The sequence below is a fragment of the Typopeltis vanoorti genome, chromosome 18 (assembly GCF_054136105.1).
Source record: "Typopeltis vanoorti isolate ZY-2024b chromosome 18, IOZ_Tvanoo_1.0, whole genome shotgun sequence".
Taxonomy (NCBI): Eukaryota; Metazoa; Arthropoda; class Arachnida; order Uropygi; family Thelyphonidae; genus Typopeltis; species Typopeltis vanoorti.
The window spans coordinates 28,661,498-28,733,586 of NC_143566.1; the positions used below are offsets into that span (position 1 = coordinate 28,661,498).

Sequence of the window (72,089 nt, forward strand, 5' to 3'; positions counted from 1 at the left end):
ATGAAACGAGCGACTTAAAAAATCGCTCATTTCAGTTAACCCTAATTCAGTTAAAGTAAACTGCTATGTATGTCGTCCGGTAAACAAATTGTTAACACTTATTTTATCTACTTAATCACTTCAAATTTTTTCTTCAGTTCTCATCCAAGAACATTTCGTATCGCCCGTCTCGTATTCCTCTGCTCTCCGTTGGAGTTCTCTTCGCTACGAAGAAAAGGATGTGATTGTCATGGCGAACGAACATCAACTGTCTCTTTTCTTCTGCAACGATCTCGAGCTAACAGAAGTAGCAACGGTGAAGACAAACGACGTTTACGACATAAAAGTAAGTGTTCTTTAAACTGTGCGTTAAGTAAACCAAAAATAGTCTTGAAATTTAAGTTTCATGCGAATAAATTTAACTCGCTCGCTTTGGGCACAACCTACATCTTAAGACGGTAGTCGAATGAAATTTGTTTGGCTATTGAACCAAGTTTAAACAGTTCACCCACATGGTGTAACTTTGATATTCAATACAATTTTTTATTTGAATCGCTTATTTTTCACAAGGTATTTTGTAACGTTTAGCACAACAGCATCTGAACTATACCTTTTTTATAGTGCTATTGTGAATGCGGAAAACTTAATGAATTCACGATTTTGTTTCCTTATTTCAGTGCAACAATATCCTCTTTCACCATTTCGCCAATCCTTCTTTTCCACTTAAAATTTTAGGATTAAGTCTTTATGGAGAAAAGTAACTTCCTTTTAGATATGGAAGCGTGAGATCTGACTTTGCTGTGCACAAAGTTCGATTCGAATGCCAATCCACAAGTGAAATATTCCTTCTCAGACTACTAAACTTACACAGTAACAATATGCACAGCACTTGCCTCGTGGCATTTCTTTAATGTCCAATTAAACTGAACTTAGAAATTTTTTACAAAGATACAATATTCTACCAGATGATAAAATCTGATTAAATTCAAAGGAGTAAAAAATATCTTGCTATAACTGTTTATTTAAGCATAAGCGCAGTCTGCATATAAACGCCTTCACCAGTCTACTAGTATGGAGGCTGATTTCTTGCCAATTTCTCCTACCAATAATGAAAAAATATGAAGGGTGACTACCCAGACCATTTGAGATCCGCATAATCAACGTGGCAAGATTAAGGTTATTTCAATACAGAACGTTCTCTGGTCTGTATCCCGTCTTTGGATACAGACCAAAATGACACCGCTCTTGGTGTCCCTTCCCATATTTTTATCATTATGGTGCGATAAGCCTCTACAAAAATAACGCGTGGAGAAACTTCGTATGTAAATTTAGCTTAAGCAGGAATAAGTTAAGTCAAACTTCGGGCAGCAATCAATTTTTAATATTAAAAGCAAGGTTGCTATTGATAACCTTTAATGAAAATAGTTCCTATACTAGAACCTATTTTTGTATTTATAAAATACTACGAGCTCCTATCTGTTAGGGCATATCATCCAGCATTCCTTCTGAAGTGTTTGAATTTCATTATTGAAATTCAAATAAAGAAACGTCAGCTTGACATGATTATTTATCCATATAATCTCAACTTAACCTTTACACATGCATTGAATTATAAGATGACAAATTTGCACATAATTTGATACATGCAGCGATACTTCACGTAAAATGTATGAAGTAATCTACTTCGTCTAATACTAATTAAACTGGATGCTGCTGAAATCCCTTGAATGACATCTAGACTTCAGTTGGCGCTATGCAGCTAAACTTAAAGAAAGTAATTAGTTTACGTAATGTATCTACCATAATCTGAGGTGTTCGCATCTGAATTCAGTGGCGGCTTGTACGTAGAGTCTGCAGCATCCCGAGGAGAAAACGAAAAAATTAAATGATGTTCATAAATAACAATGCTTACAACATGTTACAGCTTATGTTTCGACATTGATTTGAATAGTAAATAATTGGATTTGTTCGATTAACGCTTCAGATTTCGAAACAAATGCGCTGCGATCTAACGCAGTGTCAGAATTATCACGTTCGGTCAGTTGCGACTAAACTCGCCGATATTCGTTTGCTCTTGTCAGTGCGCATAACAAGTGAATCCGACACTGCTCAACGAACAGTCACTACAGATGAATTGCATGGTTGTGCGCAAAAATCTTAATATTGTCAAAAATTAATGAAGTGAACTTAATATGTAAATTTATTTGTTATTGATTATTTCTTAGTTTGTATATGCAGCACCCCTAATTTTCACCAGCCGCCAATGCATCTGATCTACTTCCAAGTTTCAATAACTAACATCATCGTAGTTAGGAACTACTTATCATCGTAGGCTGAAATTCGGTATTAGAACATACTAGATAGACTATCATGTTTGTTTTAGGCACTAAAGTTAAGGCATCCCTGAAAACTCCATGTCTAAGAACGCATACGTCTGGCCCCTAAATCCACCACACCAGTTTTCTTATTACATCTGCACTCGACTAACTTGCTCGTTTTATTTCTACTTTCAGGCATTCGTTGACCGCAGTAACTTGTGGGTATTGGCAGCACATGAAGCCGGCGACCATGACTACTTGCAACTTTACTTGGCCTCTAATTATTCCTTGCTGAAACAGCAAAAGGTTTTGCTAAATGGCAGAGCAGTTCTAGCTACTTGCAATAGCAAAAATCATGTATATCTAGCTGTCGCTACTCTGCCACGGACCACCAGTGATGTCTCCTATAAAACGACCTTGATGTAAGTATATAACGCTTTCTGACCTCAATGTTTTTAAGCTGTCTTTCATACATGCTAAAGACGACTTAAAAGGGAAAAAAACGAAACCTAACACTGTATTTGTTTCCACTCGGCTAATTGCTAGGTACATAAGACAGCACTGATTTAATCTATGCAACCAAAAACTTCTAAATGACGCGACAGTCGAGTAAAATTAATTTACATCAAATATGTCTCAAGACTACAATTACAAAAATGTAAGCACAACCTCATGCTTTCTGGGAATTTTTTACTTTGGCCTTGAACTAGTTGGCAGGTTAGTCGGTCATTTTTTTTTAGAATGTAGCTTCGTTTCCCCGTGTAAATCGTAATACCTCAAACGGTACATATCAAACTGAATTCGTTGGAAATCATTCCATGAACGCTACCTCACCTAATTATCTATTAAACTTTTCTCCAAGACTCATGAGAAATTTTCATGACAGAAAATAAGTGATCATCCTACACGGATAATCTCGGTGAACTGCAGAGGTCGAGTTAGTTCAGTGAGACCAAAAATACGTACTTAAAGCCGAATACTAAAAATTGCAGCTCTAAATTAAAGGAGTGATAGTGGATGTGGAATTCAGATTCATATAAGTTACACCAAGATATGACCATATCTTGAATTTACTCGCCTCGTCTTTGAAATTTTGTAGAAAAACAAGTTTCTAAAAGAGAACTTAAAATAGAAAAAAATCCTCAATAGGAAAAACCAACTTTAGAAAGTACTTAATTCTTGCATGTTTGCTTCCGCTATGGGAGCGCTGGAGAAGACAGGTTGCGAAGGGTATCTCAGTAAGGATCCAATTTCATGTTGGCCTACCATTCGTCTCCATCTCTTCCCTAATAAACCAGAAAACACCTGTTCTCTAACATCTTAATCAAACAACTCTGATGCCAATCAGAATAATTAACTAACACAATAGTTCCCTCCTGAAGGGAACTATTGTATTAGCGCTTGATTTATGCTTGGATGGAGTAGCGTGGTTAATTAGCACGATACCAATGGAAAAACTACCTGAATTAAAATACAGCATCAGTTGTCAATATATAAGCAGCAAAATGAAATTCAAAATTGAAAAACTTCATACGTCCATAGTTCAGGACCATAAGAAACTGCTATAAGATCTCTAGGTATAGTTAAAACGCTAATAACCATAAGTGCCTCTATTTTTGCATATATGGTCTAGTTCTGTGGGTGTATTCGGGCTTCTATATTCCACTTAAATTTTAGACTGTTTGCTCGACATAGTTTTTAAAGCTTGCCTTTTCTGTATGCACGAATTTTCTTAAAGATTACTTCATTAATCCTATTAGATTGTCTGAACTCGTCTTTAACTATTTCAAAATTTAGTCTCTACAGGTGGGAATCTAGCCAATTTGATGTCGTAGCATCAGCCGAAACAAGCGATTCGGTTGCCATTACCATGTGGGATATGCTAGGTACTCTATACATCTCTGTAGCAGAAAATAGAAAGGAATCAGACGTCGGATCACCTGTATTCGTCTACGATGCTCGTAAGTATCCGTCGGTTGAAATAACCGTAGATAAGTTATCTAGACAAAGTTAAAAAAAAAAAATAAAAAAACTTAATTTCCAACTTTTATTCTAATCTTTCAATGCATTCTTCAGATGAGTTTCTTAATTGTTCTCATTTCTCCTTTGCCAACAGAGGAAGAGGCTTTGAAATTAATCCAACGTCTTCGCGTGCAGCCAACAAACGTAGTCGGTTTCTCAAGAGGCAACAGTCGTTACATAATTTTCTCTGGAAAATACGGTCTGCAGATCTACTGGTGGATAGGTAAGAATTTTTGGTTTTGAAAGGCACTTCAATCATTCTCATGCTGCATTTGACAACTGTCCACTTTCTTGCAGGTGACCAATTCGTAAGACGGCAAAGCCTTGATTGGAGCGTACTTTCCGATGCCCCTGTAGCTGTCAGTAGCATCACTTTAAGAGACAAAGAAATAGCAATAATAGTTGCTTTTCCGGTATGTATTAAATGCATCCCAGTAATACACTTAATATGTGGGAGTGTGTGTGTGTATATATATATACACCAGTAAATTTATTTAATGAATGCAATTCTATCAACTCGCACCCTTAAACTACTCCTTTCCCTCAATGGCTTAATTCTTTATTTCAAATAAAACACTTGAAACCAAACTCGACTTGCGGACATACCATTCCGCATTACATGTAAACCTGCCTATTTAGCATGAATCTTCATATCTTACAAATCTAATTTACAAAGACGGTTATGTACAAAAGCTCTTCTATGCAAGGATGTAATACATGCTTAAAACACTAAATAATTTTAGTTGTCTTCAATTACGCAAGTAAATTTCATCCTATATGGACCAAACTTCTGGAATTTCTTATTACTGAAGTCTTCATACAGAAAGTTTAAAACTGTTTGCTGTATAATAGCAACACAAACAAGTCGGTCCAATTCTTCTATTCCAAATAATTTGGCTCGATTTTTATTTCCTTCTTCTTAATGGGAGCAGGAAAGCCGTTTATCTTTAACTTTTGAAGACTGAATGCGAATACGGAATACTCCGAATTTTTATTTTGAAAGAAATTTAATTTTCATATAGAAAGTCAAATTTAGCTCCAGTGAATGTCTTTCACACATTCACGAACTTGACTGGGTTCATATCTGTATTTTGGATATTAATGTTGGATTTTTCAAAAGGCATTTGATAGGATACCACTTGAATGGCTGTTGCATAAACTGGTAAATACAGGATTGGAATATAAATCTCCACTTAAATTGGATGGTTAACAGACATATCAAAGTAGTATACAGTGGGCGTGAATCTGCCAGATTTAAAGTAACGAGTGGTGCACTTTGAACAATGGCCCAAGGACTGAATTATCTATACATTAATGATACTAGGAAGGGGACTAACAGATGGGCAATCAAAGATGCTACTAATATATCCAGCACATTTAATGGAAGATATGACAGCTAGTTTGAGAGACCTATAGCCTCATTCGATGAGTCGGACTATTGAAGTGAAAGTTTTTACACTGCACATGCTCGGTAAAGTAGCTTCCACTCAGTTCACCATTATACCTCTCGGCACTTAGTTATTTTCATAGTGTAGGCCTTCGAAATAAAAGTAGCGGGAAATTTAACTATCTCAATCTTCAGTTCATTACAAAAATTTCAACAGTGACTTTTGCTTCCACTGTAAGTGGCGATATATCAAACCTAAAGTTTAATTTGTGCAAGATCGGTATTTTAAAACAACGTTAGCAGTTTTAATAGCTAGATCGATTATTTCAGATCATCGCTGCTGTTACTTGTAACAGTCGCTAAATAAGTCTTCCTAGTTTGAATTACTACATGCGTCAATGCACTCTGAATTTTATATAGCTTCATTTATCTCAAAGATAACTGATCATTCAAAAATCTTGTGCCAGACAATTCCATATTCAGGCGGTTTACATCTGACCAAATATACGAGCGAAATATAAAGCTGCAAATAAGAATTAACTCGAATATTCGATGAAACCACAAGCTAGACTAGTTTTCATCTGAAACCAACCTAACATCCATTTGAAGAATAATGGATCTGCTTGGACAAATTCAAAAATCATTATACAAGATCATATTACAGAAGTTTAACTAAAAAAAAATTAGCTAACGCCTTTTTATTCCCGTAGGCGAGGCCATTTAGCCCTATCTAACTTTTGGAGACTGAGTGGGCAGTTCAAACTCCACTGGTACCCAATCAGAGACAGATGGCCCAATGCTATCACTAATTAAGCGGTACGCAGTGAAGAAAGACGGCTCAGATGTGCCGTCATCTCGTGGTCCCTAACACAATATATTTAATGTCTGAAATAATGTGGGTTCTATGTAGATTTTCTTGAATTTACAGGACGAAAAACCAGAGTTTCCGGGAGGAAAAACCTGCTTGCCCATGCCAGAGATCGACTAACTCGGGAACCGGTCGAAAAAAGCTTAGAAAAATTTCCTCTAGTCGCCGACTAGACTCGAAACCAAGTCTTCCTTCGTGCGGCCAAGCGCGGTGGTGTGCAAACGCCACATCCACTGAGCTACACAGGCTCACTACAATTGATACAAAGGAAATAGCTAATTGCTTTACTCAAATTTATTTTCGCTAGAAAATCAGTATTTTAAACTCGGCTAACCTTGCACAACTCGCAAAGGTAGCCTCAGTAAAACGTTTCCTATATAGGAACTATTGTGAAATAACTTCTAGCGTCGCTTTCATTTAATTTTATGAAAAGACTAAATTAAAGCTATTTTAGTTAAGCTAAAAATGAATAGTTAAACTTCCTAATTTTACAGAAGGTATAAAATGTGTGTTAATCACTTTTAAGCCGTAGATACTCGTACACGTAATCTTGCATTCTTTAATAGTACCTAAATATTAGATTCTGCATCAGCTGTTACTTTACAATGAACGAGTAATTAAACCCTTTTCACTACCGTTTAAACTAACTTCTACTCAAAACAGAAAACATCTGCGACGTAAAAAAAGAAACTTGATTCTTTTTTATTCTCTAGAATAAAATCGTTTTCTTCACTGAAGATAATGCTACCTACTACATTGAAACATCTAGCGTTGAATTCAAAGATTCATCTCTGAAGGCAGTTCATACTATGATCATGAATAACGACCATTATTTGCTACTAGCTTTTGAAACTCCTTCACCAGAATATTCTTCAGTCTGGAAAATAAATGCGTCTTCAATACAACAAAAATGTAAGTGCCTCGCTTGAGTATTTTCTTTTATATGCTTCCCCCCACAAAAAGAAACAAAATCTAATCGATCTCTTATCTTTCCCTAGTTGGTGGTGCCATTGTTGATCCATTACATGAGTGCTTGAAGGAACTAAATGATTCGCTCGACCATCTAGTAGAAGAAACTGCTTCTTTGGGTCCAGTTGAGAATATGTGGCTTACGAACAGAAAACAAGAAATAATTACTTCAGTAATTGTCAATGGTAAGTTTTCGTCAAATGTGAACTTTCTGTAGGTATAATGCTTAAGTATCGTTCATGCTTTTAAACATTATTAGTTTAATTTAACTAAAAATCTAGCAGTATCATTAAATCGTGGCGTGGTCAACATAGGAGTATCCCACTTAACTGACTTGCTTCCACCTCTTCAGGAGAGCCCGTTTCGAAGTTGGCGTGTAGTAAAAATTTTCTGATCCAACTATTAGATTTTGATTTCACAAGTTAACTTCACAAACCTAGTTTTTGAATTTTGTGTTCCATCTACGTGCTGCTTGCCGTCGTGGCAAAGTAAATCCCTTGGTACTATAGCTGAATCGCTTTCTTACCGTGTCGGTAATTTTTAGCTCGCTCATAAACTTAACTGCTATTGCGACTGAAGGAACTGAAACAGAACTATTAATTTTAAGCTCCAATTACTTAATTGGAAGTATTACTTGACGTGCGTTTTCGAATCTGAAATTCGAAAATGCTTTAGTGTCATAAGTTCCATTTTAGTGTTGCACTTCATAGGATGACCCGAGTTATTGGTAACTACGTGTGGGGAAAAAAAACACTTAAGCAATTGTCTTAAACCAGGCAAGGGCCCGACCATAATCGTATCTTTCGTGAAATTGTAAATGAATTTTTTCTCACTTAACCTAAAATCTCTAGTATTCCTCTAAGTATCAAATGACTTAACACACAAGACAGCCAAGGGGAAACTACTTTCCATCTAGAATACCAGTTTTCATTACAACCACTATTCTCTTCAATAAATTTAAATATGCAGTTTCTGTTTGACTTAGGTACTCTTACTGTTACGGATGATGCCACCATTGGTAACTTATATTTAACGGAAAATGAGCCGGATGTCTACAGCTCTCTCCAAACTGCTCTTACAGAACAGACTGCCTCTTATCTCAGTATAACGGAGGAACTGGAAGACGCAGTGTGGAAATCTTTCCCACAAACAATATATGGTAAGAATACTACACAAATAGCCTAGTATTTCGTAAAATAGTAGCAAAATTCAAGCAACTTGTCAAGTAATGTTCCCACTATTTATCGACATACGCTCATCCACTTTATTTCCAATTTTCTCAATTGATTGCAAATAAACTCGCTATAGTATAGCAGTTGAAAAATTTCTTTAAAATAAAGATTTCTTTCAAAGAACAAGTAGCATGTACTGTCAATTTTGAATACGGCGTAGGCTTGGAAGAAATTCCAGTCAGTATAACAATGCCTAAATGAATATACCCGTATAACTAAAATGCAACCAAAGCAATTTGTATCTGACTTAAATTGCTATTTCATTTGTAAATAGCGAGGACTTTGACAAATAGTTGCCTATTTACAAGTAAGCAAATGCATTACTCTGCTTTTATGACAACTTCGAACTGTAGCTACGCGTAGGAGGAACTCTGGAAAGAATTCTGATAGACTCCTAGAACAAAAATATTAAAGCATCTGATAGCCACAAAGAATATGCCAGTGTAGGTCAGGAAGGCAACTTGTTCTTGTGGTTATCAGCTGCTCTAATATTTCTGTTCTAGGCGTTTATCACAATTTTCCAGACTCATTCCCTTGTATGAGGCCAGATGATTTTAAATACATCACGAAGGTTCTTTTACGCTTCAGATTAGATTAAAAATCTTTGCAATCCAATATCATTGCACTGTGGAATCATAGTATTTAACTAAATGCTTACCGCTTCAGTTAAAACGTGGTTATGTTCATCTTTTCGTATTATAGAAAAACAATTTCAATCTATTTATTGAATATAACGAAACCTGTGGTGAATTCATCACCAAAAGACACGCGTACTAACCACAGCAATAGCTATTTAATTCGTAAATATTTCATCCCAAGTATCTTGTGACATCAGTACAGTAGTTCAAATAATACTAGGAATAATATAACACGCATATGGATTCCATTGTGATCATGCGCCCTAACTATGTTATTCCTAGTATAGTTTGAACTACTGTACTGATGTCCCAAGATACTTAGATGAGATTTACGAATTAAAGTAATTGCTGTGGTTAGTACGTGTTCTTTTAGTGATGAATTTCAATCTAGTGATATCAATCGTTACTAACATGACATGGATTCAATTTTTATACCCAAATTGCCCACTATCGCAAATTTTCAAATATAAACGAATGTAGATTGTTTCACAGGCAACCATTCAACTAGTGCCAAACACATTCAATTTATCCGCCGTTTTAATAAACCAAAATTGCTTCAACTGAAGCATGACAACTGTTGTGAAATTTGAAGTAAGATATAAAAGCCAATGTCCTTTTTTTTTTAGCGCAACTTGAAAAAGTAGCTTATACTTGCTTACCTCGAACGAAGAACCCGGTGTCTCGAAGCAAATTTGCCGGTGAATTTTTGGAGGCAACATTGCATCTATAAGTGTTATCACTACCAGACTTCAAAGGAAGAAAGTCTTCACTGATCTATTATATTCAGTGAATAATGACATTAGTTGCTGTTATAACTCACTAAGCAATTCTCTCAGCGTCTAGAGAAGTTGGTAGGGAGACAAAAGCCGGAAAAATCTTAACCATGGAAACTCAATTTATTTTCAATTCTTGAATTGAAGAGCGACAAAAGTACTTCCTAGAGGCCGCATATATCCTAGTCTTAACTACTAATCAGTGAAATTGCCCGAAACGATAACCAGTAATAAATGAACTGGTTGTGTAAAATTTCCATACCTCCCCAGCTTGCTAGAGCTTCAAAATTTCGAGATTTTGTCTTCCCCTTACTTGCTAGGTTCAATGAGTTATCGATAAAGAAACTTGCCTATTAAACTCGCTGACATCCAAAAAATGTCATTTTGCACATTCTTAGCCGATTTGTCTCAATGCGAAATTTGCAAGCGTACTGAACTTTAACTTGCATACGATTAGGTTTCAAGAAGAGCAGATAATACACCTGATGTATTCTGCTCGAAGCATCAACGAGTTTGGGAAACTACTCTTCTGCACAGCCTCTATCTTCTTACTCCATTTAATATTGTGAAGTTTAACTTTACATGAGTCGATCTTTTTTAAAGCTCTTACTCGCAATTAGAATCTAACTAGTGTCCCTTCCGTGACATCTTGAAATTTAAGAGATTACTGAATTAAAGTATTCAGGTCATATTCCAAATACTTGACACTGATAACTTAACACTGCTTTCAGAAGTCGGGTTTGTTACTAACGCAGTTTTTTCCCCTTAGGTCCACTTCACTTAACTGAAGTAAGCGGCAAAAACGTAATAGTCGGGATTGCTACCGCCAACTACCTGAACAACATGACCGTCGATAAACTCGAAGCAACACTAAAGATCACAGGAAACCAAATTATTACAGGCAACATAGTGTTAGATGGACTTTCAACTGACAAGCTGAAAGTTGATGGAAGAATAAATGATGTCGAATTAACCAGTAAGTCTTCGAACTGCATTGCATTCGTAGTTTTAAAAAAAATCATGCTTTATTGCAGATGCTAATATGCTGTTTGTTTTTGTTTTTCTTAGATGTTCTGAGGACATCAGGTATGCAGCAAATTTCTGGCCATCTTCTAATGGCAGATGTTTCCGTGCTATCTAATATCGTAGTAGACTCGGGGTCAACTGTAAATGAAGAACTGCTTGATAATGTTGTAACGTCTGACGGTGTTCAATGGATTAATGGCAATAAATATTTTTCGGACTATGAAACTGTTGCCGTTCAAGTTGAGAAGACGGTAAACGAAGTAAGTTTAACTGACAAATTATATACATAAAACTTATCCCATCTATGATTAATCAACTGTTTAAGAACTGCATCCTTAAACACAAAGAAGCCACTGAAATTTCTTACCCATGTAATCATAGGTCCAATAACGTGGTAATAAATAGAAGAATAACAAATAAATGCAATTAATGCTAAACCCACAATGACGAACAGGACAATTTTTGGTTCTTTTCCAGGGGATCGACTTAAGCTTGAACACTTCCCATCCCAAGTTCGCGTGTTTAGACATAGTGTACCATACTTCAGGGGAATCGTGCTCGGCATCACTTCCTAACTAGTTATACTTGAGATTCGCTTCCTAATTAAAGTATAATTAGCATTCATTAAATGCTAACTACCACTAATCCATGTAGGCCACATCGATAGTAACGTGTTATGCAGCATGTTCTAGCATCCCTTAACACCAGAACCTTTCGGATAACCCTGTGTTTAGTGAAAATTGGTCATCCAGTTTCTTCCCCTCCTGTTCATAGCAGCTAATGCAGTCTAATTTGTTTAGCTCTAACCCACTAACAGTCAATTCTCCACACTTTTCAGCATTACTGAAAGTAAACAAATATTACTTTTGTCATGCAGAGACCTTTCGCAGACGTAGCACGGAAGATTGTCTTGATTCATTATGAGAATGTATTATCTACTGACTTAGAATTCCAGTTTCCTCTTCGCATCAAAGATGTTCAGATAAGCGGCCTAGTGAATGGAATTGTCAACATCATGCACATGGCCAACGAAAGCATCACCAAAAGTTCTTTTCAAGAAATACCAGGTAAGATAAATTATGGCTTTAACAATTTTTGGCAAACTCAGTTTTCATTTCACTAAATGAACTGCATACTTAGTTATAGCTCTGAAAAAAATTACTGGGAACATCGCCATAATGCCTTGCTGACCACAGTACATCATAAAACGGTCCTTCCTATGAACACGAAAGGAATGATTTGGTCAAATTGTGGACTGCATCTCAAATGCTAAACATGAAGTTGTTGGAGAGCAATCTTGGAAGGTAAATTTTTGCTACTTGTAAAAGATGTAGCTGGAACTCGCATCGTAATCGAATGTGGACCATCTTTGGAGGTTATCACTTAGTGAATATATTAAAGTGAATTATCTTGTTCTAATATTCAGTCTATCTTCAATCGAACTTAATTTAAAACTTCCTAAGCCTTATATAGCATTCTTTTATGGCACAAGACTCATCTTTAAGGTCGTAACAATTAATTTCACCTGTTTTGAATGCCTCTAAAGCCTACTCAAAATTCACCATTCCGTTTTTGATGCATACAATACCAGCCCATCAAATTTTTCCAACAACGATTCACATATAAAGCATGTAACAATGACCAACGTAGTTAAGTTTATCTTCCTTAATTTCCATTCATTCAACACTGTTAGTTTCTTGCTACAAAAACTGACATTTTTAGCAACTTCAATGTTACAAGAACTCTCAACAATTAACTAATTGCACGAAACATTGTCCAGTTGGACAATACTGGGTGCTTTTAAAGGATACTTTTATCCCTGCCAAGTTAGCATCAGCAACCACTTTAAGGCCATTCTTAAAGTTCTAGATGCCATATGATTACTGATGAACAAACTTGCATGGTACTACCACTTATCTGGTTCATCAGAATTGACATTCCCCATCGAAATTTAACTTGTATATCAATGAAACGTTTGTTTCATCCAAATAAACTTGATCACGTCAACTCCTGAGTTCATAAAATTCTCATTCTAAGGACGAACCTAATTTCTCGTCTTGCATTTTCGAAATGCTAAAACAGAAGTTAATTTTTTCTTTTTTTTTTACAGGTGAAAAGGTGTTTAGTCAGATGACGTCCACTACAATAACGGTAAATGGATTAATCAACGGCATCTCTATCGATAGTATCTTTACCTGCAACACTGATCAAGTGATAAATGGCACGACTTTCAATGAGGTCTCGTTTCTGAACTTTGATCCTATGTTAATCAATGGAATTAATCTCAAGGAAGAAGCTGTCCAAAAATATGATAAACACGATATTACCGGAAAGAAGCATTTCCAACATGACATTATAGTGGAAAAATCTGTTGTCATGGATGAACATGCTACTATCAACAACATTGACCTGTCAGAACTGATCCTGCAGGCAGTTACTAAAGATGACATTAGCCTAACTGGTCCTCTCTTTGTCGCAAACGTAATTGTTAATAACATGACGGTCGCAGAATTGAATGGAATGAAATTTGAAGAAATGAAAGACTATATATGGATGAAATCCGCTGCACAGGTAATTGGTTTTCCATTTTCTTGGTATCTGTTAACTAATTTTGCCCATCTGAGGCTTAAGTGCTTTAAACAACTTATGTTTGGAGGTTTAATGGAATATTATCAGAACTCAGGATTAAAATTAATTTTAATGCTTTCAATATTTTGTCTGTCACAGACGTCTTCAGGGATTACAAATACAATAAGTAAATCATTGAGTGAAACTAAAGTCCCATCTAAGTGGTGTGACCTCTATAGGTGTTTGTAGGTGGCCTAGGATATAAAGAGATCCGATAATGTTTTCCAAATTTTTGCAAGTTTTATGCAACGATATTTGTTAAGGTTGATTCCTGAGTGCAGATTAGTCTCTTTTTTGAATTTACTATGGCGAATTTTCCAGATCCTTTGGGTTGTATCCAAAACATGGTCTGCAGGGCCAGATTGACCATAATCGTGATTACAGATGTATGACGCCATCTAACCAGATGGCTGTTGATCTGCCTATTTGTTCAAAGTAAGCCAGCTTACAGGAACAAGATCCTCCAGGCACAGAGGAGGGAGCTGATCTTTGAAACAGAAGGGTAGCCAGTTGATGGTGGGGCTTAAACACTGTGGAGATAATACTTTAAGACCTGGCTATTTTTCTAATGTGCCACAGATGTGAGGTATGTTGATGGCATTTCTGAAGAGATGTTGGGGAAACAGAATTTATTAATGATCTGTAATCATTAGCCATTGGAAAGGATGGTGTTGTGTAGGTGTTTGGTTGAAAGGGAAAATTTGCTGAACAAAGATTGTGAAACTGAAAACTAACCACTAGAGCCAACAATCTTTGTTCGGTGTATCTGCTCTTTCAACTAAACACCTACACACATCCTTTCCAATGGCTAATGATTTCAGAATTAATAAATTCCATTTCCCCAACATCTCTTCAGAAATTCCATCAACATACCTCACATCCGTGGCACATTAGAAAAATAGCCAGGTCTTAAAGTACAACCTCCAGTGTTTAAGCCCACCATAAACTTGCTACCTTTTTTTTTACCCGTTCCACCAAAGATCAGCTCGCTCCTCTGTGCCTGGAGAATAGAGTACTTGGTTCCTGTAAACTGGCTTACTTCGGACAGACAGGCAAATCAACAACCAACATTTGCAATCACGATTATGGTCAATCTGGCCCTGCAGACCATGTTTTGGATACAACCACAGTAGTATCCGTTACATGAAACTTCCCAAAATTTGGGAAACATTAATGAGATCCCTCTTTACATCGTCGGGCACACCATCTAGATAGGACTAGAGTTTTTACCCACGTGTTTTACTTATTGTATTTGTGTTACAAAGTTATTTGTAATCCTGAAGATGAGACTGGACTAAATTTTAGCATTAAAATTTAGTTTTAATCCTTCCTCAATGCTGATAATGTTGCATTAAATCTCCAACACGAACTAATCTCGATTAACAAATTTGTATTTGTTCTAGTCTTTAGTATTTTTTTTAATGTTTTGACTAGCACTTAAAACTGAATTTATAACAATTCTTCTTCACGGACGAAGAACACTTGCAGAACTAGTGTACATGAGCTGAGTTTTCCGTAACTTGAGGTTGTATAATTAGTCCTCCTTTTAAAGAAACGAGTACTAACATTCTTGTGCTTATGTACACACATCTAGCGAACGCTCTATTTAACTTCATCCTTTAATCTCGCAAATTTTCTTAATCAAAATTCTATCTTAAATTAAGGTTTCTCATATCACTTAGTTTTTCATAACGATTTCATAAAATTTACTTTATAGAAAAATTTACTTTTTAGATCTGCAAAATGAGCAACAGGTATACTTCGTCGATTGACGAACAGGCAGAAATGCAGAACTTATTACGCAGTTGTAATTTTTTTCTTCCAGGATACTAACATCCTCTTTAGTGAAAAATCTTAAAGAAGACTCGGTTACTTAATAGGCTTATTGCTCATGCGGCTATACGGACACTTCTGTAACATGTAGCTCTATTACCTACACATTGCGGATTAAACCCGTAGAGCCACCGGTGATAAAAAAAAATTCACTCCTCCCCAAAAAAGTGCATTTGTATATGCTACAAAGCAACTGGGTCTTCACTATGACAAATTAACATGAGATTTTAAGATTTTATCTCAAAACACTACAATAAGCATTTTAACAGAAGCTTCTGGCAGCCAGCAAGTCTGATACAGATCTGCCTCAGGTAGCTACAAAAATCCACAAAGCAGCATTGTACGAAATGCATTAATGGCTAAGACTATATTGCATGAAAGACTTTAACTGCACGACCACTGAATTCCGATTTACATTTTGCATACCACTAAAGTAATAAAGTGAAAAGATCTGATTAGCTATTCAATGACTAACTAATCACTAAGTTGCATCACACAATATTGCAAATCTTTTAGTAAAAATATTTTAAATCATGAACTGAAAACTCATTTTAGTAGTTTTCAACTATGGCATCACTTCAAACTAAGTATAGACTTAAACATGATAACAACTTCTCAGTAAAATTTGGTGTTTCCTATCTCAATCTGACTTTCTTTTACAGAACATCCCTGTTAATGTAGCTTTCCAGAAAGTGACTGTGGATCAGTTGGTCATTGACCGCACTGTGAATAACATTGATCTAGTAGAAGACCTCATCCATGTCAAAGGCAATGAAGTGATAGTAGGTTCAATAGAATTTAACGAAGATGTATTGATGGAGCATCTCGGTTTTGAAGATTTGATAAGAATTAATGGGATAGACATTGCTCATAACAACAAATACGTAAGTAGATTGATAAATCTTAAATTTTTCATAAATCTTTAGCATCCTTCAGAGCAGTGATAGCTATGATTTTTGGCAACAAATTGAAGTGTTCTTATGCCATGAACCTCTCCAAATAGTTCAACTGAACAGTTTCCCATTTTACTTAGCTAAAAAGACTAGCTTTTAGCTGAGCTTAAATTCAACTAAAACAGTAAAACAACTCCTGATGATAAATTATATAGTTTTTATTCATCTGAGTCTTTACCTACAAGCCTATTTCCACTTGAATAATAAATTTAGTTTAATCCTTTATCCAAGTGTAAGCAAACTTTGTTTGCACCTGAAGTATCTTCAGGACTAAGGCAACTCATGATAATTGACTTCTCCATTACTTTCATCTTAATATTTCCACCACTGGGCCTTTTTCCCACTTAGACCTCAAAGGTCAAAACTGGTCTGGGTAGTGGCCCTTCCCTTAATGCATAGCATCATTCATCTCTGCAAGGAGATATGCTTCACATTATAGAAAATACTAAGACATTATAAAAGGTGGCCCAAGCTCTCATCACTAAGAGTTGCCTCAGTCCTGAAGATACTTCAGGAGCAAACTTGGTTTGCTTATACTTGGATAAAGGATTAAACTAAATATATTACAGTCTAAGTGGAAAAAACTTCCAACATGACTAGACAGAACCAAGTGGAAATAGAACAAATTTTCTGTTCACCTTTAGTTTTTCACCTAAAATGCATCTACTCAACCCTAGAGTTGAAACAGTAGGAACATCTAATCACACCAGTGATAATTTGGAAGCATGAGACAATCTGGAACAAATATTTACAATACTTGAGCTCAAATTCATGTTCCAATTAATTTCAGATATCTGCTCAAATTGTGAAACAACAATTAAAACTGAAGGGCCATGTATAAACCTAGTATCTTTATACTTCATGCATCAGTGCAAACAAATAGTTGATACTGAAATCATTTAGATAGCATTTCATGATGCCTTGAAAGAAAACTCAATTTTGAGTAGAAATTGACATTTAGATGTTGCTACTATGTTTTCCCCACTATTGTTTCAGGTAATAAATCCTGAAGTATCTGGACAGATGGTAATGGAAGCACAACACTATAATAAAAGCCTAGAGCTGTTGATGTGGCTACCTTTCCCTTCTGTAAGACCAATAGATTATTTGATAAGCCATTATCAATTGGGAATTTCTCAGAAATGAATTGTATTATATAATTCTGTCCTTCATAAGAAGAGAACAGTGAAATTGTTTTTGCTTAGCTATACTAAAAATTATTAATTTAATCATTCATCCAAAAATATAATCAATTCTAAAGCTGTGCAGGTTTAAACATCTCTTGCCAAAGAGCATGCTTCATTCCTCATCATGAATGTATGTAGCAAGAAAGATGAAAGTGATCTTTTAACTTTCTCACTTTATTAAATTCAATTTCTTACTTTAATGATAAATTAATGAGAAATATCCTAAGGCAGAAACAATTTATGCAAATAAATCCCTTTCCTAACTGCTACATAATGTTTAAGACAAGTTTTTTGTTTAGAGGAGTATTACTAAAAAAAATAAGCATCTGAGAACAAAAATTTGATAAACACTAACTTCTATAGAAATATAGAAATGCTCTATACATGGACCTCACCTGGTCATGGGATGGTTAGCTGATACCCTCATTACTATGCTAGTTAAATTCGACTTCTATTCTAAGGTGCCAACAGAGTAGAAATATTGCATTAAAGGAGACTCAAAGACAATTTGCAAATTTATTCCATCGGATATTAAAATTAAAACATGGTTTTGAGAAGATGGTCATTGCCTTTTTTTAAAACTTAACTGAGTTGGATAAATGGCTACTTGATATACTTACGTGGAATCTGGGCTTTTGCTTTTGAGTCCACACCTGCAAACTTCAAAATGTGGATGGATATAAATCTGGTAATTTGGCTCACAAACCAGTATATGGAGTGGGATTAGAGTCCAGGAGAACATGGAGAACTATTCTGCAGGACTTGGTCCTTGGCTGTTTATTTCCCCATAAATAACTAAAAATTATTAGTTGGCTATGCTGATACAAAGCTAGGAGTTGATCAATAGAGGTAAAAATCATACAGGATGATTTAGACTAGCAGTATGGGTAAACTGATTCAAATGTCACTCCATGTGATGGAGCAAGTCTTGCACTTAAAGATAAGTATGCAAGCTATAAAACAACTTCATGGAGCTGATGTTTCTATAAACTGAAACAGCACACTAAATTATTGGCTAAGCATACAGTGAACTTTTTAGACAAGGCCACATTCACAGTATATAGAGAACACTAGTCAGACATATTGTATCAGAACATGACTACATACACAGCTGCTATCATGGATGTAGTGAAGATAATCCAGAAGAAACTGTATTCTGTTGTCAACAGATTGAAGGGCTGGGCTCCAAAAAAAACATGTATTCTCATTTGTTATGTTCAACTGTTTTATAGGATCTGATACAGTACACTTTTCATTGGCATGCAATTTAATAGAGAATGGATTTTCCTGCTAGAACATTCCATTAAATGGATAGCAATGAATTCTCTGAAGACTAAATTGTTCATGTGAATAGACTGTTTATTGCATTTGGCAACAATCTAGAGAAATTGTGTAAACAACTTCTCATACCAACAGCTCAAAGATGTATATATAAAACCCTAGAATATAATAGAAACTAAATTCTCACTTAGACAAATGAATGATATTTGCCATGTTCTGTTTTTATATATAGAAATGATGTCAACTGGCTCTAAGTCAAGGATATCAGACAGAATTTCAAGGGATAAACTTTGAAAGTTACTAATCTTTAAATTTCAAAACATTAAAATAAATCAGTTTCTCTATAAATCACTAGGTAACATGAGATTTTTATGCACTTTAGATGCCTAATATTGACTCCAAATAACTTGTTACAAGGAAAGTGAATGAGCAGAATGCAGTGGCCATACTCAGTAGCAGTGTTTTGATATCCTACAGCTAACTCTTAGGGTTTTTATTAGCATTTCAAGTCTTAATGCTAAATCTTGGTACTGCACTGAATCAAGCCTTATTCTTAGTTTACTTGCTTAACATCTGACCTTCATGAAGTCACTCATGAGAGGTACACACTATTGCACATATCTAACCATGCTTTAAAGTTTAAACAGATTGAATGTGTCTGCATTCACAACACTCTGGTAATGCATTCCACTCTCCATGCAAAGACCCTACTGTTCACTCTCCTTATAGTTTCAGTGATGGTCTCTTGTTCTACTTCTCTCTCATTTTATGAAATTTCTTCCATGTCAACCTGATAACAACCCCTGACTAGTCTTGTCTCAATCATACCCTGCCTTTCCTCCCATTCATGAGTCTTTGCAACTTAAATTTTCTCAATCTGTCCTTGTACTCCACATTCCAAAGACCACTGACTACCATTTTTTAAAATCTAATGGACCCTTTCCAACATTGTCACTATGCAAAACCTGTGCACAATAATTCAATTCAGGCCTGATCAAGACCATATATTATGGCATAACCTCTATTTCTGCATATCAAGGTCCTCTGCACCATTGCCATTATCTGATGTCTTCACAACTTGTGCAATGTGGCCCCTGAATTTTCCTTGTCCATTATCATTCCTAGATCCCTCATCTCCTCTACTTATTGGGGAAACTAAGTGCATCCCATTGTTGCTTACCAAATCTCAAACTTTGCAACATGGAACTGATAGTTCCACTTACCTGCCACACAATCTATTAGTCCTCTTGTAAGGCCATAACATCAGCTTGACTCCACATTGCTCTCCCAAGTTTTGCATCAGCTATATATTGCTAGTTAAACCCACTTCCATTTCATTAACATGAAACAAAGAACAATGGACCCAAAACTGATCCTTGTAGCACACCATTAATCTTTCTCTTTTGGGATACTGCACCTCATATCCAACAAAGTCGCTGATCCAACTCAAGTCTGTTTTCTGGTCCCATCCTTGCAATTTAAAATTTGCATACACAACTATATGCATCTACCCTGCCTAAGGTATGTCACCTTGCTATAATACAAAAGTTAGTGAAACATGATCTACCCTTAACAAACCCATGCTGATAGTAACAGAATTCTGTTATCAACCCACTTCTATATCCTACCTCTCTCCAGATATACAAACTGAGCTATAATTTGAAGCTACAGCCTTATTACCACCTTTTTTATACAATGGAAAAATTTTGGCCTTCTTCCACATTCTCTTAGAAACTATGCTTTTGCAAGACTTGGCAGTAGCATTCACATGCCTGTTTACTTCCTCAAATATTTCCCTGCTCACTCACAATTAAGCTATCCTCACTTAAATTCTCCTGATTAGGATGAAACATCCTTAAATTAATCATTGAATATCTCCTGTAACAGTTACCATTCTACTACTTTCATCAATTAACTTGATCTTACCATGATCATTCTTCCTTCTGCTTGCTACTTTTAAAAGTTTTTCTTGGCCTGATTTTCCAATTTCTGCTCACTCTACTTTTGCTTCCCTTACTGAATCATATCTATAGATTTTATAAATTCACTCTATAAAAAAAATTTGCAACTTTTCATCTTTAACTCCTATAATTAAAGGAATGATCATGCAAGATGCAACAGCTTTAATTTTTTTTCCAGGCTGTTCCAAACAGTGGATTTTCCTTCATTGATGGCAAGAAACATATCAATCATCTTATTATAAGAGGTGATCTTCTCATAGAAGAAAAAATAAATGATATTGATATATCAACAGAGATCATGCTAGTAAATGAAGAACAACAGCTTTCAGGTAGTCTAACCTAACAAACTTAGATTTTATAAAATCATTAGAATTCTCAACACATACAATAAAGTGCCATAAACATTTACCAAATCTCTTATTTAGTTCTAATTCTCCTTTCATATTTCAGGTTACATAACTTTCACAGACTTTGTGAGGGTGGAAGGAGACATCCATATAAGTACAACAAATGGAACTGTGAATGAAATAAACTTCCACAAGTTACTAATAGATTCAATTCTTATAAATAAGATTCCCCATCATCCTCAGCCCATCTGGAACAAAAAATTTGGCATTATAACAGGTTAGTAACTAACATCTCAAATTTCTTGAGACTAATGTATGGCTAGTCTCTCAACTTGAACCTATTAGATTCCTCTCATTCTGTTCAAGCTTTCTGTCATTACTTATAAACTTTCAAGCATAGTCATTTCTATTTTAGGTTGCTCAGTAAATCCTTGACAATTTTTCAGGATCACTCTTAAGATTTAAGCCCAAGTAAATCTTGGTTCTTATTTAAATACTTAATATTATTGTGCAACACCTCTCAGGGAGTCCAAAGACTCATTGAGGAAGTGTGCCAACAGCATCCACTGATTGTTCCCCTTCTGACTACTAACCATGCTTAAACTTAAATTTTTGCAAGCCATTAGTAGCAGAGGCTCTACCAATCAACCAACATGTTACTAATGTCTCTTTTAAAGAAAAAAAGAATTGGCAAAGATATCTTGTAGCTGAAATGCTTATGTCAACCAAACCTCATTGTTCTGCCATCAGAGCATGTACAGTTGTTTTGTACAACCCAAAATTCTACTTGGCCTTATTCACATTAAACATTCCAATTGCTTACCTTTCCAGCAATTTGAATGTATCCACCTTCATCTAAGGGCTGCATTAACAGTATCAAATACTTAAGTATTTAATACTGTTAACGGTATTAGAAAGCTGTCTGAAAAATCTTCTCAGAAGAAACTTGCTAATGATGCTCCTTGAAGGTCATTTTTGGGTTAATGATATTGGGAAGGTCTTGAATCCAATATGTGAATGTTAAGAGTTCAACTATGAGCAATGGATGTCTTCTATCCAAGAGAACAAGTAGACAAGACCAATGAGTTTGCCAGTACATAGCAAACTGAGCTACTCATTAGGATGCAGAATTAAACTTTCAGATATCTTGGATTAGACAGGAATTTGGATAAAAATGAATTTGAGATGCAACTTATTATCTTAAGAGCAGTAATTTTAGCAATATGGAAGATTTTAATGGCAAACATTAGAAATGAGATTTAGATCAAAATCTCTAATCAGGCTCCATTGCATGTAGATTGCTATACAAATGTCATGCAGTTTTGAAAATGTCTTCAGTGATGCAAAAGTGAATTAAGCACTTTCTAGTCTATGTTAAATATCAAAGAACAGCAATTTACAGAATCTAGTAACATAAAGGATATGCTGAAGACAGTTATCTAGAACTCAGGAAATGAGTTCTAGATAACTTGTTCTACTTATCTAGAATTTACTTGTCAGTAAAGGGTTTCTACCATCCTTAAATTTGTAGATAATGGAATAAACTTGGCTTCCATTAAGTCAACCCATAGAGAGCAGATAACCAAGGACTATTGCTAATAGTTCCTTTCTTTAACTTAAACAACTGTCAGCAGTAGCTTTTCAAACTACAAAATATTGTAATAGTATACAGATTAACCTTAACAGCTTAGACTATTCAATTTAACAGGCCACAGCACCATAACATCTAGATACTAACCTAAATATTCATTGGAAACTTCACTTAATTGGCATTTATTACAATGACTTTTTCCTTTCCAGCTGCAAATGTTATTGCCATTGGAAAAATAGATGGAGTAGACATAGAACACCTGCAGAGATATGTAGTCAGAGTTGATACACTACAGAACATTACTGGTGATAAAGACTTCAAGGACAGTGTTCAATTGAGTGAAGTGTTTGCTTCCCAGCTTGGTGGTATGGACTGCAATGAAACATTAAATGATATTGTGTTAGATTCCTTGGAACCAATTGGAGGAGTTAAAGCAATCAAAGGGTAAATATAAACTTTCATAGTCCCATATACTAATTGTCCTTTACTGAATGTTCAGTATGCCAATCTTTAAATAGCTACTATCAAATTTCAATTTAGCTTTAAAGGTGTCTTTATGCTAATTACATATTCAGTTTCTGAAAGTGCATAAACCAACCCACAAATGATCCTAAATTATATAACTGTTCATTGTAAGTAATGAATTCTAATAACTGCAAGTTTCCCTAGCAGTATAAAAAACACTGCTAATTCTGAGGTTGGCCTATATGCTTCTAAAACTAAACTGTTACATTAGATCAGTGGGATGCACTGACCTATAACTTAGATTTTTAACTTAATCTAATTCCATTGTAGGTAACTTGATCAAATATCAGCAACAAACTTTATTAAAAGTATTGCTAGTCTAAGATACCAAGCTATTCAAAGCATGGATCTGATCTCCCAAGCTTAATGGGATACTCAGCATTAATGAACTGGAACTTTTTTCACTAAAGTTCCATCAAACTATACAAAACTTGGCTAGATGAACCAAAAGCTGATACATGACATACTAGTCACACCACCCCTTTAATATTGTATCTTGTCACTAGAACGCAAAGTTCAATTAAGTTCTAGCTGAGTATTGCTAATGTTGCATAACTGCAATACTCAGCTAGAACTTAATTGAACCTGCAGTCTGAAATTTGTCTGAAAGCAAATTTAGTATCTCAGGTTCATTCCTGCTATTAAGTTATCCTTTATTTCCCAAGGATTAACTGTAATGAAGGATAACTTAATAGCAAGAATGAACTTGAGATACCAAATTTGCTTTCAGACAAATGTAATAAGCTTTCTTCTGCATAGGAGCTACCTATCAAAGCTAATCTCTCAAAAGAGTTAAATTTTCATCTACCCTCAAATTGTTAATTTTTTTTGAACAAATTTTATAGATGAAATTAAGTGAGAAACTTTTAAATTAGTTAAAAGAATTGGTCTACACCAGCCTTTTTCTATCTATGATGGAAACTTTGAAATTGTTTTTCAGGTCTCAAACCCCTGCATAAAGAGACCTGTATATAAATGTCTTCCATGCAATCTTATGGAAACCCTAGTTTAGAGAATTCTAATGTTGCTTTTGTACTGAATCAAATTTACAGGATAACTTAAGTATAACAATCTTGCTTAATATTGACCTATAATTTACCAGACATTAGTAACTCCTTATAGTTTCTATTAAATTATTCAAGGTTCTAAGTAATAAACTTATCTTCCAGCAACTGCTACATTAAGAACTTCACAGCTCTGGGCTTGCTGAATGGAATCAATATTTCAGACATGGTAACATTTTCCATATGGAAAACAGGAAATGAACATATTGTCAAAACTAAAATGCTCTTCAGCAAATTCCTTTCAACTGGTGAGTTATTGAATTTAAACTTCACAAAAGAACTTAATCTTAATTATTCTTGTAATTAAATTTTTCCAATCTTAGAACTACTACCAAAGAGCTATCTGCATAAACTACATATGCCTAAAATTATAACTAATTTGACCTTGAATAACTTCATTTTTCCTAAGTCCATCTTTGCAGTAAGTTGCTTTTTCACTTGTAATCTCAAACATTACAGCAAAATGATAAACTTGAGTCAAACCTTACTTGGCAACTCAAGTGTTCATGGACTGCTTAAACTAAATAAGATGTAAAAAGTCGACCTGTATTGGATAGGATAGTGATCATGTCAAAATGCTTCGCATTTGACTTCCATGGAGTCTGACCCATTATGGGAGGTACATATATATTGCAAACTATGTTCAAAGATGTATAACTGTGCCTTTTTTAAAGAAAGCATCTACATTAACACACTCAAGCAATGTATTCCACTCTCCATGCAAAGAACCTGATCCTTGTAAAATTTCCAGCAATTGGCCTCTTGTTCTAACCCCTCTGATTCTATGAAGAATCTCTTCCATGTCAACCTGATAACACCTTATGTCTCAATTATATCCTCCTATTCACAATGCTTTGCAACTGACTCTTGATCTGTCCTTTTGTACTCCACATCTCAAAGACCACATACTACCTCTTTTGGAATCCCCTCTGGACCATTTCATCATCACCATGAAAATCTGTACAATCTGAATGAGGCCTTATACAATGGCATAACCTTTACTTCTGCTTATGAGGGTCCTCTGCACCATTCACATTATCCAATGTGATGTCTTCACAATGTGGCCCCTGAATTTCAGATCTTTGTCCACCACTCCCAGATCTCTCATATCCTCTACCTCTAAAGTTTACCCACCAAATGTATAATTTACATCCCATTATTGCTGGACAAATTTCCAAACTAAATTTGTCAATGTTAACCACCTTGTCAGCCATTATGGATCAAATACACATCCTTAAGCTTTGTCCATATTTCAATGTAATATCAATGGTATTACAATCTTTATATGCACTTTGCATCCATGGTAAGTAGGATGTATATATACATGCTAGACAGTGCCATTTGTAGATGATGCAGTTGGTGGATGAGGTTAAGTTGTGGCAATGAAGACTTGTAGAGTAAGTGCCCTCCCTGGAGGTTTCAAATGTGTAAATGACAATTCCATTTACATGCCTATTCTTGCAAACTTAGAGAACTAAGGCCATAATATCTGCTTGACTTGGCATTGCTCTCCCCAATTTGATCTGCAAACAGCTACACATCATAGCTTGGCCCATCCCAATATTATAAGATACTCTCATTAAAGTGATCCTCCTCATAAGTATAATTGAAGGTTTAGTTGCTTCTTGGAATAGGTAAAGAATTAACTTTTATAATAAGCCTTTATTTTAAAAATGTTATATGCTTCAGAATAATACATTGACTAACATGCTCATGGCTTCACACTAAATAACATTATCAACCTTATTTAACATGCTGATCATTAAATGAACTAATTCTAGATTTCTTTATCTAGACATACTAGAAATATCCAACCATGGAACCATAGATGGAGTAAGCCTAAAGAACTTAATTTGGCTAGATGAAGATCAGTACTTTGATACTTTAAGCATGGACAACATAGTTGTCAACAATGCAAGTTTCTTGGGTGCTGTGAATGGCTGTAATTTAACAGAAGTAAGATTCAATTTGTTGGATGCTTGCCAATTTAGATATGCAATGTTATAAACTTCTTAAATTGTCTAAAGTTAGTCCAGATTTCTAAATCAATTGTAACAGAAGTTTCTTTACAGGTTTTAACAACGGCAGTATATCTGAATGGTGGCAAAACATTTGTTAAAAATATTGGTAACCTTAATGTTGGAAACATTACTGTGGAAGGTTTACTTAATGGCCATAATCTTACATGCTGGAAAAACTCAAACTGCCAGGAACATGCATCTGAATTCAATAACTTAGTAGGAAGAAATCTCAACTTGAAAGGAGACATTAATAATGTTGACTTAGAATACCTGTTCATGCATGCAGTTAGGAAGTCTTTTCCTCAGGTAAGATTTAAATTTAGATGACTGAACTAAGTTACTTTCTATGAAATCTAAATTTCTTGACAACTTCATATTTTAACCACTATACTATTCTGGACATGTATGCATCCATAATTACATGGATGCAATGTGTCCATAGAACCATTCATTTTATAGTAAAATATGGATACAAAGCATAACCATTCATCTATCTAACCTTGAGCATCTTAGATCCAACATTTTAGAAATGAACCATAAAACATAATAGCAACAATTAAAGTTTTTTGTTAAATCTCTGACTTAAGTATAACAAGCCCTGAAGTTGACAAGACAATTAACTACCAGTCCTCTTTATTTCGCTTTTAAGGGAAGTGCTATATAATACAATTATAGCCTGTCAGTGACTTTCTTGGCCTTTCTTCAGGTAGTTTTTCGAATTAGTCTTTGGAATGGTTAAACAGGTTTTCTCCTCTCCATCAACCATGGAATTCACACTATGAATAGTCTTGTTAGAACACAAGATGACAATGTTTGTTGGTCCTCTTCATTGAATGCTGCTTAAATCAGTGAGGGTCTTGGGCCAGTTATCTTGGGCTACTGAAGATTGAACCACTTCCTCCACCTCAGTCTAAACTTGTATGGCTTAAGTAGCCATACTTGCAAGGGAATTAAAAGGTATTAGCAGATGTTATTGGTGTTTTTATAGGTACTTCATGAAAACTTTCACTTGCCCCTCAATTATGAATTAACTATTCATAAAGTTCTAAAGATACCTAACTTTCCAATCCTAACATAAGCATACGGTATATATGCAAGTGTTCCGTTCTAAAACACTCTTCCCATGATATTATGAATCCTGATTACCAATATCAGTATAGCCAAGATAACTAATCCTTACTCATCTCAGTTAAATCCTGAAACATTAATCTGTAATTAAATCTGCCAGATGGCAATTTCAAATAAAAGGGAAAGAATGTGCCCTATGTTCTGTTCTGTTAGCCCTATTGTTAGTTGAGCAGTAGCTCATCTTTGATATTGTGATTTAAACATCACTTCCAGATAACTCAACTTTGTTTCCTCAGCAGGATAATAGAACTTAAAACACTTATGATGAAAGTTGAATGACTTAATTTTAAGATTTATCTTTAGAATCATTGTGTTGGTTTCAATCTTCCTGTTATGTGATATGCAAATAGGTAAAAAGCCTTGTTTTTGAAAGTGCTATTTTTTACATTTTGTATAAAATGCATCCTGATGCCTAGCTAAAAGATGTATTATTTAAATTCCTACTTAAATTTACATTGCAATAACAGAACTTGGAATATTGGTATTTGATATGGTTGAAATGAATTTAAGTTGACTATTTCAACCTTATTGAACATTGTATTTTATTCAGAAATCCAGTTTTTGGCTAATGAGTTTGGCATAATTCACAAGCTTCCTTTGCTTGATGTCTAAGCTATTATATCAAACCTACAAAACAATTTTACCTGTTCCAGGGCAAATCTTAAATTATACCATCTTAAGATCCTACAAAATACCCCTTTTTGGATCTCTGAATTAATTTTCCAACAAAATCTAGACTTCATAGATAAGCAAAGTTGACTTCACATCATGCTCTCCTGTTTCTCTTGCCTTTTGCTATTAATGCATAATGCTGGAACTGTACTACTTGATAAACTATATAATCAAGTTAAAGATTCTTCCTTGACAATTGGCTTCTTTCCTCCTCTAATACCAAATAGGCAATCTTGTAAGTGAATGCCAATTGTTTAGTTAACAGAATAACTTCATTTTAATGTGAAGATGCAAAATTTTCTTTAACATTAGTGACATATGCACTAAAGCTTTATAGTAAAGCTCCAAATTATCTTTCAATTTGGATCCTTTTGAAAAGCCAAACTATTCTGGCATGTGTTACTCGACAACTATTAACCTTCTACCAGCATTATTTCAAATACTAATACAAAGTTACTTCCTAATGAAGCTTAGTCTCTAGTCAGAATGTAACATTCAAATGCCATGCATAATTCTACAGGTGGCTATAATTAAATTGAATTCTTAATACTTGCACTTGAGATCTAACTCAAATTTATTTTTTATAGACTATTACTGGTTACAAGAGCTTTAATCAAAGTGGTCTTCAATTTGGAAATCTCATGATCAGTGGAAATGCATTGATAGAAGAACTTAATGGCATTAACTTAAAATCAAGTAAATCAACAGTTTACAAATATCAAACTCAAGAAATCAAAGGAATAAAAACATTCAAGATTATGAATGTCAAACACTTGAAGATCAAAGGTATTCTGTTTATACTAAACATTTTCTAAAACTAGAAATGTTAGACATCAGTAGTCATATTTTAAACAACTAACTTCTTAGGCTAAATCTCAGAATTAAGTGTTTTTTGTTTATGAACCAGAACTTCCAACATTTTGATGTATTGGCAACTAAACTAGATGTCATTTAACATACCAGAACTCTTCCTGTCCTTAAACTTCTAGAAACTAGACTAACTTACTGAAATGACTTATCAACTTATATAGTTGAATGTTTAGGCAGAAATAAATCTTAAGGTTTGGAAAAGACAAAGTAATCATGTAGAACTAAGATTGAAGAATATGAACATAAATTCTGAAGAATGTTGCCAATAGACTAACAAAAAGTAAACAGCAATTCTCCAGAACACTGCACAGCTTATGTAATAAGCAAGAGTATATTGCCACTTGGTTTAATCACTTTGGAAAGTCTTAACCATTGAAAATGGTTGATTTCTAAAACTTAACCTTGATATAAATGAGCTTAATGCCATCAAGAACTGACATGCACTCAGACATAAATGAATTATGTTCTAGATAGAGTACCAAAGAAATTTTTACTTTAGTATATAACTAAAGCAAAAAGGTGACAGAAAATGTCTACCACATGAACTTGCTGCCACAAATCAAATATTTAAACAGAATAATCTTCTGGAATTATTTGACCCTGTGCTCGCTCCATGCCTACTATAATTACTCATAGTAACCAGGTGCTAGCTACCATGTTCAATTCCAACAGAACTGAGTTGTTCCTGACCTACAGGCTTCATTAGTAGTCTTCATCTTACTTTCCTTTTCTATAGTGCAGATCCTGTATTGTTATTGCCAATCTTGAACATCTGTTCACAGGCTTATTATAACCTGCCTTTTACCACACCAAACATAATACCAAAACTTGTATTAACATTCCACATGTCCCTTAAGCCTAGACTCAAGTCTTGAACTTCAGTTCCTTTTTTTTGAACAATTAAGTTTAATGTCCTTCAACCTGCATAACCAAACTGAAAAATGCTCCATATGTTAGCCAGGTAGACTGTAGTCTTCATATCTAGTGGCCTTTCTAGAAATTTCACCTTGCATATGCTTTGCCTTCATAGCCTCTTCATAGCACCTTCAACAGGGTTTAGCAAAGAGGAAGCCTGCCTCTCAGCACAGCTTAAGGGTGCTCATTCAGCCATATTGTGATAGGCACCATCACTAACAAGAATTATTAGCTTAGCAAGTGCAGAAAAGTTCTTGCAAGCTTAAACTGATGCAAAATTAATGCAAACAGCAATGACCTAAGAAAGATATTGGTCTAGCAACTCTATCAATAGAAGCAGATATAGCTTTCAATTTAAATTGAGATTAATAACACTTCCTTTGTGAGATTTTCCCATAGAAAAAACATTTAATTTTATGTAATCATTTTGCATTAATGTTTGTCTTATAATAAAGACAAAATAGCAATTAGATTTTCTTATTTGTCTTATAATCCATAAGGGGTGATATTTATTTGTTTGCCTCAGGGCACAATCCAATCTGGCAATGGCCTTGCTTGTTCACCTCTACTACAATGAGGTACAGATAACCCACAAATGGTGCCAAGTGCATGCAATAATGCAGCAGAAAAATAAGAACTAAGTTGCCAAAGAACTGAAGATGTAAGTTAATATTTAATAGAAATAAAACTTGTGGCATCAGGCAAATTAAATACAATAGTAAACAAGATGTCCCAACAGCATTTGGAAAAACTAGAACATAAGCAGACAATCTCTGAAGGCCTAAAACAGAGTGCTGACATGCAGAAACTACAAATTAGCCAAATGAAACTGAACATAATAAAACTATTAAAATTCAGCCAATATATCATTATGCCATTCTTTGTGTTGGGATCCAATCAGAAGAATGTAGGATAATAGTCAAGAAAATAAAATTAGACTAAAACAAAAGAATAGACTATCTTCTGAAAAGCACAAGCATTTGTGCTTAGAATAAACTTAGAATAAAAGGTCTCAAAGCAGTATGTAAACACTACAATAAAAATAATGCAATAGAAAGTAGCAGATTCTTCCTATATAAGCATTAAATGAAACTAAATGCAAAGTTCTCCCAAGGGTATACTTGTCTCTGGCCAAAGCTATTGTTTTGTATTCAATCCTGTTTACCTCCCTAGTGATATCAAGGCCCCATTCCAGAAAATATTGTGCTACAGTAATTGCACATTTCAAATTACTTGTTCACTTGTATTAGGTCTGTGCTGCTTTGTTTTTTAGCCCATTCCATTCAAAAATATTTTTGATCAAAATATAATAGACTTGCTCATTAACATAAACTTACCATTTGAAAAAAAAGCTGCATATGATCAGATCCCTTTCCTGAAAAACTTTAAATGCTGTTAAGAACAATCAAAGCAGATGCTGCTTCAAATTACATCACTTGTGGCTAGATGAATCTTTTTTACCCCTTCCACCAAAAATACAATATTTGCCTTATGTATTTAATCTTCTGACAGATTTTAATTCTCTCCTATCATGCATGCTGAATTTTTGATAACTTCTATATTTAACTGTGCATTTTATAAACATTCTTTTGGTTTTAGTTTTACAACTAAACTTAATAATATAAATAGTTCAAGTATTTTGGTAGTCTGACTGTTAATAGTTTTCAGCTCCCTCTGTTTTTGTCAAACTACTAACATCCTACAGATAAGCTTAAAGAAAACAATTTATTGTAGGAGGTTAATTCAACTGACACATGCTACATCTTAATCTCTAATGCTACTTGCATTAACAGCATTCTGGTGATTTCCATTACTGACAATTCTCCACATAAAAAAAATTTATACCCCTCTTCACCACACTTACAACTTCTAGGGATGGCCTCTGGTTCTTTCTTTCTACTTATAATTTCGCCTGGATTAATTTTATAAAATCCTTTAACTTCATCAAATTCCTGCCATGTACCCTCAAGGGATGTATAGGATATGATAGTACTACACAAAAAAAAAAATAGATCATTACTAACTTCCTATCTACAGTTTTCCTCCAGATCAGTCTGTTACTTATCGCGACTCCAACATTATCAGATCTTATATTTCTATTTTCTAAGGCACTTCATACTGTATTAACTATATCTTGGTCTTCCTCTGGGTTGTTTTCCTGGCAGAGAGCACTTGTTTTGCTAATCTTTCCTTGCCCATTCTGTTCAAGTGACTACCACCTGAGAGTAGCTCTGCTAATGCATTCTTGGATGCTTACAATTTAAAGTTCTTTCCTAATCTAGTTTTTCATGATATTGCCATTGATGCCATCTGTTCATGTTCTCATCTTAGAATTCTCATTTCTAAAGTCTAGTCAAGTGTTTCACTTCTGACCCAGCTCTCAGATTCAAAAGTTAAAACTGGTTTAAACACTGTCTTGTATACAGCTAATTTAGTATTCCAAATTTCTCGTATTCCATATGAATTTATTCATTTGACTTCATACCATACCAGCTTTGATTCTGTCTATTTCCATATTTAATTGTTCATTTTCACTAAAAATGAACTTAGATATCTATATTGCCTCTTATTTGCCAAAATCTGCAGTCCTTATTTCAACATCTCCATAGCCACCATTCCAGTCTCCCAATATTGTCTTAATCACTAGTGTCTAGACCCTCTGCAATGTTTCACATCACAGTGAAAACCAGGTGACAAAAGTTATTGCATAATAGTCCTTCCTTATCCATACATGTTGCTACTTGTTATAGCAGCACAACAATGTGCAGTGTTTGTACACTAGCAAAATGCCTTCTGAACTTGAGTCTGTCAACCATCATTCCTAATCTCATCCACTTCTTGCAGTAAAACACTAGATATAGTACACAACATTAAATTTCTTCCTGAAAGGAATTAATATTAGCAGTGCTACATATAATTCTCCCTAATTTTGCATCAAACAATGGAAGATCCCCACTCAGTCCACATGAAATATCATTTACAAGTTGAATAGCAGGGCTCATGAACAGATTGCTTGTCTTTTGTATCTCCCATAATGCAAAGCACATATCCTTGAAGAGATCATTAATGGAAAGGCCTTTAATCAGACTAGTTTTGATCTTTGAGGTCTCATCAATGGGAGCCTGACCCAGAGGTGATACTAAGGTGGAAATAATGCAGAAGTCACTTGGATAAAGGATTAAACCAAACGTATAATTGGTAACATTTAGCCAAGTGAAAACTTCTATCAACTATCTATAATCCAGAGAACTGGTATATGGTGATATACCAGTTCTGCATTACTTTTCTCCTTATCTCTTTGGAGATGATGCTCCATCACACAACCTGAATAATGTTCAGAGCCAATCTATCTAACCAATATACTATATTTCCATCTTATATAATTTCTATACAAAATTATAGAAACCTAATTATATTTGGTTTAATCCTTTATCCAAGTGACTTTGGCAATACTTCTGCCATAGTATTACCACCTCTAATGACACTATGCTCCCAGATCCACTGCAGTAGTGGGTCTGGCTCCCACTGAGACCTCAAAGGTCAAAACTGGTCTGAATAGTGACCTTACCTTGGCACATTTCTGCAAGGAGATGTGCTTTGCATTATGGGAGATACTAAGGCAAGTGATCAGAACTTACTCCACACCTTTAAGACTACTAAAAATACTTCAGGCAGAGACAAGCAAATTATTGTTCCTCTGTATCAAGCCTTGATAAGACCCCATCTTGACTACTGTGCCCAGATCTGGGCACTAGGGTTTCTTGATAAGGTGGAGAGGATCCAGAGTAAAGTGACCAAGATGACAGCAGGTCTATGGAATCAACCTTATGAGAACAGGTTGAAGATTTGTGGGTTGCAGAAACAGCTAAGTTTTTTACTTAGCTTATTACACTGTCTGTTGTGGGTGCTTTAACTGAATGAGTTAAAGGCAAAGTATGATAGATACTGTGGATATTGAATAGTTGTTGACTTGATGTTTAGGACCTCCCCTGATGAGGGAGGCCCTAATTTTATTACAGGCAACTCCAAGGAGTCCTTAGATTTGCCTAAAATAAAAAGGAAAACTTGGTTTGCTTACACTTGGAAAAAGGATTAAACCAAATATATAATTAATAACATAGCCAAGTGAGAACTTCCATCAACTATATAATAATCTGTCAAATGCACTTGCAAAGTCCAAGAATATCTATGATTAATAAAACTGATTCTCCTCTCCCTCCATCTAACTTGTAATCTTAAGTAATTTCTGCCATAATATAAAACAGCATCTTAGGATTTCAATACTTTATTTTGTAGTTAGGCCAACTTAGTGTAATAATTTTTTTCTTTCCAGGGTATTTCAATGAAGCACTACTGGAATTGATCACTTCTGCAGTCCCAGAAACTATAGAATCAGAGACCATTATTGTAGCTCCAATAGCAGCAAAAGATGTGATGATAAAAGGAATAATAGATGGCATTGACCTCTCTAACTTAATTAGAGAAAGAATCCCTCTCACTTCAGATGAAGTAATATCTGCTAGCTTAACATTCAAAGAGATCAATATAAAAGGTAACTTTTTCAAGTGATCTTGTCAAACACTAAACTTGTTTCTAAGTAATTTAGGCAGTTGCAGTTTTCTTTATAGTTTTCTTTATACAGACTCTCCACAGAGTCAACTTGAATTATTCATGCCATTTCCTTAAACCTGCTCACTATTGAATTCTGTTGCTTAAGACTGTCTCCTTGTTTCTTTCCTGTTCTATATGAACTTGCTATATCCTACAAATTCATTAAAATTTGTTTTGCATCTTTCCATTACTTGGCATGCCTGCAGTCTCTCCTCATAACCAATGTTATACAACCCTGATATTTTTTATCTATATACCTTTTTTTCCAAGGTTATTTTATCCTTTTCAACTTCTTGACTGTATTTCTGAAACAGTAATGCAGATATGGTTTAATCAGATTTATACAAATTGTAAGCTATATCTCTGTTGGTCATACTTAACACTAACTCATCTTCACATTTGTCCCTTTTTATGAGCTTTGAATTTTTTAACCCAAGAGGTCACCTGCCTCTTCAATTAAAATGTATAATTGTCTAGACATCTTAGCAATTCATACCTGATTAGGGTTCAACTTCTGGTATGTCTGCTTTTTTTGGCTATCATCTCCCATATCCTTTGAAGGATGACTTGCAACAGACATCAGATGGAATTTGTCTCCATTCCTCTATCAAAGCAGCACTGACTTCAGTGAGAGATTGAGGGACATACTGCTCCAATTTGTCCCACAGGTGTTCAATGGGGTTGAAGTCAGGATTGTGTGCAGGCCAAAGCAGTCATTTAACACAATCTTTATACCATTCCATAACAGCTGCAGCTTTGTGGCATGGGACATAGTTATCTTGATAATAAAATGGGTCCATTCCATAAACTCCATCGAGATATTAAGATTAAGCTATCTTCATGGAACCCACAGATGACCAGTAGTCCCACACTTACTTCTGCTGGTTGTACCTACAAAGTTGGTAAGTGTTCACTAGGATGCCATCAGCTGGGAAACAGGTAAACCTTGATTCATTGCTTCTGAGTACTAGTTTTCACTAATCAATTATCAAGTTTGCATGTTCTCTGCTCTTCTGTGAAAACTTAATAAATAGTTGTACAGTATTAATGCTCAGCATAGAATTACTAGAATTCAACAGATGGTCTGTGCTGATTGTAGCTGGTTTTTATGTGCCACCCCAGATGTTTTTCTGCACTAATGTCAATGTTTCCATTTGACTTTGCCATCTGATTTTGGATGATCCAGTTGAATAGCAATGGCACTTAATAGACAATTGCAAATGTGACACTCCTTCACTGAGCTCATGTCTTGCCATGCTACCTCCCATTCAACTGCCACGAGAAAATGCTGCTGCTTATCTGTACACCAGTTTTTGTTAACAAACCTGGAATGTTCCATAACTTCTAATAATAGGATGTCCAGATAACTATTGGTAGATATGAGAGTAGTCTGAAAAGTTCTTAGCCTAACAATAAAAACAAATTGAATTTCAATTTTTCAACATGATCTCCCTTAAGACTAATACATTAATTCCAGCATTGCTGGAATTAATGTATATGCCATTATCTCATCCCTATAGTAGTTCTCAGTAAGATCTGCAAAATACCCCTCTACAGCTGCAATCACCTTGATTCAAAGAAAATTGCTGACCAGAGATGAAGAGTTTGTTTTGGGAAGAGAAGTCAGAGGGAGCCAAATCTTGGGAATAGGGTAGATGTTTCAACAACTCATAGTGCAGATCCTTTATCACACCACCTTTGTGGACAGGTGCATTGTCCTGATGAAAGATGACTTTCTCCTGCAAACTAGGTCTTTTCTCAGCAATTTTTTCATCTAGTCTGGTTAAAAGATAAGAATATTCCTCAGTTATTGTTACCCTTTTCAAGATAATTAATAAACAATGCTTTTTTAGCATCAGAAAACAGATGCCATGACCTTTCTTGCTGATGGAACAGACTGTCTTTGGCACTAAACAACCAGCTTCAGTCCACTGTTTGATTCACCTATTACACTAGAATCCAAAGTCTCATCCATAGTAATAGACACAGCATTTTAACAATAAAAACTTAAGTACTGTTCAGAGATTTTCATGAGGTTTTTTGATCTGTTGTAAGCGCAGCACCCATCTTGTACAAAGTTTAATTTGCAATTCTTCATGCAAAATATATCCTACTCATTTTGAAATGCCTATAGTCTCAGCAATTTCGCACATCTTGACTGGCCAGGTGAGTGAAATTTGGTATTGGATGTGTCTACATCCAATACCATATCGTGCACTTGATCAATGATTTCTGATGTTATGCTTCTCGGACATCCTTCACGTGGATCAAGGCTGGTGGTACGGCCAAGTTTTAAACTCGGCAGCCCATTTTCTTAATTGTCAAAAATGAAGAGTGCACATATTATGAATTTGGAATCAAATTTCTTTTGGCATCATACCTTTATCAAAGAATTTTATCAATTTCAAGGGATGCAGGCAACACTTTTGCTTCAAACAGTTGTCTATAACAAACTTCTTGATAGAATGACTTGCAATGTCACATGGATGCTTATGACAGATCTACTGACTTAGAGAAAAAAAATCTTGCTGATAGCCTTGTCCTCAATGGTCAAGGCAGAACTTGTCAGACCACCCTTCTAGTGTATGAACTAGATTATTCCATGATCTAGCAGATCACATCCAGAATGACATCAAATTTTGGTTATTAGCAAATCAGTTAAGCATAAAAATAGTTATGCTAGCATTAAATTTTTTATAAAACTGGAACTGAAAAATATTGAGCAGGTAATGCCAAGTTCATGAAATATACTAAAATTTTCTCTATATAAATCTAGCCCATTCTTTTAACATTAGTTAATTTAATATTAAATTAACTTTCAGTTAACAGGCTAATCTTAATCCACTATCCTGGCTTAAATGATTGGCAACATTTGGTCATCCTATATCAGTTATCTTTAAACAATGGCTAATAGTTTAAAGATTGAACAGTCTTTATTTATCAGCCATGAGATCAAACAAGTCTAGTTATATATTACAGCACAGTGGAACACTTTAATAAATATTAATGCATTTTTAGACTAAATGCATCATAATTAATCTCAAAGTGCACTTAAGATATTTTGGTACTATATAGTCAATACCTAAATGACTTGACCAATTATCATTAAACATGGAGCTTATAAAGCAAGCTTAATTACAGGCAACTGTTTCCTAACATGCCTAAAATTCTCATTTTCCTATGACATCAAGACCAGTGTCATAGGAAAATGAGTAAAACTTGCTGATTATTAAACCTCAAACCATGAAAAGAATCCTGCTACTAAATTGTAGCATGAACTTGCTTTTAGCAAGTCTGCTTATAAAATGATCTTAATTCAGGGTATTAATACTTCTATACTATTAAAAATCAAGCATTGATTTGGGCTAGTTTCTCTGGCTCACTAAGACTTCAATTATTTCCTAAACATCATGGAGTTACAAGAATCATCAGGGTTTTTGTAATAGCACTTCACATTATTATTTAAGCCTCCAAGGAGTCAAAAGACTCATCATGGGAGGTCCTCCTAGGAAACAGTCCATCATACCACACTCCTTACACTCATTGACTGTTCTTGCTCTCACCACTATCAGGCAATGCATTCTATAGTTCAACTATAGTTCAACCATGCAAAGAAACCACTCTTGCCCAGTTTCCTTTTGTAACTTCCAGGGATGGCCCCTTATCACTCCTTTCTACTGTTCAACCAAGCAAAAGAACTCTCCACAGTCAACCCTGTAACCACCTCTCAACAGTTCAAAATCTCAATCATATCACCTCTTCTGTCCACATTCCCTCAGCTGATCCTCATAACCAACATTGTACAGTCCTGAAACCATCTTTTTGTTATCCACCTTTTGTACCCTTTCCATAGTTAATTTATTCCTTTCAAATCCTGGGGACCAAATCCAAGAACAGTCTAAGTGTCTGATCAGGGTCTTATACAACAGAATGTACTCTTATCTCTGTAGGACAGCATCCTTTTCATTATTGCAGCAATCCTCTGTTACCTTCACCACCTTTACAATATGTCCCCTGAATTTCAGGTTTCCATCACTCAGATCTCTTGTCTCCCCTACTTTACTCCAGTATAGCTCCTCCAATAGAGTATGCAGCATCTCATCAATGTGTCCCAAACCTCAAGACCTTTAAATTTTGCTGCATTAAACCAATACCCCATTCATTTGCCCATATGTCTAGCTTATTCTCTTGCAGGACTACCACATCTGCACTATTACTAATAACCCTTCCCAGCTTCATCTGCAATCCACTGACAATGTCATTGATATAAAGGTTAAACAATACTGGTCCCACAGGGACCCCACTTGTAACTCTCTGCCTCCTTGAAACTGTCCCACCATACAAAACTCCAATACTTATTGGACAGCCAATTTTGAATCTAAACCCATGTGCTGCAACTTAAATATCAGCTTATGTGGCACCAGGTCAAATGCCTTCGCTAAATCAAAGAAAATGGTAGTATGTCTTTCTCTCAGTTACTGCTCTTTTAATTTTCTTATAAAAGACTTGCATATTACTGAAACAATGTCCTTCACAAATCCATGTTGATTCTCACAGAACAGTACACATCTGTCCAATGTTGTATACAGTCCCTAACTAATTTCTCCAATATCTTAACTACTGATGACACACAAACTGGCCTATAATTACACTTCCAGTCTGCTACCACCCTTATGCAATGATACTCTTACCCTCCTTCCATTCCCTGGGCATCTTTCCTGTAGTTAGACTTTCAATGAAAAGCCAGGTCAAAAAAGCTGTCAGTTCTTTAGCACCTTCTCTCAAAACTCATGGGTGAAATACCATCCAGTCCACAGTTTTACTGACATCTAGAATACTCGGTATTTGGAAATTGATCTCCTCTAAACCTCAAACCTGCCCTATCCCTCTAGTATTAAAATTTACTCTTTCAGGATGCTAATAAATTGTTCATTGAACAATTCCACTATATCCTATGCATCAGTCACTATTCCCATTTTTATTGCACAATGTCGTTCTTCCACAATTATTTTTCCTCCTACTGGCCACATAGCTAAAAAAAACTGCCTAGGATTTTCTTTGGATCTTAGGGCCAATCTCTTCTGATATTCCAGTTCTGCTTTCCTTACCGTACTAGTTGCTCTCCTGGCTTGTCTTATATTCTTCTTGCATTTGATCTTTCTCTTCTATAGCCTCTTTTTCACATGCAGTTCCTATTTAATATTGTTTGTTATCCACTTTACACCAAATTGTGTACTCTTCTTCACTTGTAAAATATAGTTTGCTTTTGCTGCTAACAAATATTCCTTCAATTTCCCAAGCACTAATGATATCCAGGCCTTACAATTTTTCCCTCCATGAAACTTCTCCAAGTTGATGTCTAAATCACCTGCTTTATGAGAACATATATGGAATTATCTCTTTGATACTCTTATGTCTATTAATCTTACAAGTCAAAACCACATGGTCACTCTCTCCAACTGGTGGGAGAAATGTCATCTCAGTTATTATCAACTCTTCTGATGTTATCACCAAATCCAAAACTCTTGAACCCTCTATTAGATTTTGCCTAAGACGCTGGTCCCTCAGGAATCCTAGAAATTCCATTCCCTTATTGTTACATGCATCTTCCTCTCCCCAATTTATACTGCTATAGTTAAAATCTCCTATAACAATTATTTTTCTTGAACTTCCCAAGCTCAACTGTCTAAACATCTCCTGGTCCCCATCCTCTGTGCTCCTTGGTTTGTAGCAACATCCCACTAAATATCCTGTCTTGCCCATCTCTACCTCACACTGTATGCTTTCAAAATCATTAGTGTCATTGCCTTCCAAGTCCTCCACTCTTAGAGGACTTAAGTTATAAGCAGTACTCCACCACCATGCTTTCCCTTTCTATCCTGCCAAAAATGCTGTACTGTTGATGCTATCAAGGCCATCAATTCCTCTCCTTCATTCCAGATACTCCTGACATTAGTATCAAGCATAAAAATGCCACTGTTTCTATATCCAGCATTATCCTCTCTAGACTACACTGGGCTCAGCATTACTTGATGTTGTCCCTTTCTACCAAGTACTCATTCCCATAAGGGCTCTCTCCCTGCTACCATCCACCTCAGGCATTCTAGTTTCCTTGCATAGACACCAACTCATTCAGAACAGCAATATCTCCAGATGCCTACACCCTTCAAGCATCCACATATTCCAATCCTATCTTCTGATGCATTCTAGCTATTATGTTCAATATTTCTGCTCATCTTGCCACTATCATACTTGTGCAACATGCACATTATCTTTCCTCTCTATATCTTTTGTACTACCTCCAAGCAAGAATCTCATCTCTTGCTGCCCAACTTACATTACCTCAAGTCATTTGCTCCTACCATCATCTCATCCACCCTTTCACCTCTTAATTGCCATAGCCACACTTTCTATCATTCCTCCAGGCAAACTCTCCATCCTATCTTACACATCACAGCTCATTGGGTCCCCATAAATTACCTGTTACCACCCTATTCCTTGATTGCATCTCTCACTCTCTCTCCTCTAACACTTTCTGTGTTGCTTTACTTATTACATTCAAGTCCTAATTCTAGGTAGAAACATAATGAAATAGGACAGAATTTTGTCCTTGTGTGTATATACTTATCAGCCTGGTTGAACAAGTGGTTACTAGATCCTCTTTCCAACTAAGAGGCTATAGGTTTAAATCAATGGTGGGTATGGAGATGTTTTTAATGTCTTCAGATAAATTTATTGCCTACTAAGACCACTTTCCTGCTTTATGGAGAAAAAATGGCTCGAAAGTTCCATGTCTGGTCTCTAGAGCAAGGCTTTTCAGACCTTGCAAAAAAATAAAATAGGAAATCCTTAAACCCATCCATGGTATAAATGTATAGGTTTACAACTTTTTTCATGGGTGGAGTGATAACTAAAGGGTTATTATGAAACCAATGGTACAGAATTTACTATCTAGATAGTAAACCTTTTACTTGGGTCCTATGCATTATTGAATACTACTTCATTAGCATTCCATAATGTATAGAGACAAGTCTCTAAACCTGCCAAGAAAATTCCCATATTTCTGTATTGTTGAACTTTGAACAATATTTCTAGATCACACTTCTAGTCAGATATTTTAGCATTATTCTTCCATGGAATACTTGAAAGTACCTACTCAATTCATGAACTATGATCTTACTCAACACTGCTTAAACAATCTGCTATAGATTACAGAAATTTATATTGTAGTCACCTACTACTTACCCAAGATTCCATGGAGTCACTCATGTCTTTTTATCATAGAAAAGTTTTAGTATTTTCTGAATAAAATGCAATCTGAGCATTAAATGTGTAGATGCCTGACTAGTCAAATCTCCAGATTTGAATTTAACATGAGAAATTGTAACAACCTTTCATTTGAATTATTAGAACCCAAATTTAGCCAATTGGTACTTTCAATATCTACAATAGCATTTCAAAAACAAAGCTATGAATATGTTGCTATACTCATTCAGATATGAATGATTATAGCAATGAGGTTTGATTTCAGGTGAATATCAAACTAAATGCAGGTAAGAAACCAATTAATTTCAAAATCAAATTAATAGCCTTAACTTTTTCAGGTGACTTGACAGTACAAAGGGCAGTGAATAATATGACTATACCTAGTATAGTCATCAACAATTTTACTGGACAAAAGACATTCCTCAATGATTTTGTTATCCATGGTAACATAAAAGTCGGCTTCATTAATGGTATCGATATAGATGAGTTTTCTAGGAATCTACTACGAATAAACAAGCAAGAAGCTGTTCCTGAATTAATAGTAAGTATAGGCAACACTAGTTAACTTTCACTTGCTTTGCTTAATCCTTTATTATTACAACTTCCAGGGAGGCTCATTCAACTAACATTTATCATACCAAATCTTAATACTCCATTAACTCATTCTAGTAATGAGTTCCTTTCATTCACAATTCTGTAAAAAAAAAAAAAAAAAAAAAAAAAAACTCCTTGCACTCCTATTCACCACTTTTACATAACTTCCAAGGATGATCTCTGGTTTTTCCCATATTGCCTCATAATCATCTGGATTAATTGGAATCCTTTTACCAACCTACATATCACTATCATCTCTTTTCCTTTTGTCCACCAAACTGCAATTCATTTTTTAATCCTCTACATAGCCAGCACTAAAGTCCTGATATTGTCTTAGTCACTTACCTCTGGACCCTCTCCAATGTCTCCATCACATCAAAAACTAAGTGACCAGATTTGAGCACAATAGTGTGCTGACTACTTAAGTGGCACAACTACTTATCATAGCAGCATCATGATGTGCAGCCTTTGCAACACTTCACCATCGCTCACAAATCTCATCCACCTTCTGCAGTATTTTGCCATCGACATAGTACAGCCTTGCATTTTTGCACTGAAAATGCAACACCATGCACTTTTTTGATATTAAAACTATAACCACACTCTTTTTGTCCAAATAAAGATTTAATTCAAATCTTCTAGAAGAGAATTAACATCAGCAGTTCTACTTAATTCTTAACAGGCAGTTTTTGTATATATAAAATTTGTATCAGCAAACTGAAGATCCTTAGTCAGTCCACATGATATCACTTGCAAGTTAAATAAAAAAAAATCAAGAACAGAACCCTGAGGCATGCTGCTGGTTATCCTCCTTTTTTGAGACTGCTCCATCATACACAACCTGCTGGTATTGTTCAGTTGATCTCCAATCCATCTAACCAATACACTCACTCATGTGGTAATCTATCAAACATTTTTGCAAAGTCCAAGAATATCACTGATTATCCCTTTATCTAGCACAATTATCTTATAAAATGAAAATAAATTTCTGAAATAGAATTTGCCCTTTTTACAGCAAATCCTTGATGACCAAGGCTGTCCAACCAATCCTGTATTCTATTGCTAACCAATTTCTCCAACACCTTGACCACAACTACAGTTATACAGACTTTTCTATAATTGGAAACTTTGGTCCTACAACCATGCTTGAGTAGTACTATTTTGCCTTCTTTGGAATCTTATCCACTGCAAGATCATTAAAGTACCAGGCATAGCTAGCTGTGGTGCACATTCCTTGAGAATGTCAACCATTCTCACAGCTTTATTAACATCTAACCCAACTACCACCTTGATACACCTGAGATTCTTTCACTTCCAATTTTCCTAATACTTGCCTCCTTTCTATATTACTTATCATTTATGCTAGTATGATATAATCTGATAGTGCTAATTCAATAATTCCACTATATCCTTGCAACTATTGTGCTGTCATCGTTATCCACCAGTATCAACCTATGATAATTTCTCTTACTTTTCATATAGCAGAAATTACCTTGAGTTAACCTTGGCATGACCAGCCATTTTTCCTCTCATACAGCACTTTTTTCTTTTATCATGCTCATCACTTCTAGTCTTCACTTTTCAGATCAACTGTCTTGTATCTTCTCCATAGCATATTTTCCAGCACAGGTTGGTTCATTTCACTCTATTTACTAACTTAACCCTGGGTATACAATCCTCCTCCATGGAGCCTGTCATGGGAAGTCCCTTGTGTCAGCTAAGCATACTGTGCCTTTAAATACATTCAGATTCTTTGCTGTCCTGAAACTTGGGCAAGTGAGTCATTCACAACTTCCATACAAAAAATCTTATTCCCTTTACAGCTTCCAGAGACTTTACATCAATGTTAATATTATAACCTTTATCAACTTTAATGTGCTACTTCCAAGGTTGCTTTTGTTGGAAACCTTCTGCTTTAAACTTCAGATTTTGAAGTATGCTTAGTTTAAGAGTAGAGATTAAACTTTCATAGTGAAATAATACTCTAAACATAGTGAAATAATACTCTAAACATAGTGAAATAATACTCTAAACATAGTGAAATAATACTCTAAATTGTCTCCACCAACAAAAAAAAACCTATAGTACTATAGGTGGACTGAATTTTTTTTCAGATTTGATTTCAATTAACCCTCTCCAAAAGTCTTCAAATTTTGGACATGTAATCTAAATGACTACAGAAAATGAATACTTACAAGCTCATTTGAACTATTCTAACTCTATAGACAACTTCTAGAAATAGAACACTAGTTCATATCCTCCTGGAAATCTTAATTCCATTTCTCAACATGAGGCAATTATCTTTTATCCTTAATTTTTGAATTAATTGGTCACTTAAGTTCTGAATCCTGTTACTATATCTTAATGCTACACACTAAATGCCAAAAAACAATTCTATATATAAAAAAGCCAGTACAGGAACTCGAGCTTTTTTCCTGAAAGCTTGAAGTGACATCTCTTATAAAGATGCATCTTTTCTCAATTCATCAGCTGTTACTATCAGTCTGGCTGACAGTCTTCTAATTTTTAATTACTCAGGTAGTCAGAAACATCTTGTACAGAGCACTTTTGATCTTAAGAACTACTGGATGTATATGACAAATTCATATAGGTAAAACTTCTAAATCACTTGGACAAATTAGAATCATAATGTTACTCTAAATTCTTACAGTGGTTTCTGTAGAATTTTCTATTTAAAGTTTTTTATTTCTTGATAAGACTTTATTTGAATGACTATCCACAAAGTATGTAGTGTAAGGTCTCTACTCCTTGCATGAAAAGCATTGTATTCATAACTGAAGTTCTCAATTTTAGTCTGGCAGTCGCCAAAGTAAAAGCTAGTTGGGCTTTATTTAAGATGCTATTACCTAAAATACTGCTTAGTTTTAGAAGCAAAAACTACCCAATTAAACTTAAAGCCAAGCTATAGTTTTAAAGACTAAGATTCAAACAAGCTGGCATGAACATCTTGTTAAACTCTGATATTTGAGTGTTCAAAATTTTTGTCATAAGTGAGCCACAGGATAGATAATTCTATAATAGGAACATATTGGCAATCTGAGCAGCATCTGCACAAATATATTAAATGGACCTCCCAAGAGCTATGGTTAGTCATGGTACTAAAGTATCATGACATTTTCTTTTCATTGCTAGAAAGTCTTCAGTTTCAGATGAATTTTTCTTATTCATCCAATTCTTGATGAATATAAGTCAACTTATTAGATAATGCAGAAAAGGCAAATTTTTTCATGGAAAATGTTTTTTCTCCATGGTAACTTAATTTGATTTAAATTGATAAACCTTTTGTCTTCTGAATTGCTATAGACTTCATTTTTTTTTTTTTTTGCTCCAAGCATTTGGTGATTAGGCCTTTTACTTGAGCAGTATTTGAATTCTAACCTTTCAGTACTTAATTCTCTAGTCAAATTTTTCTGTGGCTTAACTTCTCATCTTGTGAATTTAACTCTTAACTAAAGCAGAAACAGATTTCAACTTTCTTTAAAACTGAAGGCATGTTCATTATGTGGGTCTTAACAATCTTGTAGGAACAGAACACAAGTAATTTTGCTAAAGAAATGTATCTTCATTGTATGAAGTATTTCACTAAATGAATTAATTTTGCCAATAAATAGAATTTCATTATCAAAACTTGCTTTTTGCTCCTTTTCCATGTAGGAAAAATAGTGGCTTCACTATTCAATGTATCATGTTTAATCTACTACAGCAGAAATAAGATTTTGCAGTGATCTTGTTTAAAGGATAACCTTACATTAACTAACAGTCAATGTTATCTTAAGTTGAATCTTTCCTCTTTTCCTACTATAATTAAGATTTGTCCACTAGATGTTTTTCTTTTCCAAATGCTACTGGAACTTGGCATCCTTCTTTCAAATAATGCCTTCTATCTTCATGCACTCCTACTGCAAGCTTTTCATTAAACAGCTAAGAGATGGGTATAACTTCTAGAGAATGAAATGTAATTTCAAGCATCTTGCCTGCCAAGGCACTAAGAACCATAAAGCCTGATATTTTGTACATTTTACTTGACAGATTACTCCAACTGTATACTTCAATTTTAAATACCTTGTATTTAGGATTAATACAAGAATTTCAATAAATTAACTTGTCTGCTTTTTTTTCAGGTCTTCCAAGCACCACTACTTTTAAACTCTGTTGTGACAAAAGGTCAAGTTGATGGAATAGATGTTGGCTTTATGGGAATGGAGTTCCACCATATACAAACAACTGTCAGCAAAGAATTGTCTGCTATAGATAGTACACTAGAAACTTATAGCTTGGCATTACTTGAACAGTTAGAAATACAAAAATGTAAGTAATTAATATCTTATAGGAAATTAACCTTTTATGTTGAAATTAAGCCTTCTACCTCAATATTGAAAGCATAACTGACATTCTAAGTTTCATTATACTTAGATTAATCTTGTCTTGTATAAATATGCAACCCTGAAATGACATTAAAGACATTTTAATTCTTAATGAAATTTAGTTCATAGAAATTTCACAAGTTTCATTTAGCCCACCTTAGTGATTTTAAATAAATTTAAATTTCACTTTATCAATAAAGTGAAATTTCTGGCTCCTTAATATTTTAGGATATTTGATATCCTATTCACTGAATAAAATCTTTAATCAGTAATTCTGAATTTTAAGCACTTACCACTCAACTCTTGAAAAGGAAAGCAAATTGCTCTTTGGCTCCTGATATGTGATGCATCTCTAGAATATCTTGTTACTTTCACTTTGGCACTCAGCACTATAAATTATACTAAAACTATTCAGAACTAAGTGCTTCAATAAAGCACTATGAACACTTAGTGTTCATAGTGCTTTATTGAAGCACTAACCATTAACTGTTTGTTTTTAACAAGCTACTTTTCTTAACCATACTTTTTTCTAGATCAAATCACATCACTAGCTCATTTTCATCTGGCTCAAGAACTTCCTTCTACAACAAGAGCTTTCTCTGTACCAGTTCATACAACTTATAGGTAATGGCTTAATTCATTAAAATAGTGAATATAAAAGAATAGCTTAAATCCTTTTAAGTACTAAACTTTAATTTTTCTTTCATAGTGTTATATATACACCTGCTCCAACTCAACAATTGTTTGTATGGACAACAGACAAAAGCTGTGATTATTTGAAGCAACAATGCTGTGACATTTCTTCCTCTACTTACAATGTGAGCAAATCTGGACAGTTGATCCAGCATGGTGGACCATACAAAGGAAAGTATATTCCTTTCATCTTCAGTGGTTCAGAAGAAATTAGTGGAGATCTAGATGGTTTCATGCTTGTTACTGAGTTAGGATACAGTGAAAGGTAACTTTCATGATCTAAAAACTTGAAATACTATCTTATAGACTTAAATTTCAACTTGAGGTTGGGCATCCTTAAATTTTTGTAGTAGAAAAATGATTAGTCTTACTAATTGGCAGTTTAACTGCCATTTAGCTTTATTAAATTTATATCGCTGTCCTAATCCATTAATGTACAACATAATATCTGTCAAACTTTGGTTGATGCATACACTTAATATGCAAGTTCCAGATTCATCACTGCTGGGTGACACTATCTTATTAGCTTGTTTTCCTCAAGTTTAGGATCCACTCCAAAGACCAGAATATGTGGAACTCATTAATGTCTAAATGATTCTGGTGTCAACATGGCTCCAATGAAATCCTGCCATCTTATTAGATATTTGATATAACATACTGATAATCAAGGCTAAATTCTGTGGGCATGAATGTTTCTTTTGGTGGAAATGATTACTTCTAAATGGCTCTAATTTGATCATTAGTAGTTTTTAAATTCTTGGAAATGCTTAGCTTAAGCATTGCTGCTATACTTATAGGCTCAAAGCATTTCATGGGTGGGAGTAAAAATTTCAAATAAGACTTGAAAGCTTACCATCAAACCACCTGGGTCATTTACTTTTTACACAGTGAAGTTCATTTTCTTACCTTTATGCTCGTATGACAGTTCATGCAAATTTTTATACTGTTATCTAAGATGGTTAGTGTCATACTAATGACATTGTCATGAGTTCAATCCCCATGGGCAAACAGTTCAGTTGCCCCATTGTATTAAAGCCCTCAGAGCACATCTGGATTATTGTACTTGGATTTGGTCACCAAGAATTGAGATAATCAACACTTGAAGTGCAAAGGCTGATAAATATCAGGACCATTTGAACATTAGGACTCCAATGGAGGTTCTGACTAAACTATCCAATAGTTATTAGTTATTCAGTCATTTGAATAGAAACCATGAATTTTACTTTCAGAACTTTTTGATTTTAGTAATTCTTTCAAGGGATGAATGTAACTTCTACACAATCTGAAGATGAGTAGTTTGCTGGCGAATTGATTTGCAAGTTAGCAGATCAGAAGGCAACAACTACAAGGCAAGTGGAATATGGATCTTTAGTTCATTTGGAATATCATGGATGAGCTTTTAAGGAAAAAATGAAATAAATGATACTGCCTAATTACAAACAGTACAGAAAAACTAGACTAGCATGGTCAAATGCTATAAGAAGAATAACTAACAAAACGTAGCCAATTTGCTAGTATTGACTGCAAGTAAGTCGAACTTGTTGCTGTTATTATAGTTTCATATTTCACTAAATGACCATTATAGGCATTGAACTATATTGTTACCTACACGTTACTGTTTTAACAGATAACCTTTAACCTGTCTTATTGAGCTATATTATAGCTGCTTTTTTAGTATATACCACCAAGACAGTTTAATTATTGTGTAAACAGTTGAATAAATACTAATTTAGAAATCCTAATAGATGGAAATGATGTCAAGCATTAATTTTAGCAATATCTAAACATAGGTAATAGATCTGATTTATTACAAGAAAATTTATCTTGAATACTTATTTGAGTAATCAACTTTGGTATACATGAATTCTAAAATACTTGATTTACTTATCAATCTCAATTCACTTTCTAGCTAAATGGAGTGTAATATAATCAATTAAATGTCTGAGAGATGAGACAAATTTAAAGGCAGATTGAGATAACCAGACAAGGGAAGCTCTTTCCCTTGTGTAAGGCTTATCAATATATGAACTATTGTGCTTAGATTTGGTAACCAGGATTTGAAGGAATAAATAGAATCCTGGAAAGAATGCAGAGGCAGAAATATGACCATCCAGTATTATACAGGTTGACTGAGAATGAACTGCAGATGAGTGATACAAATGGGACCTTTTTGAACTTTCTTTCCTTTGATCTTACAAAGGATGAGAGAAAATATAAGAGGCAATCCCCAGAAACTGAGTAAGAGGGTGAAACATGGCTTCTTTGCATAGAGGGTGGTTGAACCATAGAATGCCTTGCCTCATGAAAGCACAAATGGATGAGTTCAAATAATACTGCATCAATAAGCTTCTAACAGTGAGTTGTGACATCATGGGAATTTAAATGAGTTAAGACTACAAACATGGAACCTACAATGATCTTGCTTAACTTCTAAAATCAGACTACATCAAATCAGTACACTTGCAAGTAAGATAAGCTCTTTCATGAAAGAAAAGAAATACAAATTTTATGCCAAACTAAATAGAAGGATATACTTTAGTTTGAAATCCTTCTCATATAAAAGAGAACCTCCCTAACATTTTAACTTATGTTCTGGCTAATTCTCTAGTGTTAATATATGTAGTTAAGCCAATAACTTAGTAATTGCAGTGGCTATAATGCTATAGCCCAAATCTTAATTACATAAAAACCCAAGTTTTGTGTTATATTAAGTTTTAGATTACCTCTAACTTTTATGCAACTTTTCTCAGATGCACAAAGCCAGCTTCTGCTTCTATTTCAAGTATTAAAAATGGATGGTTATCTTCAATGAAAAGTGACAAGTATGACTTCAATATTTCATTCAGAGATGCCAAGATGTTAGAAATAAACAATGCTATTTATTTGATAACTGCTCCTATCTGTGATGGTAAGTTTCTCTAATTTTACATTCAAATACATACTGCATGGTATCATTGGAATACTTGTTTAGCTTCATGCTAAACATGAAACTAAAATTCTTTCATTAATATTAAAAGAATTCAAACTTTCTTTTCCATTCATTTTTGAAGCATAAGATACAAAAAGCAATTCATTACCTGCACTTAAACTACATGCCCTGCTTCCCAGGTAACATCAGGAAATTGCTTCCTGACTGGCACACTAGTTAACTGGTCTTAGAAATCCAACTTGAACAAGTTGTATAGCAAAGTCATGTTATTACAAATTACAGTATACTAATCTCCACACTCAAAATTTCCTGACAGTTTTAAACAATATTCCCAACCTCAATGTATAATTTCAATTTTATTGAAAGATCAGATCCATTGTAAGAAGAATGCATCAACCATTATCCCAACTACTTGCCTCACTGTTAAGCACTTGCAACTCATATGTTATGCTTTTGCACAGGCCTACATATTTTATAGCATAAGCTTTAACTGATAATTCCACAGAATAGGTTGGTTGCTCCTTACTTCCAGTAGTATCCTAGGTATGAAAAATGTGTTCATGGGGCCAGTTTGCCTGCTTTGCAGGAGGATAAACTGCAAAAAAACACTGCTGACTTGGCTATGGCTGAAGATCCTTAAGCTCCTCGCATCAACAGGAATTGAACCTAGGACGTTCCTTCCCCAGACATGGTTGCAAAGTGTATAGCCACTAGGCTAACTGCATGGACACGTAACTACTCCTGCTAAACTCATTCTAGTAAAACTTTAGACACTAAATAAAAAAAATTTTAATTAAACTTTTTTAATGAAACCTACACAACTTCAGAAGAACCTGATTTTCTAAGTTAATCAGGTATAAACTATCAGATCCCTTTCTTTTCCACATTTAAGTTACTTGACAACCTAAACTTAATTCTCATTGAGGCATTCTAACCTGACCTTTTTCATCATCTGATACAAACAAAACCCATATCATACCAAGGAAAACTAGCAACATTTATTGCTAATAAATGTTAAACAATCTAGCTATATTACTAACTTCGGCAATGTCTTTTAGACATCTAATTGTCACTCCTTAAGTGTCCTTACAATAATACAGTATATAATTGCAAAATGCAACTTGTCACATTAATGACAACCATTATCCTTTGTCCACAATAATGCAAAATTAAGAGGGAAAGGTTTAAGGGTGCTCTTTATATCCTATAGGATTAAATTGGCAACCATTAGATTGTCTTCAAATGGCATTTCCAATGTTAAATATTTAACACTAGTTACCTTTTTTAATACAGTCCTGAGGGATTCCATTAGTGTAGGAATTCTATTCTATGTACTATCAGTTGCCACTTCATATCTGATAGAAGTATTTAATACTTCTATCATGGTTGTCACTACTATAAAATCTGACAATCACAAAGGCATGACTTAAATATTTGTTGCCTACTATACAATATCATTCTTATCAATACATGTCTAAATAACACCATGACTACAAGACAAAGTAGTCTTTAATTTGCTACTTCTGTCTTAGAGCCTGCTTTATCTAAGAACTTTTCTTATCAGCATTCAATTCTCCTGCATACTCGCAATACAAGATAACAATCAGCCACAAGAGTTGCTTGACATATTAGAAATATCTGCTTTAAAGGTAGACTGCCCTCAAACTTGTGACCTTTTTGATCAATTTAGCATTCTTTCCTTAGTCTGTCATGGCACTACTTAAAGATGCTTAATTTCCTTAACTGCTGGCTTTTAGATAGCTACTTGTTTATATCCTCTTTGGTTGGGGAAAAAGAGTTTGAAATCCCATTCAGCAGCACATGAACCTTTCAGGACTTTAACAACTGAAGATGGGTTAGTTGGTTTCATAGATCCTAAGGTTTTTCTTCTAGAAACTATGGACTTTAAGAACATAACATTAACTTCATAGCCTGAGCTTCGGTCATAAACCAAAGCTAGTCTTGCATTCACACAATCTTAACCTTTCAGAATGACTCTGCTCACTATACCTCATTTATTTCAAAAATGGTTCCTTAAAGGGATAAATTTCTTAATGTTATAACAGATCTAGCACTTAGACCCTGGGTCTCTCCACATGCTGTTTCAGATTATTATCCCTTTTAACTAAATTCTAACTAATGGGCTCCTTTTAGTCTGTTCAACTATGGAAGTTTCTATAAAGAAACCATTAAGTAATCAATAATATTAATTATACTTTTTGCTCTTGATTATGCTTATTCTTTACATATTCAAATTCTACATAAAAAAATCTACAAATAACTTGGTTAGTGGAAATTGAAATTTTCAAGACACAAATACCATTTTTAAAGATTTCAATAAAACAAATGTAGTCATATGCAGGTGAGTAGCACCAATTGATTGATCAGCAGTGCTTGTCCAGACAAAAATGAAGGCTGCCATCACAGGAGTATTTTTGGAAATTCTGTCTAGAACTAAAGTTTATTCTAATTTTCATCTGCAACACTTGGTTTGCTCACTTTTGAACTTTCTCCTAACAAAACATGTACTAATGAATTGAAATTCTCTCAATTTTGCATTGTTAGCAATAGTCCTAATTCTACCATGCTACAATTCTGCTTTCTGTAGCAACCTATCTTCTCTCATTTCTATTTTTATCAAAACAGAATTGCTTTCCTTCTGTCAGCTTCACTGACATCCATGATCTTTGCACCTGAGAAACACATTTATCGTTTGCATGAATTACACCTTTATGATGGAATCTGTTCTCATTCCCAGTGTTTAGGGATTTTATACTCTTCCTACCAAATTAATTTACTTCTGGTATGTCAGTTGACCTAGCTTGCATTCCTTCTTCTAGTGAAGGATTGTGTAATAGCACTCACCTCATCACTTTACCTTCACTTTCACACTTGCTTCCTTCACTCTTTTTCATATCAAATATTTTCTACTGTAACACAAGGCATGACAGCTTTGTGTGAACAAGCTACTATTCGGCATTAAATCCCATGCTGCTTGTTGTCCCACAGTCCATGTCTGGCATTTCAGCTTGTTACAGAACACTAAACATATCCTCACTTTCACATGAGCAATCTTGAATATATTTCTCATTTAACAAACCAAATGAGGATAACCTAGTTGGCAGTGGCATGGAAAAAAATTTTGACTAAAATACACCTACAAAGAAATGAGCAACTTTATTTAGAAAATTGTTTACCACAGAATAAATGCATTTATTCTGATTTCAAATATCACTCTAATCTTAGTATTGCTTTAATGGTATTATGATGGATATTATGGCTTCTTAATTTTTGCAATTTTTCTTACAGGCATCTGTGACAAATCAACTGTTTATTACTATGAGCAACATGCAGGATCTTGGACCCTGCACCAGTACATAAAAACACATGATGCAGTATTCTTAGACATAATCAAAACAAGAAACAAAATATTTCTAGCAATAGCCAATGCCCAAACAGATGGATATATCCCATCCACTATTTATCAGTGGAATTCTTCACTAAAGCAGGTAAGATGGCAAATAACTAAACTATAAAATCTTTTGCCTGTATAAACAATGCTGCCAATTGTTCATATAGCTATCAATCAAACTAGAGTACATAAGTTTTTTGTTGCTATGTGCATAGCATTTACCCATTCAAATAGGTTGTATTTGATTAAACTCTTTTTAGGTGGCAAATGAATTTCAGTGCCTAATAAGAAATAATCCTCTAAGTTGACCATGTCATGGTCTTCACAGAATTCAGATTCTCTTAACTTTCAGCCTTTTGTGAGACTAAAAGAACCAAATTACTCAAAATTGATCCAATTTTACTCCAAAACTTGAAGAACCCTAATTGTAAATACAATTTGGAATAACTGAAATGCTGAAACAAACCTTTACCATCTAAAGATAGTAATTTTGCCTCTTTACAAGGTCTTAACATTAAAACTGTGTACAGGTCTGGTTTCTTTAGTAATTGATGGTGGAGAGGACAAAGGAGCATCAAAAATGGTATAAGAATTGTAGAGTAATGATTTATGAAGACAAACTGAGAATTTGTGGGCTGCAGACTACCAAACATGAAAGAATATGATTTGAGTTTCAAACATCTAAAAGGATTAATTTCAGTAAATGGAATTTTCATGTTATGAGGAGATGTGAGAGCATCCTTGAAAGTCAAGAATGAATCTTGTCAAGAAGGGAGTGAACAGTGCCAGTACTAGGGTCTTTGCTGCCCACATGCAATTTCTATCTAAGCACCCCTGTAATGATCCCGGCATGTAGTTCTTTTACGATAATAAAAATTTAAATTCTAAATTTAAGAAATTTAGAGTAATTTAAATTTCCTAGTCAACACCCCAGGTTCATTTCATTACACTAAATGTAATGAACCTGGAGTGTTGACTAGGCAGGATAATCGTTCAAACCTGAATATTCAAAAAATTCTCAAAAGTTAAAGCAAAAGTTTTTGTAAATCTTTATTAATTTGTAGTAATCAATACAAGAAATTGAAATTATGTTTATATTGTTCAAAAAACGTTCTATTAACAAACACATTGCAATGTCTAGAAGTGTATAAAACACATTCACTCTAAATTTATCTTCTGGCAATTGTGGCATTTCGTCATGATGCTCGTAGTCAAATTGTCATGTCTTCTTTCGTCGTTGAACTTCTGTACCAGTTTTAAATTCTTGTTCTCCATCCACTTCTTCACTCAGTTCTTCTGCCGTTTTTAGAACTTCAAGTTTTCAATAGATTCTAAAGCAAGTGTAATATTCATATTTTGTTCTTGAAGCATTTTACTCAGGATTTATTCTGTTAAGTAAACCATGCCAATTTATAAGAGCAAATAAATTTGTAATGCTTTATTTTAGCACCATGTTTGTGCTTCATGCTGAGTTTCTTTATTAAAATTTCAAAGAGTGAATCGTAAATTTCTCCTAACTGATATCGTAGAGGGCAGATTGCATTTATTTTACTTTCCCATCACTGTTTCAATGTTGGTTTTTTACGAACTTTAAAAGGATTGCCCTACATTTGTAAGAAAATGAAAAGAAATTGTATATTTCTTGATTAGTTACAAAGAAACTAATTGTATCTGCATTCACTTTGGCTGCATCATTAATGATTAAATTTAGAGTATGAGCAGTAAAAAGCTAAAGTGTTTTTTAAAAAAAAAAAAAAAATTTTTGGAGCCCATATTTTTCCCTGCCCCATTGTCATACCCTTGATCTCGTATGTCTTCACTGGGAATGTTCCAGTTGTTCCATTGTTGGACATAAACCATGTCCTGCAGAATCTGATATATTTGCAAAACCTAAACTTTTCCCTGATTTTGACAATTTCATTGTCACAGGAAACAAACCAAATAATGGTAGTTCTGTTTTACTTGCATCAGGTGTGCAGTCTAAAATTATGGAACAATATTTAGATTTTCAAATTAATAATAAAATTGTATCCCTGATTGCATTAGTTTCCAATATTTTCATTTTGACTGTCTATACTCAAATTAGCATGCTCTGATTCATTCTAGAGCCCTTTCAACACAATTTTCCATAACAAGATCAAACTTCGCAAACAGTTTGAGCAATTTTTTTTAAATTGCTGTTATTCCTTGATAATTTATCAGATCTGCAAAAAGCTAAGTTTTGGCTACCAAGAAATTTTATAATTTCACTCAAGCGTTCTAAAACACTCATTCAATGTTTCTTTCCCATTTCATACATGCTTTGAGTCTGGCAATCAATAGTAGTTTTGTTTTTTAAATTTTTATCAAGTTCCTTCCATTTTAAGAAATTTTGAGTTAAACTAGTCTCATGTCTATACAAAGTTCTACTTGCATAGACATGAGACTACTTGATTCAGTAGGTGCAAGTTTGCAACAAAAGCAAAAAATAAATTCCAAGTTTTGGAATAAATGAGCCATGTTCTTGGCACGAGCTCCCCATTTTTCTATTATAATATATGTTACCAAATTTACAACCATATGTATCTCTGGGATATATATTATTTTTCTTTTGAACAGGCCCCATTTCAATTAAAACAACTCGTAATTTTTCATCAATATTTTCCCCATTCACTTGGATCTTCTAAATCTACAGAGTAACAATGAGTTACTTTCGTGGTCAACTAACTAAATCTTCTAGCTGTTTTTCACTTAAATTATGTGTCTTTATCTTGTTCAATAGTACTTTCATGCAAACTGGGTGATGTGTATGGTTCTTCAACTCGGATTTCTGATGTATCAAGTTGGTTAGAATCTGCATCAGAATATTTTAATATCTTCAGTTTATTAAGAGCCCCAGTTTATTTCTTTAATATCTGCTTCTTTCACAGCATGACGCTTAAGATTTTGTGCACCAGAACTTAATTTTTGATTCTATTTTATATCCACAAGAAATTATTACACATCATGACAATGAATTAATAGTCTACACTGCACTGTCAGTAGCCTACTGGAATGCATACCCTATGACTGGTTAACTAGCAACAAATATTTTGTACAAAAATTCGTTTCTATGCATAAAAACAGTTCAGTTTCACTATATATAAACACAACATCCTGCAGGCAAGCATTTTGCCTGCTCTGACTGCAAAATTGCCAACAGCGATCAAAGAGGCAGCTATTTTACAATTTTTTAAAATTTTTATTTGGTGTATCTGGCCTGATATTGATCATTCTAAAAATATTTTGTTTTTATGATGAAAAATTTTTTCTAAAAATGAACTTATGAATCGTGGCCATAGCGGTACCAGCTTCTACCAGCCCTGGGAGTAAAGATTTTTCTCAGTTGTGCATGATTGGAATGGATTGCTGTTGGATGTGCAAATATGGCCTCCTGAGTTTCTGACTCCATGGAAGTCTCTTGACAAGTTATTCTTGCCCTTGGAATTGATTTTAATTTCTTCTGAGATTTAGCTAAACAGTGTCTAGGCCAATTAGCAATCATGCAGTCCTTTAAATAATTCAATCTAGGTATTAGCACTTAAATTTAGTGGAGACTTGCATTGTCTCTAGAAATGTTCTGACAATAATTCTATCATAAGATGGAGCACAATCCTAAGACCAGAATTCACCCAATAGTGAAAATACTAATTCTTCCCAAAACCTCCTTTATGATGTAGTTGCATGCTGTTTAGGTTGTAATTTTATCAACTTGAGCTGGCTGTGATCACTAAAGATGACTTTCAGAATTTTCACTTAAATGAAAGTTACTGAGCCTCATCTGCGACCCAAAGAAAACTAAGCTGAGACTATGCTGAGCTTAAATGCAGTGGCTGACACTGCATTTATCTTAAACTTCTGTTTATTCTGTATACAGCAAAGATATTTCTTTAAGGTCTTGATCATTTCTTTGGAGATTCCAAGTGATGTCTATTTTTACAGTTCAACTTGTTTAGCTCTCTGGGTCTTGAACATGTCTTCTGTCAGAAGGCTTTAATTGTGGCATTCCATTAAAGTCCAGAATAAAAGAAACCATCTTTATGTTTTGATAAATAAGAAACCCATTGCAAAGTCTTAAATTTGCAATAGGCCTATCTATATTACTTTTGCAGAAACTTTAGATCTGATGTTGCACCAAACAAATTAGTTTTCATTTGTTGGGTATGATGCAATAGCTATGAACCCCTTTTACAGAGGTAAAACACAATCTCATTCCTCCTAAGTTTATCTGGGATTGGGACTGGCATAGCTAATGAATTAGGCCTATGGTTGGGTATATTTGGTATTCCTGACTAATCACTGTTCACAGCCAGTTTGCCTGTTCTGAGGAACAAGATACCAGAGTTTCTGGGTGAAAAAAACCTTGTTATGAAACTAACTTGCCTTTCCTCAAATGTGAGGAACCAAATGAAGGTTCCTTACGTCACCAACAAGAATCAAACTCAGATCTTTCTGACCAAAGGGCTTAATCTATAATGACTCAACTAGAGGCTCTATAAATAGTAAACCTGAATAAGTGAAAAGATGACTTGGACTTAATCATGAAGCAGGCTTCTGACTATGCTGTTTTTATGTAGGTACTAAACATAAACAAATGGCATTTAAAGGAACTAATGCCTAATATTTGGCAGTTAAGTCAATTATTTAATTTTCTGACTTAAATGCTAGCATCTGACAGTGAATTTATAATTCTAAATTGTTAGAATCACTAACACTTAATGGTACCCTATATTTTAAATACTTTAAAATAGAATAATTTTAGCTTTTATTTAGATGAAACTTCAGTATCTTTTCAGTATTAGTTATTTTAATAATTCCATTTCAGTTCACACCACTGCAAAACATCAGCATATCCTACCAAAGTGACTTGTTATGGATTAATATCAAGAATGACACATTCCTCCTTGTAGCTAATGAAAAAGCAACAATCTCAAATCAGTGTGCTTCAGATATGTATACAGAACCTATTAATGTCTATAAACTTGGTGCTACATATTTTGAATGGTTTCAAAGCATATTGCTTCCAAGTGTCCACTCAATGGCTGGATTCATTTTAACAGGTATGTTTTAAATTCCAATAAATTTAATCTGTTTTTTAGTTAAACAACCCATTCTCATAAGTTATCAATTGGCTAAAGTTTACTTCTTGAATCCTTTGTTATTGTAGCAAATTATCTAGTTGCCTAATTTCTACTTTCTTGAATAAACTAAGCTATTTTGAAATCTTTGCAATTTAGTTTTTTTGCTTCTTTACAGAAGAAGCATATGTACTTGCAACCAGTCCTTACTCAGAGATCACTTATCTTCTCCACTGGCAAGACTATAATGGATTCAGAGTAACCAGAGAAATTTTTTGTTCAGCTGAAAGCATCCATGTGTACTGGTCTCAAGATGGAACATTACATGTAACAGAATCATCTCTTTCAACAAAAGTATTCAAAGCATTAATTAGAGGAACAATTCATTCTAAATGAACTATTGCAGCACTGACCAGCTATTGAAAATTTACAACTGCTCTCCCTTCTGGCCTTAATCTAACTTGAATAACTGTTTTTTAAGCTGTCACTGTAAACCACACTAATTATTTTAAACTGTTAAACTCTTATGTAAATAAAGTTACTCAATAATAAAAATTTTAAACACTGAATGTGAAGGTTAAATTTAAACTCCTAATTAGCAAATAAACTGCTTTGGATTGAACTTCATAATGCTTAATATAAAGTCAAAAACATCATGGAGAAATCTAAAGCTTAACAGACAAAATTTGATTAATTTGTCTTAACATGCAAGCAATGTCATTTTTTGAAATGCACATCTTACAAAAAGAAGATAGATCTAGAGCCTGATATGAAAGATAAAGCAGTTCTGTGGGCTGGCTGTCTTTGTTGGGCCATAATGACATGGAAACACTATATAGAAGTGACACTAAAGGTCATATAACAAGGAAACTAGCTGCTCAGGTAGTTTAAAGAACTTTGACAAGCTGCAACACTGGAAAAACAATCCCTTTTTATTCTAAGTTGAACCAAATATGAAACTATTAGCAATCGTGCCTTCTGGTCTCGTAGAAGCTAGGTGGACTGGTGTTCTTTCTATGGTAGAACTGAAATGTCATACTAATAAATTTGAGCTGGCTTTCTCATCAATTCTGAAAAGATAACAAATCACCTGACACATATTATGTGCTTTGCATTAGAAAGCACAAGAACAATTAGCCTAGGCACCAGAACCAATCTAGCATCCTCATGATATACCATCAGTAATAGCTAATGTTTTTCCACTAGTTGATGCTTAAAGTATCTACCAGAAGTTCCATAGAGCAGGATTCCAAAATATGTGATATCTGACTGACATGCTCATCAACTTCTTGAAGGAATCAGGAAAACCCAGAGTTTTCCTGGTGTTCCAGGAGTTTTCCTGGCTATCAATGAACTCTGCCATCAAGATTAACAAAACTTGTGTATACATATTCTCAATCTACTGCCCATGCCATCAGTAAGTTTCAAATAACTTACACTATAGTATTTAAAATTTCCTAGGTGAATAGGATTTCAGATCAAGGGCTTCTCACCTAATTATGGTTTGTATTTAATCCTAAACTTTCTCTTGAATCAGAGTTCTCCAGATTTTAATTTGCTATTCCTCACAAACTTATTGACATGAATTTCTCTTCAGAGCTGCTAATAGCATTTTGATACCTATCACTTAATGCTTAAATTTTTTTTCTTGCAAATGCATTAGTTTTTCCCCATCTCTTACGTTCTGATAATACTGAAAGTGAGAAGAAATGTTGAATCAGCCTATCATTCCTAGCATAAACATCAATCTTTTTTCACCTAATTTATGTTAATACACAATCCTAAATTCACAGCTATTAGCTAATGCTCTTTTCCTTGAGCTTAAAAAGCCTCACCTACTCCTGGTACTTGATTGAAATGGTCAGTTCAATCTCCACTGAGTCTTGGGAAAGCTATCACTAATTATATAAGCAGTAATTAATGAAGAAACTGAAAAGTGCTGTCATCTCTTGGTACCTAACACTATCAGCATATGTATGTTATTGTTCAAAATAGTGTAGCTTCAATGGAGTTTCCAGGAGAAACCTGCTTGTTTGCTCTAGAGTAACTTGGTAACCTGCCAAAAAAAAACTTGAGGCTAGTTCTTCCAGTCAGCAACTAGACTGGAAATGAAGTTTCATCTTCAGGCAGCCTAGCACAGGATGTAAATTCCACTTCTGCTATACTATATAAACCCATCACAAATTAACTGCTTTTATATTTTTACATTTAAGGTAGTATACCAAAATTCCAGAGCTTTTCTTGTTATGCCTTGTGAAAGGCAACTCAGTTACAGGATTAACACCCCCAAAACTTTCAGATTGCATTTAAGCCTTAATTTTCTACTTATAGTATTTATATTATAAGTTATACCTAATGATATTGCCATCTTTGCTTTACCTTGCTGCTGCTATAAGCAGACAAATAGTGAACATTGTTAACAAGTTTTTAAAACAAACAGTTCATCCTTTACTTGAGTGTCTTGTATTTGAAAAATTAAAGGAACTGTTCAAAACATTTTCTTTCCAAGAAAATGTTTTAACATTTATGCAGCAGCAAAGTATTCATGTGCTGTCTTTCAACCTTGCGTTTTACAAATTTTATAAATTTGCTCAGAGCAATATCGCTGTATAAATAGATGTGTAGATTGCTTTTACCATACACTTAAAATGTGTGTATACATACACTGCAAACTTATTCTTTAGCTGTCTGGCAATAAATTAACAATTAATATGAATAGATCTAAATTTTCTTCCACATTGATTCTTTTGGATTGCATAATAATGATGTAATGAGTTGTCATTCATTCTTTAAATAAATATTCTATCTAAAAAATCTAGTGCTTTAGACTATCTAAAAAATCTAGTGCTTTAGACTATCTAAAAAATCTAGTGCTTTAGACTATCTAAAAAATCTAGTGCTTTAGACTATCTAAAAAATCTAGTGCTTTAGACTGTCTAAAAAATCTAGTGCTTTAGACTGTCTAAAAAATCTAGTGCTTTAGACTGTCTAAAAAATCTAGTGCTTTAGACTGTCTAAAAAATCTAGTGCTTTAGACTGTCTAAAAAATCTAGTGCTTTAGACTGTCTAAAAAATCTAGTGCTTTAGACTGTCTAAAAAATCTAGTGCTTTAGACTGTCTAAAAAACTAGATTTTTCAATCAGCACATTTCCTATCTTAATAAAATACAGGATCACTGAAAAATATTACAATTTATAATTTCCTGTAATTGTTTTTTATTTTTAAGGCTTTCAAAATAAGTGAAATTATTTGACTCGTCGAGGGGAATGTGCCAACAGCATCAAACGATTGGTCCCCTTTCAAATACTAACCTCCTAACATAACTGTTTCATTTCATATGAACTTCATTATGACAATTTCTGGCTTGACTAACTCATCAGTCCAAGGCACAAATGACTAATAGTAAAAATTCTTAATGGAGGCAATTCATTATGAGGTCCTACCTACTGTCACTCAGTTCATACAATGCCTCGAATACATTCTCTGCTTCTATTCTTGGCTAACATTCTAGCCATCCACCACTCCACAGAAACTACTGGTTTCCCCTATGTAGGGAAGGCCTCTTCTGTGCTTAATCCTCAATATATGTGAGGATTAAGCACAGAAGTATAAAATGTATATAAAAAAACAAACCTACATGAATAGTAATAAACACTTGTGATTTCACTCATTGCTCTTATTCACAATATTTTGCATATCTTCAATCTTTCATTATATTTACTACCCCCAGAAACAACCTTGATTTGTTTTATACAATTTCAATATCATTTGTAAAAGCCAGGTGACAAATCTGTGGTGTGGCCTAAAGAACTTGAGATACCATAATCTTAACTATTTCTTCATCATTGCTATCTTTCCTACTAGCCTTAAATATCATCCCCAATTCCACTAAGTTTATTCTGCATTCTATTTTTGCTTCCTGAATTTCAAACAATAAGCAATATTGACCTGGTAGCATGCTTCACATAGATTTCCATCTGCAAACAATTGCATACACCATTCAAGTGCATATCTAAAAGTTAAACAGCAAGTTGTTATCACTAGTAACAATGCAGAGTGGTTAGCATATCTGCTCTGCAGCCAAAAGGCTGCAGGTTTAAATCCTGCTATGGGGCATGGATGTTTGTGATTGTCTGTGGAAATACTAATGGTGGTTGGCAGTAAATGGCATTGGAGATGAAGGTAGTTAGGATTGGAGACTGTTATAAAGTAGGTGCCCTCCCTCAATGAGTCTTTGGACTCCATGAGGGTATGTAATAATAAACCAGAATGAGATTAGCATTCAGGATAGCAGTGGGCCTAAAGGGTTTTGCACTTAATGTATATTAATACCCAGAGCATTTGGGACAAGAAAGAATTTATGGCATATCAGTTAGATCATTCTGGCCAAAGGTTATAGGCATTAGACATGACTAACAGGTGGTATATAGTTAGGATAGAATGAGAAGGGTATTGTGTTCAGAGAGAATAGAGAAAAGAATAGAGGAGCATTCAATGATAACTGAACTGTAACCAAAGAAATTAAACTGCATGCTGACAAAAATAGCAAATTTGAGGCTAATCTGGTGCAAGATAACAGCCAGTAGAACAATGTACAGTTGGATGCTGCTATAGACAAAGGGATGGAGATGTATGCATTGGCAAATGCTCATTGAGTGGAAGAGAAGTAATTACTAGGGAGATGGCAACATAGATTGGAAGGAGAAGAGACATGGGAGAAAGGCAATAGATTTCATATAGTTAAGGGATAATCACCTGAGACAGCATTAATGGAATATATTAAGGGTTCAAGAAGTGCTCTATCTAGTAATTGCATCTGAGAATTTGTCTATAATGAATATGACCACTTTGTCACCAAGTGGAGTGATATGGTATTAACCTGCAAGGTGGCTAAAAGTGGAATCTTCAGTTAAGTTGGGATATAAATTTCAAATTACAGATCTGATAAGTATGACAAGCTTAGGAGATTGCTTGGATTAGTACCATGGCATGTAAAAGTGCAAGGGAAGGATGTTGATAATGCTTGGGAAGTGGTAAAGAAGTTTGAGGGAGGTAATGGCAGATTGCATACCTAGAGTCAGAGTAAATCAAGTAGGAGTTAAATGAATATGAAGCTGGAGCTGCAAATAATTGTGGAGGGAATTTAAGGAAAAAGGTGACCTGCAGCCACATGAACAGTGCAAGGCACAGGCCAGAAGCATAACTAGTGTGGTAAGAAAGGAAAGATTATGAAAGAAAATTAGCAATGCAGGCTAAAGAAAATCCCTAACAGTTCTTTTGATATGATGCAAGTAAAACAAAATGACAATGATTTCAAGGAATTCTAATAGTAAGGAGGTAACTGATTAGTCTAAAAGTACAGAGTGAACACTTTGTAAGAGTATATCATCCAGGTGGTGATATTGCAGGAATCAGAAGGCCAAAGGATTATAAGGAAATGGGTAAATTAAATGAAGGTGCATAGCATATTTCAGAACCTTAATATAAATACAGCTATGGGATTAGATGGTATATCAGCTTGAGTTTTGAAGCAGCAAGGGAATTGTCAGTGATCTTGACCATATTTAAGTCTTGGCTCTGGGTTAGTCTTGAGGAGGTAGAAATAGGAGAAAATAGTTCCAATGCATAAAGAAGGCTCAGACTGCAATAGCAAATTACCAACTGATTAGGAGTTTTTTCCAAGTATTGGGAAAGTTGGTCCAGATCAATACTGGTGTATAGGAGGAGGTGGTTAGCATGGTTTTTGAAGAGTAGGTCATATTTTATAATACAGTGACAGCTCAGTTGGATAAAAGTAATGACTGCTAGACTTGTCAAAGGCCTTTGACAGGATACCACATGCAATTCTAATAAGTAAATTGCAACACATAGGAATGGATAGAGGGTGGTTGGAGATATCAGTAGTTTATTTCAGAGTAGTCCAAAAGAAGGCTTATGATTAGTGTGCTGCAAGATTGTCCTTGAACTGCTACTGCTTAATTTGCTCATGAACAATATAAAGGATCTGAATAACTGTTCAGTTATTTGCCGATGATGCAAAGTTGGGTAGAGCAATAGTTAATAGTGTCAATTTTGCAGGATGATTTGGATAGATTGGCAGACTGGGCAAATTAGAATGGATATCATTCTAATCTAATGTAGCAAAGTGCAAGGTTATGCATTTGGGGGTAGGGAAAGATTACCAGTTGTATACCACATTGCTGGAATTACTCCAGTAAATGGAACCAGACTTAAGTTAGTTTTGGATCACTTGGTTACTGAAGAATACTTTTACAAGATTTTTTACAATACTTTAATTATTCCTCTTTGAACCTTGATAAGACCTTATCTTGACTTGAGTTTCTTGGTGATGAGGAATTGAAGAGGATTCAGAGGCATGTGACCAAGATGGCAGAAGGTCTGTGGAATGAGAACAGGTTGAAGATTTGTAGGTTACAGAAAATTTGTAGGTTCCATGCATAATCTCTGCATTATATGTATATATACACACACTTTCAGTGATATCTTTCTTCTAATTCCATGCATAATCTCTGCATTATATTATATATATACACACACTTTCAGTGATATCTTTCTTGCAATTCCATGCATAATCTCTGCATTATAATTATCCTAAATTTAAATAATTTATTAGCAAGTATTGTGATTTTATTACTCGCTGCAGAATACTAAGGGATTTGTTTTTCTGAACACCATCTGCCAAATTTGTACATTCTCTAGATGCAGTCTGATCAGGGCTTTGTATAGTACTTCTCTACTTATCAGTATCCTCTCCAAAAGAAATTCAGGTGGTACATGGCACCCATGCAGTCTCCCTTAAACTTAGTATGTTAACTCCATCTTCCAATGTTGTACATATTGCACTGATGCAATTAGCAACATTAAAGCAATAGCCTCATTAGTCTATTCATAGTGAAAAGGTTTAACATTCTTTTTGTTTCCACACACTGTGGAAAGGGTACAAAGGCAGATAACAAAGATGGTTTTCAGGACTGTACAATGATAGGAGGATCGGCTGAGGGACTGTAGAGTGGTGGATAGGAGAGGTTATATGACTGAGACTTTTAAACTGTTGAGAGATGGTTATAGGGTTGACACGGGGGAGTTCTTTCGCTTGGTTGAACAGCGGGAAGGGGACAACAAGACGCCATCCCTGAAAGTTATGAAAGGAAACTGTAAGCAAGAGGGTGAGGAATGGTTTCTCTGCATGGAGGGAGGTTGAACCATGGAATGCATTGCCTGATGGAGTGGTGAGAGCAGTCAGTGAGTTAAAGGAGTGGTATGATAGACTGTGTTTCTTAGGAAGGACCTCCCACACGATTAGTCTTTTGACTCCATGGAAGCCTGAATAATAATAAATACCATAGAAGACCTGGGAACTTGAATAAATTTATGTAGGAAATATTTTTATTTAGAAAGCTATTTTAGATCTAAATGAGATATCCAAAGATTATGGTATGATAATATCAACAGAAAAATCAAAAACTATGGCCTTTAAAGGACAAGATACAGCAAGAACAAAAATAGTAATAGATAACAAGATCTTAGAACAGGTGAATTCATTTAATTACCTAGGATGTATGATCACATATGAAAAAGATATAAACGTAAAAATTGCGAAATATTTAAAAATAACAGGTGTAATTAACTCTATATTTAAACCAAACCTAGTTCAAAAACAAACCAGACTAAAAGTATACAATACATTAGCCCTGCCAGTCTTAATGTATGGAAGCCAAATCTGGACAATAAAACAAAAAGACAAAGATTAACAACTGCAGAAATGAAGTTTATGAGAAAAACTGCAAAGTATATCCTATTTGATCACAAAAGAAATGAAGAAATTATAAAAGAATTAAACCAAGAATCAGTAATAGAAAAAATTAAAAAACATAAATGGATGGAACACATTCAAAGAATGAAAACAGAAAGATTACCAAAACGAGCCTTAAAGTACAAGCCATTAGGAAAAAGAAAACCAGGACGTCCTCTTAAACGATTCAACGATGACTTAAGGCCCCGGAACAGGCCATGCTAGGAAATAAAATAAAAAATAATTTTAGAAAATAAAATTATACTTGCTGATAAATTATATTCTTGTGTAAGCAGAGTTTGTACATGAACTTCCAGAGCAAACTTGCTTACACTAGAATCAAAAACATCTAAATTTAGACCAGCTGTGATTTTTTTTTTTTCAAGCTTGTTTGCAGTGAGCAGGGTGGTGGTCTTAAGGTGTGCAATCTATTACCATTAGACTTGATTGACCATGTGCAGGAGGTTCCCTCAAATGGATCTTAATAAAAAAAAAAAAAAAAAAAAAACCTGCAAATATTCTATTAGAGCAAGTACATTTTATAGTGCCTGACAACTAATCTTGAAGTTTCATCGATACACTACAGCAATTGACTATAACCAGTTCATTCTTCTACCTACACCTTTACATTGATTAGTCTGCTAGCAACTCTGGATATGTATTCCAAATAAAATCTTAAACTACAAGACTAGGGACAGTCATGATCCAATGTTTACAGAGATCTAGGTGTAGCATTTCATGTTGAAAAGTTATCTTTGTTATTAGATGATTAACTAGTATATTACTGGATACTAGAAATGGCTAAAAAGCTTCTTTAGATTTCAGAGCAGTATTACTAAACAGTCTGGATAGACCTTTCCCTATTTCTTCCAACTTTCTATGAGTGTTTTCAGAGCTAACTTGGATGTTATGTATAAATTTCACATTTTTTATTTTTCAGCCTATAGCTTTAAAAGTTGCTCAATACAGATCACACTTAATTGTAATGCTTTAGGAGTCTTTCAGGTCAATTACTGAATAATCTTTATAGATTATTCAATAATTATTCATGTAGATATGGAAGAAGTTTGATTTTATGAACAATCATAATTTGCAGGAGTTGGATGAAATTCATCAGGTGTATGGCTTAGCAAAGATTTCATTACTACATTCCATGTTCCTCTTAATTTCTGCTTGCTTTAACCAGGTTCCATAAAGTCTAACAGAAATGCATTACTTAGCAAAACCATGCTTATTTTTCCAATAGTTGCAATACTCATAGTGAGAGGTCCCCCCTTAGACAAGTCTGCCATACCATCTCTTAAATCTGTTCACCATCCTATACATTTCATTGTTCCACTATCCTCCATATGAGAAAGCAACTTCTCACTCTTACGACTTATTATTATTACGGGTGACTCCAGAGAGGCCCTAAACATCATGTCCACACAACTATACGACATTCTCACAGTATCTGTCATACCTTGCCTTGAACTCACTCACAGTCATAGCACCCACAACAGACTCTGGCAGCTTATTCCATTCATTTACCACTCTAAAAGTAAAGAACACAGCTCTAACACCCCTGCTAACCACACTCTTGCCCAGCTTCCATAGGTGTCCCCTAGTTCTCCCACCACCAGTCCTGATCTCAAAAATATCCTCTGAATTAATCCTATAGAAACCCTTTAGCAATTTGAATGTCTCAATCATATCTCCCCTCTTCTGCCTATCAACCAATTTCTGCAACCCACAAATCTTCAACCTGTTCTCATATGGTTCATTCCATAGACCTGCTATCATCTTAGTCACTTGCCTCTGGATCCTCTCCACCTCCTCCCCATCAAGAAGGAACCTAGGTGACCAAATCTGGGCACAGTAGTCGAGATGAGGTCTTATCAAGGCTCGGTACAGAGGTACAATAACTTGCTTGTCTCTACTCGTCAAGGTATTTTTCAACAACCAAGTGAGTTGATGAGCTGATTTAGCTACTTTTGAAATGTGCCCCCTAAACTTCATCTCCCTATCTGCCAAGTCCCTGGCCTCATCAATCTCCTGGAGTACAGTTCCCCCAATGTGGTATACTGCTGCTAATCTTTTCACCCCAAAATGCATAACCTTACATTTTGTCACATTAAATTGACATCCATTCTTCTTAGCCCAGAACTCCAATCTATCCAAGTCATCCTGCAAGATTTTGATATCTTCTGCATTCACTATCGCCCTACCCAACTTTGCATCATCAACGAACAAATGAACTGTACCTCTTAGATCCTTTCTTAGATCTTAGATCCACCAGTCTACAGAATAACTGTTTTTTTAAAGCTATACCCTAAAAAAGAAATCTTTGGTCTCTCCATGATGTCTAACATAAAAGTAATGGGACTTTGCTTTGCAATCCGAAGATTGTTTTTGGGCATTGTAGTGGTTATACAATATCATGAAACTCATCTGGCACCTAGAACCATCAAGGTTTGACATTTTCACTAAGAAGTAGGTATCATGCCTCAATTCCCTGCCTACATTAGTTCTCTAGTTTCCTCCAACCTGATGATTTAATGCCTGCTAGCCAGAAGGAGGGAGATATATCCAGGGGTACTAATGAGCCCATCAACATGAAGGCATAGGCGAGGATTTAGTTGCTGCATACTGATTGGACTTCACCACAGGTTGGCATTCACCATGCAGTTGTAGTCAGAATATGTTCTTCGAGGTTTAGCTCTAGGCACTGCAAGCTACTTAGCTATTCTCAGAAGTAGCAGCAATAATGCTCTGGTCCACAAGTTAGAGGAGTGAGGTCATATTTGGTTAATGTGTTAAGGGGATGTTGTTGTATGTATGAGGGATCATGATTCACATACATCAGAACTGATTGTAAAATGCCCAACCCTGATGACACACATACGCACTGTTTGTGTGTCATCAGGGTTTATAAGAACCATTAGCTTATCCATAAAAGGCATATATGCAAGTTTGCAATCTTTGCTATATAAATTATTATTATGATTCAGGCCTCCTGGAGTCAAAAGACTCATCGTGAGAGGCCCTTCCTAGAAAACACAGTCTATCATACTACTCCTTGAACTCATTGACCATTCGTGCTCTCACCACTATATCAGACAATGCATTCCATGGTTCAACCACCCTTCATGCTAAGAAACCTTTCTTCACCCTCTTGCTCACGGCTTCCTTACATAGCTTTCAGGAATGGTCCCCTTGTCCTCGCTGTTTCCCCTGTTCCACCAAGCAACATCAAATTTTGGATTTCTTAAAAAAAAAAAAAAGAAATTGTTTTCTGTCCCACTAAGGACCAATTAGATCCACTACCCCAGCCAAGAGCAAATTCCTGCTTGATATCACAGCACTCTTTGCACATGTACTATGTTCTGGCTATTTTGTGTGGCAAAACTTTCTACCTATGAAAAGAAGGCACAGTTATGGGTTAACTGTTATCCTTCCAATTGCTAACTTTTATATGGAAGCTTTTGAGCAATGTGCTCTGGATTCCTTTACTTTCAAACTCAGAGTCTGGCTTAGATACGTTGACGATGTTTTCTCTCTCTGGTCCAATGGCCACTAGATATTAGACACTTTCCTCAGCCACCTAAACAAGAATAATTACAAGCAACACAAACACATACAATTCACAATTGAGATTAAAAGCCAGAACACTTTTCCTTTTCTAGATACACTTGTCACACGTCTTCCTTCTGGCAGTTTTTCCTTCACCGTTTACCAGAAGCCTACACATACTGGCCAATATATACACATACGCTCCTACCACCACCCAACACAAAAACTAGGTGTCATTAACACATTAAAAAACTTGTCACACGTCTTCCTTCTGGCAGCACCGTTTACCAGAAGATGAATTAAAAGTTATCAGCAATACCTTCCTGAAAAATGGCTACAGCCAAAATACTATCAACAAAATTCTTCACAAGACCTCACTTAAAAATAAATATAAACTAGATTACAATAAAACTGTAACCATTCCATACATTAAAGGGATATCAGATGAAATAAACAGAATATGAATACTACAGAAATACAACCTTAATGCCACCTTTAAACTTCCTGCAAAATTAAGAAACTTATTCAACTCATTCAAGGATCCACTTCCTTAGCTGGCCCATCCTGGAATATACCGTATTCATTGCACCTGTAATTTGCCTTATATAGGTGAAACAGGATGCACAATTCCTATCTGAAAAGAGGAAAAAGAGGGGGAGGGACATAAATGGCACATTGAATTTAATAACTATGGTAAATCCAGCCTTTCTGATCATGCACTGAATATTCTACACAGAATTGATTACAAAGGCACCTGTTGTTTACATCACACCAAAACGTGGTATGCATGTACATTTAAGGAAGCCTGTGAAATTCTTATCAACACCCTAATCATTAACAATAATCATTATTTAAAATCCCAAAGTCTAAAAATCCCAAGAATATGGAAAGTACATATTCTACCCACATAATCTTTTCGTCTAAGAATTAAGGATCTTAACTCTAATAAAACAACTCTCATGATAAATTAGGACACCACTTTTGATGTAATAAATCGCCTTGTGATTGTTTTATTTGAACACTGCATGTCTGATATTCCTGTCATAATTTCTTGTTTATTTTTAAAATCCTCAAATAAAGAATCTGCTCCTGCAAGGAATATCTTTTATCAATTCACCATCCTATGGTTTTATCCTTTTTGCTATTAAGTGAGTAATTTTATAAGAAGCAATGGTGGCATTTTGATACTCTACTATTGGTCTAATAAAAACTAACTGTTGAGATGTAAGTTTTGAGTTTAGTTCACATACTTTTTTTTCTTTCTCAGTTCAGAATTAACAGGATAGTTGTAGTCAAACGAGGAGTGATTAGTCTTGAAATGCCACTCCACATTATGTTTCTTCATAACTGCAATAGAATTGTCACATACCAAACACACACATTTGTCTTTTATTTTAACAAGGTAGTAGGCTTTTTCCCATTCAGATTGATAATTACATATATTTATTTTTTTTTTACTAACCATATTCATTTTAGGGAAGGATGATAACTGTTTAAAATCCAAGAACTGCTCACAAAGATGCACTCAAACTTCTGATACTGACTTTTTT

General features: G+C 34.7%; 1 protein-coding gene across 1 annotated transcript; it reads left to right on the forward strand.

Annotated features, from left to right (window-relative positions):
- The first annotated feature begins 15,298 nt into the window (after positions 1-15,298).
- On the forward strand, positions 15,299-59,743 carry LOC150096572 (uncharacterized). Its single transcript, XM_090408487.1, has 18 exons — positions 15,299-15,365; positions 16,336-16,557; positions 21,234-21,384; positions 21,506-21,679; positions 23,203-23,437; positions 24,688-24,830; positions 26,378-26,538; positions 26,655-26,909; positions 28,991-29,189; positions 34,522-34,740; positions 42,404-42,606; positions 46,802-46,988; positions 47,578-47,668; positions 47,754-48,002; positions 50,488-50,645; positions 53,976-54,175; positions 58,922-59,156; positions 59,353-59,743. Exons 2-18 carry the CDS (start codon positions 16,489-16,491, stop codon positions 59,568-59,570), a joined length of 3,147 nt encoding a protein of 1,048 aa, XP_090264613.1. The 5' UTR covers positions 15,299-15,365; positions 16,336-16,488; the 3' UTR covers positions 59,571-59,743.
- Positions 59,744-72,089: the final 12,346 nt, after the last annotated feature.

Coding starts and splice junctions, on each gene's coding strand:
- LOC150096572 (XM_090408487.1), top strand. CDS start 16,489: ATGGAGCATCTCGGTTTTGAAGATTTGATAAGAATTAATGGGATAGAC. Junction 21,385..21,505: donor TGAAGAACAACAGCTTTCAG/GTAGTCTAACCT, acceptor TTCATATTTCAG/GTTACATAACTTTCACAGAC. Junction 23,438..24,687: donor GGAGTTAAAGCAATCAAAGG/GTAAATATAAAC, acceptor CTTATCTTCCAG/CAACTGCTACATTAAGAACT.